Genomic DNA, 65,459 nt, shown 5'->3' on the forward strand with positions numbered 1-65,459 from the left:
AAGTTATATATATATTAAAAAAGGCACAAGTAATCTGCCCTCCCTTTCCAAATCAGCACATTTAAAAGTAATAGTTCTTTCCTGCATGTGACTTCAGCTTCTTGAGTTTATCTCCATAACTCCCAGGCAGAGCTGAGCTTCCCCTGATTTCCAGCCCTACCTGCACCCAGGCTGCCCTGTCCTAGGCAAAGCTGACTGCTCCATTTGCTAAAATCCAGCCAGGAAGGACATGCCAGTATAAAAAATGACAACACAGGGAACATTTCTGGTGTGTGTGGTCATCGGGAGAGGCAGGTTTTCAGTGTTAATGTTAGATGTATGGATGCAGGAGAACAGACAACTATTGAAATTAGTGATGCCCACACTCTTCACTTCGAGACTTTGGACTTTTATGAATCAAAGATCTGCCATTAAATATCTAAAGTCACTTGAACTTGCAGCTTTTCATTTTATATATCTTTTGTTTTACTGCTGCTATATCCTGACTTACTCTGGCTATGGACTCCTTCTATCATACCATGCTCCATGTCAAATCCTTCTATTAAAACACGAGATACCGAATTTCACAGTACCACACAGGACACCTGTCTAATAGACTCTTATCCCTTTCATCATCTTTCACATCAAGACACAGAACATTTCCAGGCACTCTGGAAAGCCAGCATGGTCTCCACAGCACCCCAAGATCAATCCACAGCTTCAATGTCAAAAAGTATTAATGCACCTAATGGCAACGTAATGAGGCAAGGCTTAACCCAGCTGCATGGCAATTAAAGCAAATTAGTATTATTTCACAGGATCTAGTCCTTTTGCAGTCACTCACCTCTTTGCACACCAGGTTTGAAGCTACAGTTTTCTCTGATGTGAAATTCTACTTTCTAATCAAAAAAAGTCTACATCTGACATGAAGAACTAGAGACAACTGGATTTGCACTGATAATCTGCAGGTTTGAGAAAGGTACCATGTGGACTGGCTACGACAAACATCAGAAAATCCTGAGATGGAGGAAAGCACATCAAAGCCTCTTTGGGCTGTGGTTTCAGGTGAACAGTGCTCTATAGAGGCAACATCCCTGCATTTCACTCTCAGCCCTTTTCAAAGCTGGGGTAAATCCTTCCCGCACTGTGCTTGTGTGGAGATACTCTACATCGCTTCAGTTCTCTAAGTTTTGTTTCTCCCTTTGCTGCTGAATGTTTTGGCTCCTTCCCAAGCTCTGACATCCATCCGTCCACCAAAGCCTTCCACATCTCCGTTATCCTACACGGGACCCCCAAAAAGAAGGCTGGGGTGCGGGTTTTGCTGTCTTTAATTCTCCACTGTGCCAGGGCTGAAGCTTGGTTGATGCAAAGGGGTTCAGGAAGTAGCCAGAAAGGTGCTGAGCTATGGAGATGGAGGAAGGCAGGGCTGAGCAGCAGCAGCTGGTGGGACAGCAGTCCTCTTTGCATGACTCCTTGCACAAGGCTCCATACAAATTGCTTTCCACGTCTGTGGATGTATCTCTGCAATGAGAGCTGCTCCTGCATGGACCTGCAATTCTGACTGCATGTAGTAGGCATGGAGGGTACAAATGTAGCCCAAAGAGAAGGGGCAGGAGCTATTTGAACTGAAGGTTGTATTTTTTCTCTTATCAAGGAAGTGTCATAAGAATATTTCATCACTTAGTTTTCATGAAAGAGACCCTGGAGAGCCTTTCCTCCTGCTGGATAGCAAAACTCCTCATAGGAGGAAGACAAACTTACCTCTCTTGTAAAATCAAGTGATTTATATAAATGAATTAGACAAACAAGTTCTAGAAATCAGAACAATGTCACTAACCCCAACACAGCACAGACATCTGTACATTTTGGATAAAAGAAGCCTTTCAGAGCTGCTGGTGAAGACAACCCTGCGTGCCCTCAGCATGACACAGCCCTGCTTGCTGGAGGCCCGGAATGGAAAATATGGGTCTGCACATGCGTTTCTGCTTCCTTTGGAAAGTCTCCTTGGCACCCATTCCCCAGCCAAACTGCTTTCCCTTTGCCATGTCCATGAGCACCTTGGTTGAGCAGAGAGGATGAAGAAAGAACCATCCGGTTCAGCAGCCGAGCAAGAAACTGAAAGGAGAGAAGGTCCAGCATGCCTGTTGGAAGATACTCAAGGAATTTCTTGCTGGGACAGCAAACCCCCAAACCCAGCACCATCTACCTTGGGAGCCTGACTCTCTTAGTGTCCAGCACATAGCAAACAGCAAAGCCCAAGCAGTGCTGTAAGCCAGGCAATTGCTCTGAGCTGCCTGGATCTGTTTGCTTTCCCATTGCCTCATTTAATCCATGAAAAGTGCAGGATTTCACAGATCCTTTCCAACACAATAATGCTGCAGGTAGAAAGACAAACACCAACAGTAAGAGGGAATTTTGTGCACCACAGAAAAGGCCTTCACGGAGCAACGCCCTGAAAAAGGACAAATGATAAGCAGCTGGAAAAACAGGAAAGGAAAAGAAATATGCTGGTGATGGAAGCGAGAGATCGCAGCAGAGCAAATGCGTGCCAGCCGGGGGATGCTGCAGGGTAAGGTCAGCACATCAGCACACAGGAGCTGGCCTCTGCTCAGCAGGCTTCTGTTCTGGCTGTGAAAAAAGCCTCTTCTTGCCAGAATCATGATACTGGCCTAAGAAGCCACCCCTGCTGATGTGTGTGCACTGGTGTCCCCAAGGAGGCCATGTGCACTCCTGCCCTACCTACTGCAGCTCCTCTGAGAACAGCCCAGAGCTCTCCAGTGCCTCCCACCACCACTTCACACAGATTTCAGTGGCTATCCAACCAACCACAGGAATGACATTTACAAACAACCCATCAGCTATCCATTTGCTAAAAAAGCAGTCAGTTACAGACCTCCTGAGCTCCCCGGGTCAGTGAGATACTCCCAGATGGATGGAAGCAGCAGTGGATGGTTCTTCACATCTCCCATCTTTGTGCCCGTGGGATCAGTAGCCTCGTACTGGAACTGTTTTTATTCTCATCTGTTTGCTTTTTGTGTTTTATTTCAGATCTGGGACCAATTTAGTTGAAGTCCTGATGCGCAGTAAATGCATACTGTGTGTTGATACATTATTAGTCGCCTTACATAGCACAGCATTTGATAAATCCAGAGAGAGCCACTTACCACTCTCCATCGCCACTCAGAGAGCATTTGCTTAATATCTCTGTACCCAGATGAGCTCAGTGAAGCACAGAGAAAGTGCCGCTGTTTACCAGACTGGGAGCACATCCTTGATCCAGGAGGACATGGAGCCTGCCCAGACCTGCTGCCAGCTCCGTGTGTGCTGCTGTTTGGGAAAATCTGGTTTAATGGATGTAGGGCAGAGTTTCCCACATGAGCCATGGCGATGTGTGCCAGACCTGCCGCCTCGCACAGAGCGTTACACAAGCAGTACCAATATGGTGGGCATCGGACTTTTCCCTCATGGAAGACTAGCAATAAATTGACGGGGACACAAACGCTCAGTTGGATTAACTCTTCATAATTTCACATTTCTAAGACCATTCCTTGCAACAGCTAGAAGCAGCTTAGAAATTCACCCCCTGCTATTCCTGCTGACTTCCTTGTTTGGGCAGCATTCTGTTTGTAGCTGGCTTGAATTTCTGTGCTGTTCATTCTTGATTCCTTTAGTTCTTTATTAGGGACTTATTTTGCACTGAAATTTCATGTTTTAAAAACAACAGCAAAAAGCAGAGAGAATTTATGTGAGACTAGAAGAAAACCTGATCAAGATGACAGCAAATGGAGGGTCAATCCAAGCAAAGAAACTTTTAGGTTTGTGTTTAGGAACTGATGAGAGACCCCTTGCTTCCTCACAGACTCAAACCAGAGATGTAAAACCTGAGAAGTGCTGCCCCTGACATGGTTGTATGAAGTGCATACGGGTAAAACCAGCATCACTCTCCTGCACTGCACAGGGCTGCAATGCTGAGCTGAACAGCACATTATGGCATGCATAAAATTAGTGACATTGTGTTTTTGTTTCCTCCTTTGATTAGGAAAGCTTGTTGCAAGTGGTGTGTTTAAACAGATATTATGCAGGATGGCGATAACCAGTTTTAAGTCATTATACAAGCAGTTTAATTTGATGTTGCTCTATAAATAATCCAAGTCTATTTGCATGCATATTTTGTTGACAGGAAGATAAAAACCGTAATTCCTACAAACAACATAATGATGTTATATCAGTGGCAAAAGAAGAGGAAAAAATCTGCCTTTCAAAATGCATGATTCAACCATTAAAAATTAGAACTTTATCACATCCAGTAATTTAAAAAGAAATAAACATATACACCTCCATCCATAACCTCCGTGGAAGTAAAGACTCAACCACGAATGTTTTAGAGAGTGTGTTTTGTTTCATAGCTGAAAATACTGGCAGATGGCTTGGAGCAACCTGCTCTAGTGGAAGGTGTCCCTGCCCGTGGCAAGGGGTTGGAACTGGATGAGCTTTAAGGTCCCTTCCAACACAAACCAGTCTGGGATTCTATGATAAAAACTGCATCCATTGTGTAAGCACGAGCTCAAAAGCCCAATAACTGTCCAAGGGGGTGAGGGCAGCAGCATGTTTGGTGAGCAGGGCTTTGGATGCAGGCGAGGAGCTCGTGGTGCAGAGCAGCTCACACAGGCAGGGCACATGTTTCTCCAGGGGTGCTGGCTCTGAGCGAGCAGAGCTGCTCAGCTCGCAGGGCTGTCCTCAGCACACTGAAGCACACGAAAGTCTGACAGGAAATAAATTGGACCTTCAGTCAACCATTTAGAAGTGTTGGAAACTCCCCAGTGCAGGTCACGGCATTTGGTAAGGAAAAAAGAGGTGGATGCTTCCTTGGCTATTTTTTCCTCTTGGCCTCACTCTGCTGGTGATAGAGAAGCTGATGCTAGAGAAAGAGTCATTTCGGTCGGTCCAGTCCATGCAGAAGCAGGAATCAACCTCTCTTTATACGAGCTCCCATTTTTCCTGGACAGTTTAATGATGCTAGGTTTGAAGCGTTGCAATTTACTCAAAAAAGAAAGTGCAAAGGGGCAAATTCTTTCCTTTCATACCTGTTGTTCATCATAACTACAGCTCTGGTTTGTGTCACTCCTGCACTCAAAACGTTGTGCTAGTCAAAGGGCAGATAGTCCCTTGCAGAGCTGATGCTGGTGGCCAGGATGAATGAGGCAGGGCAGGCAGGTGAGGAGGAGCAGAGCCCTCCTGTCCTCCTAAGATCTTCTGCCTTCACCCCATACTTGTCCCTGCTGGAAAGAGAAGGAAACCATCCCTCATTTCCAAAACTCACTGAAAGGCAAAAGCAGTGAAAAACTGAAGAAATTGCCTTCCCTCAAACGGAAAAAGGCCAAGGGAAGGAGAACTAGAGACACAGATGAACTCGGGTTTGCACCAACAAAGACCTGTTTAAAATGGGAGCAAGTCCTACCATCAGAGCCCACTCACTGCCTTTTGCTCAGAGGAGCTTTGCTTTATCAACATTGCTCAGCAAGAGCATGGATTCACTAAACTTTAAAAGTGATTAATCAGAATGGTACTGACTGGCAGTGAAGGCAGGAGCATTTCTGAGGGCATCTCCTAAGCTACCAGCCTCCCTCTGAAAGCCGCCTGGAGGCACTGCTGCTCCTCACAATCCTCATTGATGGTGATAGTATTTCTAATAATACCTGCCTGCTCCTTGGGTAACACATGAACTGCCTTTAATGGCTGAAAGATTTCACCCACTGGAGTAGAACAAACGAAGGTCAAAATCATTTATTTGAGACGAGTTTTATTGACTGACAGCCTGGATGCTAAACAGGCTGAAAGGAAAGGTTGTGACACTAAACTTACAGCAGTGGGAAAATCTTTGGGCTCTGAGGACAGATTTTACATACCCTGCTGAAACTTGCAGGCAGAGTTTTGGCACAGGAGGGCTTCCTTAAAACAAGTTGTCACGTTTCTCTGAAGGTGTGAACTACCTGATCTGTACCCAGGCATTGCAACCACATCTCTGCTGAGATGGAGCTCCTTGGTAGAGCAAAAAGGAGACCTGAATTTCTCTGGCCAGGGAGCCCTGCTCAGCGAGTCCCTTTCCACAGCCAGAAACGGGGTTCTGTGACCTGGTGGAGGAGGTTGCCAGTAAATCACAGAAGAGCCTGCAGAGATCTCCTCAGTGGTGGAGGTGATCTGAGTGAGGCACTGATATATGCTGGTGCAGAGAGGTAAATGAACAGCCCTTTGGCCCTGAGCTTTCTGCTTGGAAAGGTGAAAGAGGGGAAAACGTGGGCAAACAGGCACTGTAAAGACTGAGTGGATAGAAACTTTCTCCTCCTCACTTGACAGCTTTCAGATCCTGACTGAACCGTAACATTAATAAACCATGCATTATGTGTTCTCACTTTCACGGGCTTTTCTCTGCCATGTTGATGTGCTGTTTCTCATCCTTTTTTAATACAAATCTAGCACAAAGCACCGGGACTCTTCTCGCAGCTCGAGCTGACAGCTTGGAGCTTTCACTCATCACAGCTAAAGGCATTAATAAAAGCTATTTATTTTGCTCGTGTGCATGGAGGTGAATCTGGGCTTAATGGCTTTTTCTGAAACAAGAAATTAAACCAGCATATTCTGGAGGTATTTCAGCCTTAAACAAAAACCTGAATGAATGGCAAGGTAAAGGGAGAAAAGTTTGAACTAAAATGTGCTTAGGCCTCCAAGCAGGACTGAGGGAATGCCAGGAGGAGTTTTCTCTGCAGCAGGCTATTGTTGTAGAGCCTGCAAACTGTACTTAAACACTGAATTGCTCCATTGTTAGAAGCACTTAAAACATAAAACCGAGCAGAAACAGGTTTCCATGTTCTGGCTGTGGGAGGTAGTGGAGCTTTTAGATCAATTGTTATGCAAATCTGCCTCTAGTTTCAACCCAGGTTAAAAGCTGTTCTGCAGTCAATTAAAATCTGAAAGCTCTAAAGTGGCTCTTGCACTTTCCCATAGATGCCAGGCTGTTGTTTCTAATTTTAAAACACAGAATTCGCAGGCTGGTTTGGGTTGGAAGGGACCTTAAAGCTCATCCAGCTCCAACCCCCTGCCACGGGCAGGGACACCTTCCACTAGAGCAGGTTGCTCCAAGCCCCTGTGTCCAACCTGGCCTTGAACACTGCCAGGGATGGGGCAGCCACAGCTTCTCTGGGCACCCTGTGCCAGTGTCCCAGCACCCTCACAGGGAAGAACTTCTGCCTCAGAGCTCATCTCAATCTCCCCTCTGGCAGGTTAAAGCCATTCCCCTTGGCCTGTCCCTACAGGCCCTTGTCCAAAGCCCCTCTCCAGGTTTCCTGGAGCCCCTTTAGGCACTGGAGCTGCTCTAAGGTCTCCCCTTCAGGAGCCTTCTCTTCTCCAGGCTGCCCCAGCCCAGCTCTCTCAGCCTGGCTCCATAGTTTGCACCTCTTAGAAGGGCTCTTTACATGAACTTATTTCCAGCTCCCTCATCTCATACCACGAGCTGTTCCCTGCTCCTGCACCTCTCGAGCAAAGCCTGCATTTTTGGAAGACCAGGGCTGCAAAACTGCTCCCGGGTTTATGGAGCAGATAAACATCACAGAGTTCACCTAAAACCACCATTTTACAGCAGACAGATAGGTTTCCCCTTCAGCAACATGCTTTCTCCGGCAATACGTAAGCCAGTTGGTAAGATGTTGTTAATCCTGATGCACAGCAGCATCCTGATGAGCAGCACACAGAGTGCCAGTCCCTTCCCTGTGGGAGCTGGGTTTGCCAGGCTGCAAACAGAGCTCACCTCATGCACAGCCTGAGCGAGTAACAGCGATGCCCATCAAACACTGCGAGCTGGTGAGCAGCCACGTTGCCCCAACCACACAGCATCCAGGGGGATCAGTGCTGTGGAGATGGGGACCCTCATCAAGGGCTGAAAGACGGCGTTGACACAGCCACAGCGTGGTGAGGGCAGCGAGACAGCGGGTGGGAGAATGGAGGATAATAGCTATAGTCAGAAACCACAACTGTTCAGCCTACGCAGAGCATTAGCTTCCAAAAGAGCCTCTGTCTCAGCTCTGATCCCTGGATGTCAGAGCTCCTATGCTTGTTTTATTCGTTAAGTGTCTGGTTTTAGTGCTGTTTGTAGAAGTATGCCCACATACAGAGCAGCAAGGGAGCACATTAGCTGGGAAGTGCCGAGCTTGCACCAACTGCTGCGTGAGAGCATCCAGACCCCAGCCAAGCCCCCCACGAGAACGTTGGGAAGCGCAGATGGGAGCCTGCCTTCATTTCCAGGTCATGATTCCTGGCTGAGGGGTAAAAGCGACTCAAATCACTTTTCCTTGTTGATGAAGACATTGTTACAGGGAGGAGGGAGCCGACGAAGAGGGGGGCAAAGCCCTCCCTTCTCTCGTGTCACAATCAGGCTCTTTTCTGTATTACACATCACCACTCAATAGTGACACCCTTTCTGATACACTGCCGGGGGCCGGCCACCACAGTGGGGTCTTAGGCAGAGCTCATCCGCATCTCCAGGTCCCTGGGTGATGGGGACTCCCTCCCAGCACCCCATACCTCAGCCCTTAAACCTCCGTCATCCTAAGTGCTCAGCTCTAAAAGCAAAACAAGCCCATAAAGAGGTGATGCCTGTGGCAGCCCACACTTCCTCTTGCCCTCTCCCAGGGCAGCCCTGCTCCCAAGGGTGCAGATTTCCCCACCTCTGAAAGGGATGACATAGCACTAGCTGCTTTGTTCTGTGCTTTAGGAGCTGCTGAAGGCAGGGATAAGTCCCCCAGCAGCAGTAAAAGCAGATTCTTGGCTGCCTCTTCCCTGTGCAAAACTTTCAGCTTCTTTCCACAGGGCTGAAAGCACAATTTGCATCACTCCTCCTTCAGACGAGACAGCCAGACTCTTGCACTGTGTCTCAAGGGAAGCCTACTTTGGAGATAAAGGTAGGCTGCAGAGATTTTACTTTCTTTTATGTAAATATATGTGTAAAGAAAAAAAAACCCGCGGGATATTGCAGCTAATTTTCAAGGCTGGTGCATAGCTCAGTGCGCAGGAAGGGGATGTGGAGACCGGTGACTCGGGCTCCTGCACAGGCACACTTCTGCCAGGATTTCTTCTTTTAATCATTATTATTTCTCTCTGGCTACTTGAAGCAAATAAAATATTCAGGCTCAAGCTGCTCTGTTGAACTCTGTCGCAGTTCTTCCCCAGGACGACCACCCCTAAGGTAGTCACCCTACAGCAGTAGCTGGTTTTGCTGCTCACCCTGTGCAGTGTCCTCCGTAGCTCCCAGAGCCCATCTTGGCAGGACTCACATGTCCTCCCAGACACTCACACATCCCACTGGCACCCATGGACGTCCACAGAACCTGGACTTCATCTGAAACCAGCTCGAAATCCCTCCCCGGTGCATTCAGCGAAGGCAATGCGAGGCAAGTAGATTAAAAAGCCCTCAAACACTAAGCATGAGCAGGGAAGGGGCACTTTGGGTACCGCAGCTGCACAGGCAGCTCCTTGCTGGTCCCTTCAGTTCCACTGGGCAGCCCTTGGCAGCCCCACAGCATCCCCCTGCCCGAGCTCAGCATCCGCTGGGCTGCCTGCACAAAGGCTCCCAGGAGAAGGAAAACGAAACAAGTGGGAGACAGCAACATGCAATGGTTGTATTTTTGCTTTGCATTAAGGTTTGTTTGTCAAGTAAAATTGCCCTCTCATGGGACTTAGAGCACCGAAATGCTGTGATATTTAACTGTCTTTCAAGGTTTGCTCCAGCCCCTTAGTGCAGTCTGAAACCATTCTGGAGATTGTTCCATCCCCCCTGGAGAAGCATTGCTCTAATGACACCTTAACAGCCCTAATGGATGTCCTTGGTAAAGATTATAGCCCTGCCGCTAAAATCTGTTTCAGGACAATGCTTATGTTAAAACAGCTACAGGGGAGCCAGCAGTGTGTGGTGGCGGCACCATGCAGAGCACATCACATGAGCAGGGCTTGCATTCATGCCTTCTGCAGAAACAAACATGAACCATTGGCAGTGCCTGTGATTGGCACATGACTAATTCATTGGGCTATTTTGGTTTCCATTTCATTTAGGAAAAAGTCTCAGGACCATACATCATCTGGGAGAAATATATTACAGACCAGCATGGAAATCCCTCAATTCTCTGGTCTAATCTCACCAGGAGCTCCCAATAACTCTGCTCATGCTGCAGAGCATATGTAAGCCGTAAGTAAGCTCAACTCTTACCTATGAAATCCTGTCCCAGACTGACCACCTCCCCATAGGAGCCTTCACAGACCCAGCAAAGAGCAGCCCCTGCCCAAATAGCTCAAGGTTTGGGTCCCTTTGCTGAGAAACATAGTGAGGGAAGAGTCAGATCCCAGCTTTAGGTATCCATGTGAAAAGCTGCCTCATGCAGAGATGAGGTGTGGAGACAGCTAAACTAATTTAGTGTTGGGGTTTGTGTTGGGATCCTTCACAGTGCAAAGAAACTAAATAGTCAGGTCCCCTCAGAGCCCTTCAAGAGCTGCCTGCTCATATCACTGTCACAGAGGTTCTACAATAAATCATACAGTGTTAATGATTGTCAGACTATTTAACCATGGAAAATTGCTTTAATGCTACCTCACTGCATTAATGACAATCCATTAATTAATCCATATTACTGAACACTGGCTTTGCTTTGCTGCTAGGCTCGAATGACTTTGTCCAAACCCAAGTAGGAGAGTGGTGCTTAAGCCCCCTCTGAAATGATGATGGGCACAAGGACCCCAGGTACCTGCGGGCCAGCAGCCACTAGCGCTTATTCTCCATGATGCTCCTCAGCAAATGAGAAAGCACAAGGCTGCTCCAAGCTGGAAAGATCTTTGTGGAAAGAGGGAGCAGGTCCCTTTGGAGATCCAAACCATTACTGCACCTCACCCAGAGGAGACCTTCAACCTTGAAGTCCCATTGAACTGTCCCTTGGCAGTCCCAGGAGCAGAAGCAGATTTGTGGCTGGCTGGCCATGCTGCTCCCACAGGGTACAGGCAGAGGAAAGCGAGTTTCTCATGCTTAACCACCGTGCTGTTGAGTTTTCCAGGGTAGTCAGTGAAGTCTGGAAAGCTTTTACATCCTTTCCTTCTGCAAAGGTAGCAGGTTATTGATTCTGTGCTAAAGCAAACAAAAAAATCAATTTGGATTTCTTACAGAGAGGCTACTAATGTGGTAAATCACTTGATACAGGAATGAATTCATGATAGTGTCAATCACTTAACTGGCCAGTAAGCCAGTGATACCCACCAAGCAATGGTTAGAAACTACAAGTTTTTAAACATCGCAGGAATTCAACTGCCAGCAAGAGCTGAGGGGTGACTAGTTACACACAGGAAAGAGCTGAGATGGGATATTTTGTACCCCAGATTGAAGACAACATCCAATGCCTGGGAGCTGAAACTGGGTACTTTCAGCCTCAAAACAAGCTGCAGTTTCCCAGCTTGGAGGGAGATTAAACACTGAAAGAACAGGGCAGTCTTTAAAAAGAGATCTTTCTTTTGGCAAGATTTCACCTGCATCCAGGGGAAAAGTCCTTTGCAAGTGCAGGATCACATCAGCCTCGATGTATCTCAGAAGTGCTGCACGTAGTCAATAGATGGAAAGAAATCAATCTCGAGAAATCCCCTGAGCAGGTCACAACCAGAGGTAAAATGGGTAAGGAAGGAACTAGGATCTCCTGAGCTCAGGCTTTCCAATGTCACACATGTCCTTGGAGGCACTGGGATGCTCACAATGCAGAGCCTTCCGCAGGAGCTTGATCTTACCACATTGGCAGAAGAAAGCTCAGTACACTCAGCTCTGCCCCACAGCAGCCTGGCTCGTTGGGGCAGCCAAGTGGCTGAAAATCCCTGCAACTTCAAGAAGTAGTGGATGATAACCTTAATCCACAGCCAGGAGGAACTGCAGCACTGATTTTAATGGAAACAGAATTAGATCTACTCCAGCTACCAGGGAAAATCTTCCCCAATAACTGTTATTATAATGCAAATCTCTATGGCACCAGCCGCCAGCACATACAAGTTCATTAAAATGGCAAAAATCCTGCAGGGAAAGAAACATTCTTTCCTCCTGGTACAGAGCAGTAAATGAGGAGATGTGAGTTGAAAGGACTCACCCTTGGTTTCCCCAAGCATCACAGCAAAGCAGCACACTCTCCAGTGCCATTCCCCACCTCAGAAAGGAGCCAGCCCCTCTCATTACACTCAGGAGCAAACTGGGGAAATATAGAGCATGCTGTTAAAAAGGGAAGAATCACTCCTACCCAATAGCAACCCCCAGCCCCCTTTTTAAATGACCTGGGGGTCAGGTGTGACACTGAAGTGATATAGATGGGAGGGGAAATGAAAGCAAACAACACAACATACGGTGGTGAGGATTAGCAATTACACACTCAGGAAGCTGTGATAATTAGAAGCTTTTAAAGAGAAGGGTTAAAGGACTTTGCAAACACAGATGGAAACTGATTTTAACAAGCAGTGGTAAGTCCCAGTGCTGGAGAGGCATCAGCAGTGCATTGTCCTATGCTGGCACCTCCAGTAGGACAGGGTACAGCTCCAACCAAGGCTGTGTTATACCAGCAGCCACCTGCCACTGCCCAAGTGCAAGCCAGTGATTAGTCTGATTGATTTTCTGGGGAATATTATGACACTAAAATGAATAATGATGCAGCCAGGACTGGTAAAGGATTATTCCCTCCATAACAGTTGGAGCTTTTTGTGAGAGCTCAAAACCACTGGGTCATCTGACCACTCAGAAGTGGCCCATCACCAGTGGCTCAGGGAGGAGGAATTGACTTTTCCTTAATGACGACGTGTAATGCAGCAGCTTTTTGCTCTAGCTAACAGAGCCCCAGGCTGTTAGAGAGGGACGGATAATAGCTCACACCTGAAGCAGGCTTTTCTTCTTTTCCCAGGCAGAGGGAAGGGCACAGAAGAGAGTGGAACAAGTCACAGTTAATTTGCTTGTTCTTTATATATGGTAATGGCCATCTCCTTTCCTGCTGAAGTCAGGGAAGCTCAGAACATGGATGTGGATTTGTGAAATGGATTCCTTCAAGTGTTATATGTGCCTTCTTAAAAAGGGCACATGAAAGCCATAGAATCATAGAGTGACAGACTGGTTTGTGTTGGAAGGGAGCTTAAAGCTCATCCAGTTCCAACCTCCTGCCGCGGGCAGGGACACCTTCCACTAGAGCAGGTTGCTCAGGCCCTTTTAGAATAAAAAAACTATATATAAATCTAAGAAACTGACCAGAGCTGGTTCACTTTATCCCCAAACGAACACTAACTTTGAGGTAGTTCTTGAGGTTTATTGCACTAACCAAGAAAACCAGGTCATGTAAAATGAAAAAGCCCACATTACCTGTGCAGGCAGAAGCGCCTTCTCAGCAGAGACTTGTTCGCTCTGTACTTGTCATAGACCATTATTTTCACTTCCCTGAGTTGTGCTTCTTGAGGAATACTACAGGGAGCAGACAAGACTTTTGGTGAATTGTACAGCATGGGGCTGTGAGCTGGAAACAAGGACTGCAAACACTGAGCTGTGACAGAGGTAATGTTCCCCCTCACACAAGCTCCTCATCCTAAATGGGTATGCAACGTGGAGAAAAGTGCTCCTGAGAAGCACAGGAGGGGACAAAGCTGCCCAGCGATCACAGGAGCTGGAGACCCAGAGCCCAAGAGCTGCTGACCACCCGTTGATGCCCCATCCTGTCCTTGGCAGCAGCCTGTTCACATCGTGACACACCAGCAATAAGTGGACGTAATTTTTGACACAATAAACCTGAGACCTGAGCAGGAGCTTCCAGACTCCCCTGCTGCACAAGTGCAATTTCTCTGAGTAATAAACCTCGCAAAGGCCAAGCCCTGGTGAGATGCTCAGGATGCTGCAGACAGGCTGAGGTGGATACAGCATTGGCCATCTCCTATGGCAGCTGGGGTGAGGTGGCTGGGTTCTGTCACCCTGTGTCCCATGCAGCACCCAGCTCCACCAGCCTGTCTTACAGGTCTTGAGGGATTACAGGGAGGCTCAGACTGTCAGCACCCAGAAGCATGCACTAAAGCCTATCTTGAATTTTAGTCACTTAATGAAAATGTAACTTTCAATATTTCATTAGCATCTCCCATCTGTTAAACATCATCCCAGAGAGTTTGGTGACACTTTAAAAGAAGCTGTGAAGAGATGCCTTTGTTTCAGATGTAATTGGACAGCTGTTTTATTATGAATTAATGAACTACAAAGATTAAAAAGAACCAGTTTTAGCAAACCATGTATTAACAATTACTCCTAACTAAAATCGCAACTAAGCAAGTGCTAGACAACTTTCACGGCAACAACTGGAAGCAGAAGATGAAAAAGCAAAACCAGTGAGGTTCAAAGGACAAGAGGTGCCTCCAGGCCAGGCTCATGTACCAGGCGCGGGTTCCCTGGGCTGCCCCTCCTCAGCCATGGGATCCCACAAAGGGCTGGGGAGGGAGAGGGGATAGCAATGGCAGCAGGCTCAGAGGCAGGGATGGTGGACCTCTTGGTGGTTGCAAAACATATTCCAGACTCTTCTTCCCCATGCCCTCAGTCTCTTTTGGCCAAGGCTGTCTGCCCTAGAGGCACTCCAGGGAATGGGATGCTCTCCGATGTAGGGCTGCATCCCTCCTGGCTGTGAGGTGACAGCACCAAGGCCTTGCTGAGCATCAGTGGTACCACAGAAAGCTGACCCTGTGCTGAGGAGTCCTGCATTCGTCCTTCCCACACTTCCCACTTTAGAAGAGATGTCTGTGCTTTGGCTGAACTTGGCGCCTACGACCAGAGGCCACAGAAAGCAGCTCTTGGAGCTTCCCACTTCCTACGGAGCAGTTTTTGAGCAGTGAAGTCGTTGCCCTGAAAGAGTTTCAGTGAAAAAGCTCAAAAGGGTTAAATGAAGACAGGTACATACACCACGTGTGCAAACCACTTATCTTCTGCTGCCAAAATACATCTGTTCGTGATCATTGTGGCTTCCCAACAGCTGCCTCCTGCTCTTTCTCCGCCTCAGCCCTCCATTTGGCTTTCTTTTCTATGTTCATCCTCAGCAGCGTTTGATCCTTTTTAGCAGCCTTGAAAGGAAATGGTGAAAATCAATGCACACACACATTCCCCACCACATTTGCACCACTGTCTTTGACACCCCACTGACCCTTTTGATACGTTGCAGTGACAGAAATTAGTGTGTTTCCTTGTTTTACCAATTTTTCACCATTTGCAGCTCTGATTATCAGGAAAATCACATGGATAACTGTTTACAGGTACACTGAGGCATGCAAATCGGGCTGGAGACCCTCCTTGCCCACCAGTGGGATGGGAAGAATTGAATGCCACAGGTCTTGGTGGCTGTAGTGGCACAGGCTAGGCAGGCAGGAGCAAGAGAGCCTCATGGTCCCCAGATGCAGGGCAAGACCAGTCACCACTGACACTGTCTGAGCTACTCCACAACCTTTCTCCAGCCTCTTGCTGAGATACCATGATAGAGAGCCCTGTTCTGCACAGGTTCATGGCAAAGTGGGTCAGAAGGCACACATTAATCAGCACACTAACCAGTTGTGCTTGCCAGGTACTTATTTACAAAGCAAGCATACACAGACCATACATTAAGTGGGTTGGTTCACCAGGAAACAATACTCACTTCTTTGCCTGTGATGATCACGGCCAAACAGCCCAGCACGGACAGTGCAATCATGATGTAGCAAACCTTTATCCTGACATTGCTCCTTGCTGCCTCAAGGAGCTCAGACCTGTGGAGGACAGAGCAGAGTTTCCACCCTCAGCAGCATGTGTGAAATGAGACCATGGGGAGCTGAGTAATGAATCCTCAAGTCTTCCAGCAACTGCTTATTAATGTACAATGTGTTTCAGCCTCCTCTTTCTGCAAGTTCTTAGAGGAGGACTCAAAAAATTAGCTTCTAGGGGAAAGATTTAGTCACCCTCCCACACAGGCAGGGTATTGCTACTCCCAACGGTCATCAGGAACAACAGGAATAACAAATCCTGCTCAACAAATTGCATATAAGATACAAAGCCACTCGTCTTGCAAAAGACACTTCAGCTTAGTCTGAAATGGATGGTATCTGAAACAGTTTACTTCACAGGTCATGACAAAAAGTTCACACTCCCCAAAAATTCAGATTCACCAGCAGCAGGGCCCATCAGCACGGAGGAGCACGAAGCCCACCACATGAGCACCACTCTGGGTAATGCAGCCTGGAAGCTCAATCTGTATGTTCACATCCAAAAGCATCATTCAGGGAGGGCTACTTACGATATGTGCTTGGGGATGTCCTCCTCCCTCTTAAAGCGTCCTGCCCACACTAACACCTTTTTATCAAAGTTTGTAGGTGTTCTGTCATGTTGGAACGTCTTGTAACCTGCAGGACATTTTATAAAAGAAAACAATGAGCTGAGCTTAAAGGGAGGAGAAAAAAGCTGTCGTTCAGCAGGAAAAGGAGTGCAAGTTCAGAATGGCACTTTTCTGTGAGAGCCAAATGTGCTTTCTCATGTCAGAAGGAGCCAGCAGCTGGGGTGAGAGGCTTTGTTATATTTGCAGCTTATTTTGCCTTTTTGTTGTTGTTTCTTCCAGTTTAAGCAGGTTTTAAACTAAAAATCTCTTCTAACCTTCCTGATGAAGGGGAAAAGGATGTGGGGCTGAAGCCACCCAAGCCCACAGCATTATTCTCACCCTGCAAGCATCTTGCTTTTAAATGGCCCAACTAGTGAGTTAAGCAAACTGCCAGCAGCATTAACAACTCCTCGACAGCATCTCCTTCTGCAAGCACTGATGGAGGGATGAGGTCTGTTAAAATACAGCCTGGTGGGAGGCTGGAAGTCATTCTCATGCAAGCTGGGTACCGCATTACTGTACTCTAATGATGATACATTACACCCCACCAGACTACCACAGTGATGCCATTAGCAGGCTGTCACCCTGAGCAGAACGAGAAAGGGACTCTGGCTCCTCTTGGTGGAAATAAGTCCAATGACAGGCCACGACAAGGGCAGTGGTAGGTCGACCCTGCAAAAACAGGGTAAGCAATGGCTAGCTCAAATCCTGGCTATTGCATTGCACCCCTGTACAGTGGCTATCGCAAGGGACCTCAGACTGCTCACACACCCAGGTAGGTGCAGCCAGGATGCCTGGTTACAGAGCCCCACGCTTGCAAATGCGGGACTGGTGTTTAGAAATGCCCCACGGGCGATCAGGGCATGCAGGGAGGGATGGACATAAAGCTGGCCCCAGCCTGTGTCCTGCGCTCCCTGGCTGTTGTTGGTGCTGAGCTGAAAGGAAATCACTGCTGCTACAGTGCAGAGCAGAGGGAGCATCTCTTCCTGCCAGTGCTGAGATCATGCAACTACATTAAGGTCCTTAGCCCCAGGCCTGCTCATGCGTACCAGGACTTGTGAGGGGCTGAGAACTCCCAGGTGTAAATCCTGGTGCCCAGACCCCGGGTAAATTTAATTTCCTGCTTCTTGTGTATCTCTTACAGACAGTGCCAGCGAGACCAAGAGCGCTACGTCTGGAACATCAGCAAGTGGCTGAACTGGGCCTGCAGCCAGCAGCGGCCCTGAACACTGCCAGGGATGGGGCAGCCACAGCTTCTCTGGGAAAAGTCTGTGCCAGCGCCTCAGCACCCTCACAGGGAAGAGCTTCTGCCTCAGAGCTCATCTCAATCTCCCCTCTGGCAGGTTAAAGCCATTCCCCTTGTTCCGTCCCTGCAGGCCCTTGTCCAAAGCCCCTCTCCAGGTTTCCTGGAGCCCCTTTAGGCACTGGAGCTGCTCTAAGGTCTCCCCTTCAGGAGCCTTCTCTTCTCCAGGCTGCCCCAGCCCAGCTCTCTCAGCCTGGCTCCAGAGCAGAGCTGCTCCAGCCCTTGCAGCAGCTCCGTGTTATAGATAAGAACAATATAGTAATAAGAAAGATGTAAGTATCGTTTGTATTTGCTGCCGTAGACAGTGGGCTATTTAACACACAAACCATCCCTGTGCACTGCGCTGGTCAGAGCTACCTGTTTACTTCACGGCTCGGGAGCGTTTGTGACCGCAGCGCACACCGCACGGCAGTGCCAGCCCCAGGGGAGCACCAGGGTGATTTACTCACCCTTTCCTGGGAATACCCTTTCTCCCCCCATGCTGCAGCGTGAAACAGCGGCCGAACCCGTCCCACCCACCTGGATCAGCCGGCTGCACGGCCGCGTCCTGAGCGCCCTTGGCTCTGTCGCCGCTGGCTCTGGCGGGCTGCAGGACGGGCCGGGCGCCCCGCCACAGCTCGCGGCTGCGCCCCAGCACCCCCCCCAGCACCCCCAGCATCCCCCCTGTGTCCCAGCGCCTGCCCTCCGGCCCGGGAGCACGCAGCGGGGCCGGCCACCGCGCAGGAGGCCGCTGCCAGGAGTTATGGCTGTCCAACTTCCCCTTCCTGTCAGGAAGGAGCAGCCGGCGCTTCCAGCCCGGCTGCCAACAGCCTTCGCCTGCGTCACAGTGACGAGGCTCCTCTCTCAGCGGCGGTGACCGAGCGCTCAGCCTCGCCTCCGGAGCGAGCGGGCAGAGATGGGCTCAGCTCTGCCTCAGCCCCTCGGCACAGCCGTGGGCATCTACAGTGTTTTCTCCTGATTATCACAACCAGCTATTCTGTGAGAGTTCGTAGAATCATAGAACCCCAGCCTGGTTTGGGTTGGAGGGACCTTAAAGCTCATCCAGTTCCAACCCCTGCCACGGGCAGGGACACCTTCCACTAGAGCAGGTTGCTCCAAGCCCCTGTGTCCAACCTGGCCTTGAACACTGCCAGGGATGGGGCAGCCACAGCTTCTCTGGGAAAAGTCTGTGCCAGCGCCTCAGCACCCTCACAGGGAAGAGCTTCTGCCTCAGAGCTCATCTCAACCTCCCCTCTGGCAGGTTAAAGCCATTCCCCTTGTCCTGTCCCTACAGACCCTTGTCCAAAGCCCCTCTCCAGGTTTTCTGGAGCCCCTTTAGGCACTGGAGCTGCTCTAAGGTCTCCCCTTCAGGAGCCTTCTCTTCTCCAGGCTGAACCAGCCCAGCTCTCTCAGCAAATCAGGTGTTAAACAGGCTTTCTGGAAGAGCGGGAGCGTTTCCCCAACCTCATAATAAATGTGGTTTGGTGGAAGGAAACTAAAGGCGATGTTTGGCTTTCAATACACATGGGAAGTTCATCCTTCACCCAGACTGCAAGCTTTCCCAGCAGAGAAATATATTTCAGATATATTTCAGGTTCAAAACTAAGAAACTATATCAAAACCCTCAGGTCATGTCGCAGTAGTCAGTAAAATTGTCGCTGAAATGCAGCAGTGCCTATAAGGTATTTAACCTCTTTTTGAATTCAAGCTCCACAAAGTCTGGATAGTGCTGCGTGTTTTCCATAACATCAGCTGCTCTAACCTGAGGATGAACCAAATCCAATGCTATTTTATCCCTGTGACGATTGTCATGCATTTTGCACAAAATTGTACCCGATGGGTCAAGCAATGGAAATGCAAAATACTTGCTTCATTTGGAGCCTCTCCTTACACATACAAGGCTCTAAAGCTGATTTAAAACCTGGGAAAAAAGTTCCATTTGAAAGGGAAGAAGCAGTTGCTGAAAGGAAAATATTCAAAACTATTTAGTTATACTGCCAAATGCAATATTGCAGAGAACCAAAGTGTGTCTAAGAGCAAGAGGGAGAACTGCAAGGGAACAGGGCTCGGGATGTTGGCAAGGGTATTCTTTAAGGGCTGAGAGGATGAAGGATGTGAGACAGATGCAGCTCCAGCTACCGGGCTCCTGGCGCCAAGGAAAAACTACCATTTATAGAGATGTTTTCTATTTTCTGAGAACACAAAGTTGTTGATACTGAGGAAAGAAGAAACTCACAGCAATGACAAACACGGTTTTTCCTCTTTCAGGAAAGCTCCACGATGCATCCGGACATAACATAACGTGTTTAGCTTAATTCCCTTGCCATTTGGTAAAGCAAAGTAGATCCATTTCCAGAGTAAGAACCCATAGAGGAAATAAATAGTGGGCAGGGTGGGCAGGAGAGGCTGGGGAGCAGTGGATGGGACAAGCTGCTGCCATCTCACATTGCTCTTGAAGCCACCCAACCCCACAGGGGTCTGGCATTTGCATTCTAACAGGCACTCTCCAAAATGCTTATTGCAAAAATGACTGTCTTTATGTTGTGTCTGATTATGGATTTAAAGGGGTTTTCAGGCCTCCAGTGCTTATCCACCTAGGGGTTGCCAATTGTTTCCTATAGAAGACACACCAACTAACAGCTGTATTATTCACATCTGCCATGAAGAAAAAGGCACTTCAGGATTTATTATGCCAGCATTTAGAAGTGCAAAGACACAGAAGTCCTCCTGAAACCACAGAGGCAGTAACTTGTTCCTGAATTTTAGATGCTTCTCTGGCACCATGAATGCTTAATGCCAGGGTGAGTTTTACCGCAGCTCATGAAAGCTAATAAAAAGCTGTATACATCATTGCATTAGGAGATCAAGCCTTCCCTTGAACACCGTGGATCTCTGGCCCAGAGCATCTTGAATCCCTTCCTGAACAGCAGAGAGATGCAGAATACTCTTGCACCAAGGTAGCCTTGTGTGCAAGCTGATGGCCTTGGTCCCCCTTTAGAGGTGTTTTCTGCCTAGCCCAGTACATGCACATCCCCCCTGGCCCACATTACAAAACATGAGCTGCATCCATTCCCCCCTCCCACTGGCCATCGTTTGATACCCACCAGCAGCTCATCAGCAGAATGCATCCGTGATTTCATAACCGTTAAGCTCATAGACAGGGAGTTTACTGTAGAGCAGTAACAACTTGTTCAGAGATGCAGAAAGCAAGGCTGAAAGCACCATCTTACCCTCTTCCCACAGCCTCCTGCCAGGAGGAGAGCAGGAGCCCAGCTCCTCAGCAAGCCCTGGACAGCACAGAGAACAACTCACACACTGGCTATGGGCAGTACAGGCGTCCCCAGGCTTCCTCTGACCCTCGCTGCAAGGGGGGAGCACACATCTGAAGGTTTTGGAGTTACAAAGGAGCAGTGTAGCTCTGAGAGAGCCGAGGATGGTCCCTGCGGCTGTGGGGGTGATGGTGCAGACTCCTGACATCTCTGTTTGCTGTGTGAGAGCAGTACGTAGCTGTAACACTGCACACTGGTGCCAATGCTGAGAATGGGAAACTAAACACAAAATCTCACAGGGCCTCATCCCACCTCTGCAGCATCTTCACACCCCTTCTGCCACCTCGGACTCCACTCCTGCAGCTGACTCTGCCACCAGGACTAGCAGCCAGCCATCCCCCCTCCCTGAATGTACATAAAACCCTTTGCAGAACTGGAACCAAAAGGCCACAGTATAAAATCCATTGCTCTTTGTTTTCTGACTGGCTTTATACTGTCTTTCCCAGTACCTTAGTTCTCGTTATCATCAGCTCTTCTTTTTCTGCTCTCAGCAGCCACAGGAATGAAAGACTTTATTGCTCCAGAACCCCAGGTTCCTGCACATCGCTTTACATCTCCTGGCTGATTTTCATAAGATTGCAAAACCCACTCCTGCCTCTCCTGATGGTAATGGAAATGCCTACAAACAAGGGACGCTGCGACACTGCTGTAGCCAAGAGGACCCATAAGACACACTTGCTTCATTCCTTTGACTCCAGGTTTTTAGCTAAGATGCAATAGAATATTTGTTGGGAAGGCAGTTATGAATTGTCTTAATAGGAGCCAAATTCAGTGGAGCTTGAGCTGCACCTAGAGCTGCTAATCTCTGCAAGCAAAGACTAAAAAGGGACAGGTCTGACGTGCCCTGGGTACAAAGGACAGGGTTTAGAACAGCTGTGTCAGAAGGACAAAGCTCATGGCAGCGAAACAAAAGCTAGTCATTGCTCTGGTAAAGCCCCATAGGACCTTTCCCAGGGTTTGGGATGATCCTAGAGAGGCAATGAAATGGCATCTCCCCTCCTAACACAGGGTGACCTGTCACATGCCTACCAATGGGCTGAAGCATGGGGTTGCTGCCCAAGTCCAGCTGCACCACAGGGGAGCAGCCACATACAAGCAACAAAGCTCCCAGGACCCATGGGAACTCCTCCAAGGTGTTCAGGGTGTTGGGATGTAACACAGCTGAGGACATGAATGCATTGATAAGCTTGGCACCAGGCCACTGACTTCTGCAGTAACGCACAATTGGAGCGTAGAGCAAAAATGTGAAAAGCCCCGAAAGGCAAACAAACCCATCAGAATCCTGACAATTTACATTCTGACTCAGAGTTTGGAGGACCATTTAATTTAAACCTTTTCCACATCTGTTTCCCCAGCTGAGCCCGAGAAACACACTACCAGGGACAGACTCGTTCACTTGTCACTTAATGATTTTCTTTCCTGAGAAAAATGGCATTGTCTGCAAAAACAGGCACATTTAGGAATTTTTCAGTCCATTAGTCAATAGTTTAGGTAAAAAAAGAAACCTAATTTGAAAAGACTGAATGATTCTTTGCAGAAATGTCTTTTCCCCACACTTGTTTTCATATAAGGATGACTTACGTTTTGCTCAGCTCCTGGGGAGAAGTCATGTACCATCAATCAGGCCAATAAGCCTCCTGGGACTGTTTGCAGTCCATGCACTGTGTGGTCAGATTTCCCCCTTTAGTGAATGTCTGCATATGTATGTAGTCAATACAGGAGCATATGTACCCTGGGCAACACAGGGAGAGGCACTACTATGGGGACAGTTTGTCCCAGCAATGCACACCATGAGAGTCCGTAACAGAGCCAGGTGCCTCCTGTCTTGACGATCATAGAATCACGGACTGATTTGGGTGGCAAGGGTCCCAAAAGCTCATTTCTGGCTACATTTCCTTAACTCAGGGTGACTCCAGGCTACCAAATGCATGCTACCATGGAAAAAGCAGATGAAATTCTAAGAGATACAAGCAAAGTCATTCCAGTAGAGAGAAGTTTCAGTATTCTCATGTAAGACACCTGGAATAGCCTGCACTGCTCTGGTTACTCAGGAAAGTTACTGAAGAAGAAAAGGAATAAGGGAAGAAATGAGAGGAATAGGTCTTTTTCTTGGCCAACAAACTACAAATGAAGAGGAATCATGGTAGATATCTCTCTGAGAAACTCAATGCCAGAGGAGAAGGGCAGTTCGCTTGGCTGAATCACAGCATTAATACCTGAATGGGCTAAGCTGCTCATAATGGATGCCAAGGGCTGCACCTTTCATGGTGGTGTTCTTTGTAACTTCCAGCAAAGGGGCAGGGGCTGTCTCCATCCATACATTAGCTAATGAAGCACATGTGGTACCACAGAGAGCTCACCAGCCTCCTGCAGTGCCGCTGGGCTCGTTCAGCTTTGGGCCATAACTGCACAGTCATTACTGTTTACAAAACAAGTTTCCAGGGAAGCAAAATTACACATCAAGGAAATAATAAGCATCAATGTAATCAGATGTGAAAGGGCGATCATTTCATTACCTGAACCAGGCCTCATCATTCACTACTTCCCTGGCAAGAACTGATTAATGCAAGCTAATGAATCCTAGCGCTCCGGATGAGCGGCAGAGTGCAGCTCGGTGCTGCAGCATACTAAGCAGGACCAGCGAATACAACTTCCTGCTAGAAATCCAACAGGTACAATATGAACTCATCCATTGCACTGCAACGAGATGAGAAAAGGGGTTTACCCACTGCTGGCTTGGTCTTACAGAGTAACCCTGGCTGTGGGAATGCCGTGGCTCCCATCTGGCCAAGGGGGCTGAATAGAACACTGAGCATCCCAAGGATAACAGGGGGTCTGCATACACTGGTGATATAGAATCATAGACTCAACTAGGTTGGAGAAGACCTTTAAGATCATCAAATCCAATATGTGCAAGGGCCAGAGCTGGCTCTTTAGGGAAAGACTCCCAGGACCAACTGCACTGCACTGGAGGCTCCCAGACTGTCCTGGCAGTTTTTTAAAGAATTTTTTAAAGAATTCATCCTCAGCCTGGTCATGACACAAGGAAGGCGTCAACAGAGAAAGAGGCAACAGCATCAACACAGAAGAACACAGAAGGACCTTTGCCCATTTCTGTGGCACCTTCGTTTCATCCACGCAGTTCCCCTTTGGCAACTATGAGCCATTCCTCCCTTTAAAAACCAGGGAAACAGCAAATACACCATTCACTGTACACAATAATTAAAAAAACCCCAATAAACCAATGAAACAAAAAACCCCACAAAACCCCAAGTGATGCCAAAGAACCCATTAGAAAAGGGAAGCAAGCCTCTGTCACATAAATGAGTTCTCAGAGTTGCAAAGACTACCTCTGTTTTTCTATACTTTCCGCATACCTCACAAGCAACGTGGGCCCCAGACTTCATATGAAGACCAAGAACATTTGGCAAGGCTCCTCTGGAAGGAGTTTAGACACTAACAGCCAACATAAGATGAAAACCTATTCAGAGAGGAGGAACAATCATGTCCTGACATTGCAGGGAAATGCTGCCCTCATCTGTCTTCCAGTGACAGGTTTCATTTTCCTGCCTACCACGCCTAAACCATTCATCACATCCAGAATGAAAAGGTGACTCTATTGTTGCAACCAACTCTGAAGCCTGTGCCTGGGTCTCTGTTTGCACTGGAGCCATTAAGCAATGCTGGCGTTGGTAACTAGAGTCAGCGTGACCCTGTGGCTGCAATGGAATTTGGATGTAGAAATATCTTGTATTGAAGATAATATCTTGGCCTAAAAGAAGAAAATGGCTTATGAATTCTTTAAAAAACTAAAACTGACTAAAGGAAAACGTAATTCCCAATGCCAGGAGAGTGGGAATACTGAGAGGCAGCACTTGGGCTTAGCAAGAGCAGAGGAACCCCTGGTCCCACGGTGATGTGCACACCAGTGCACCGAGCAGTGACCTGGGGACCCGGATGCCTGCAGCCGCGCCTGCTACAGAAAGCCACAGAGAACAGGGCTGGTTTGCTCCTTCGTCCACACTGGTGAAAATCCAGCACACACACAAGGCATATTTCAAGCATCATCAGTGGCTCTCAGGGATGTGACATAAAGGAGAAGTTGAACATGCATTCATATTTCATAACAGTATAAGCTTTGAAGCTGTACTATGCACCATTAACGCAACTGCACCGACCTCCTTCCATACCTGCAGTGCCCCACTAGCCAGAGACCCTTTTAAAGTGAATTATCTTCCTTTACCTTATTCTTATTAATAGTAGTGGGGAATGACAATCCTTCCTGGGGTAGGAAGCTGGTGGCAGTGGTGCTTGTTGCTTAGTTCGCCTTGTGGAACTCAGGCTACCCATAACACAATCATAGTAAAAACTCTGCACCAGAAGAAGTTCTTTTCTGGTTGCTTGAGGGGAAATAATGAAAGTCTGGAACTCAGGACATCATGCACTAGAGGGAGATGTCCGAATGAAGCTGCGTTCAGGCTCTGTTGAACATGAAGCTGTTTGTGCCTGGCAGGGCATGAACAAGAGAGAAAATTCAATAGGTTTCTCTTGGCAACAGTCTGTATTTTCTTGTAAAGGAGTTAAAGTTTGCAAATGTGAACCAGACAGTTCAAGGTTTGCTCTCCAGTAGAGGGGTATGAGATCAAACCAAAAGTACAGGTCAGCATCTTGTCCCTGACACCAGCCTGGCGCAGACACCCAGGGAAGAGTGTAGGAGCAGTGCACACACTACAGACCCGCTCTCCTGGTGTTCTCAAAGCCTCCTGCGCCAGAAGTGGCATCTCATCCTCAGGCATGGAGAGTGAATGAGAACAGGGTGAGGCTCAGCTGAACTCTGGAGACTGAGCACTGGGGGTGCTCCAAGCGTCACAGAATTGCGATGAGGGGCTGAAAAGTTCCACTTACTGGGACAACTGGTTTGCTAAGGTAATCCATGGTCAACTCCTGCAGAAACCAGGGTGGCATTAACAGGGCAGCCCTATGGCTACTGGAATGCTCAGCTCGAAGCCATGAAGCAGTTCAGCCTGGAGAAGAGAAGACTCCAGCCTTTTATTGCAGCCTTTCACTACTTAAAAGGAGCCTTTAAGAAAGATGGGGAGAGACTTTTCAGCAGGGCCTATTGCAGCAGGACGAGGGGTGGTGGGTTTAAACTAAAAAAGGGAGATTGAGGCTGGACGTGAGGAAGAAACTTTGTACAGTGAGGGTGATAAAATCCTGGCACAGGTTGTCCAGAGAGGTGGTGGATGCCCCATCCCTGCAGACATTCAAAGCCAGGCTAGATGTGGCTCTGGGCAATCTGCTCTAGTTGAAGATGTTCCTGCTCATTGCAGGGGGTTGGAACTGGATGAGCTTTGAAGGTCCCTTCCCACCCAAACCAGTCTGTGATTCTGTGTCCTTTTCGCACATCTGGCACTGGGTAAAAAAGACCTTTCAATCCATCCAGTCTAATGCAAAGCTCAGACACTTGAAGAGCCACCAGCCACGCAGGAGCAAGTGCCAAAGGACTCAGCTTTGTAACGGCGTGTCCAGAGCCCCAGACCATCACTGCAGGACTCCGGGACGAGCCGAGGTTCATGCCCACCCCTCGCAGGCCCCCACTTCATGGGTGTGAGCAGAAGACATGGGCACAGGCTGCTCTCTGCTGGTTAGACACTGCCACGCAGCCCTGCTGGAGAACTGCCTGGGGCAAACAGGGATGGGGTGGAAATGAACTTAAATACCTTTCCCACAGTTGACTTCACGCTTATGAACATTCTCTGCAATAGAAATAACTTTGGCGGGTTACATTGCTTTCATAAGCTTGGCCCCCTGACTTTAGCTTTAGGTACGGCTTTTATGTGTGGCTTTACATACATATACAAACATCAGCTGAAATACCTCTTCTGAAACCTTTCCCTGTGATAGGTGTGGCTCTTTGGAACTGCATGTCTCTGTTCTCTTTCCGGACTGAAAACTTGCATTTTGAGCCAATTCAAAGTGAATGCACTTCTTCTGCACTTCGACTTTTCACTTTCTAAGAGTTTCCCTTTCGCTCCTGTGTAGTGGGATCTAAAGCAGAACCATTTGCTCTTTTTCCTCCAAGTGAAAACCCCAAATGCCGGGTGCTTTTCCCACCTGCGCAGCACAGATCATCCTCCCTTGCCAGGAATGCTGCACTGCTTGCCACTATCCACACTCCTTCGTGTCCAAAACAGTGGTGAAGCACTGGGAGCATGGGGCATGACACAGAAAGTGGCTCTTTGGGGACCCCAAGGGGAAAAACGAGAAATAGAAAGAAACCTGCTTCATCACTTTTCAATAATCTCAAGCTTTTTGGGTTGTTTCAACCCAGCAAACACCAGGATGTTGGGCACCAGACTGAGTGCGTGAGGAATATGCCCAGGTCTGCTGGGTCCAGGCTGCCTCCAGAGCAGTCCTGAGGGGCATCACTTCTTCAGGTAACCTTTAGGGACTACAGAGCAACCGTTGCTGCTGGGCAAGGGCTATGACAGGTGAGGAATATGAATGCCAACTCCTAAATAACTCTTTGAGGCTCCTCCGCAGATGCCAGCAGTCAGCAACATAAGAAGTAGATCAACTCACCCAAAGAGAGCAACAAGAGCGATGTACCAGGATGCCAGACATTCACATGCAGAGAGGGATCCCAGGAGAGCCTTGCCTTTGGAACTGGGGGGATTTTCTTACCTTGGAGAAATGAGAAAGCACCAAAACTGTATCCCCAGCCCTTGAAAAACTGTCTTCTGCTGCTCTTCTGAGAGGCTTTGATAGTGCAACATCCTGAAAACAGCTCCTAGAAGCCTTTAAGTCAAGTCTAGAGCAGAAGCAGCCTCAAAGGAGCCCTATGTGCAGTCGCAGTAGCTTCCCACAGGGTAGTGGATGGCTGGTATTAGCCTTCAGCATCTCTTCTTCCCAAATTTTCCCAGGTTGTTTCTGAAGCTGGTTTGGCACCACCCCTTGGAGCACTCTCCCTTGTTACTTGACTAACTTCTCTCTCCTTTCCAGAGCCTGTCCCTTCCCAGGTACGAGCTGCTGTCTGCTGCAGCAGCTCAGATGGATGGTACACAGGGTGATGAGCACCCAGCTTTGCAGCTCAGCCTCCCTCCTGCTCCCAGCCTCTCCACATCTCAGGGCCAGTGACAGCACTGTTTTCTGCTGGTTCATGGTGGACCATGGCCCTAAAGCAGCTGGAATGCAGGAAAGGGCTCCTCTTAACCCTGATTCCACACACCTTTTTATGATTTCCCACACAATTACAGAGCTATTGCACTAGGTCCTAACTTGTACAAGAAAAGGCTTCGTGGAGGTTGAATCCTTCCAGTTCAATCTCCCAAAGGCTTAGGATCATAGAAGAGTTGGTGGTACTTTGCTTCTCATCAGCTGCCCCCTAAAACTCCATACAAAATCTCACTTTCCACCTCCAAAACCATTAAAACCAGAAAATCACATTTTATTTGGCATGAAGTGTTGATTTGACACAAAAACACCAGTATAAAACATAGACCAAGATATGCAGCTTGGGCAACAAGCCACTATCCACGCTCCTTCATGTCCAGAAACAGTTGATGAAGCCCTGAGAGGAAGTGACAGCTAGAAACCCTGCTGCATTGTTCCCAAGGAACCATTGTCACAGCAAGAGAGATGATCCACAGCACATAAAATGTATTAATTCAATCCACAGGTCTTTTTTTTTTTTAATCAGGAATTCACTTGTACTACAGGTGAAGTCAGGTTCTCTTAACCTGGCCCCCTCCTGCCTACGTAGGAGCATAAGTCTGTGTTCCCAAATGCATGACAGACTTCCTAACTTTTCAGTAATCATGATTTCAGCCAATTTTGAAGAAACAGCACTTCAAGGCAGTTGTAACCTTCACCTGGGATAAATTCTGCTTCTTTCAGCTCTACCACAACACTGATAACACTGTTTGAACCACACTTTAGGTCTTCTTCGGAAAGGAAAACCCAAGTCTGGGTGAAAGACGCAGAGAACAAACCGATAGGTAACGCCTTGGTGGGTGGAGGAGAGCAGATGCACCAGAATTCAGTGGTCACTATTGCATTCTGCAGAGTAATGATGGAATACAGCAACACGGCGTCTTTGAATTACAGACAGACGAATGCTGAGCATGGGGCATGACACAGAAAGTGGCTCTTTGGGGACCCCAAGGGGAGAAAAACCAGAAAGAAACCTGCTTTTCACCAGGTTAAGGCCTTGCTTCCTTATTTTGCCAGTCAATATTTAGTCGCACAGACAAAATCCACACACACATACTCTAATCAACATCAAATCCTGAGCAGCCTCCCAGCACTGAGCAAGGCTTAAGGAGAAGAATGGTTCCTGTTCCCTGAGCTGCAGTGCCAGCAGCAGCCCAGCCATCCGCCTCCTGCTGACTGCACAGCACCAGGGATGGCAAAGCACAGCAGAAGGCAGTGACTGCCCATGGCACATCGGGGCATGCAAGCACAGCACCTCCTGGTTCAAATTCCCTGTAGCTGTGCAGCACCAGGATGTGTCTTTGTTCTCTTCCACACCTGTATCTGCAGTCCAGCTGGATACTGGTTGGATGGGGTGAAACATGCCCAGTCCCTCATCATGGGAAGACTGCAATGCATCCTCCTGCTCTCTCAGCCTGAATATCTGGGGACATCTCAGTGTCTAATTTTACCTCTTCTTCCCCAAACATACAGCACTGAAAACAAATAACATGGCTCGCTTCCATCTGGGGGCTGGGCTTTGAAGGGGAGGGGGTTGATTTGCTTCTTGTTGTTGTTGTGATTTTGCATTGTCATATTCTAATAACTAAAGAAAAAGACCCCCACACTTATGTTAAACAGTTGTCATCCAAATGGCCATCTCATTGTTGGGTGTATACGAAGCTAGACAGAGTAGGAATCTCATGTTCCTTTTCTTTTTTGGGATCTACAATATGGCTGTATCTTTCTCCTCGGTGACATTCCAGGTAGGGACCCCAGTTTGCAGCAGGCCTGCAGCAGCTTACAATGCGCTGGAAAGAAAAAACAAGAGGCATTTAATCTCTTACCAGGCTATTGTTAAAGTTCAGTAAAGCTGTAACTCTAGATACACCCTTTAGCTACCAACACATGGCAAACACATCACTAAGGCTTTTTAAAATAATTCAAATCATAGAATCCCAGACTGGTTTGCATTGGAAGGGGCCTTACAGCTCATCCAGTTCCAACCCCTGCCACGGGCAGAGACACCTTCCACTAGAGCAGGTTGCTCCAAGCCCCTGTGTCCAACCTGGCCTTGAACACTGCCAGGGATGGGGCAGCCACAGCTTCTCTGGGCACCCTGTGCCAGCGCCTCAGCACCCTCACGGGGAAGAGCTTCTGCCTCAGAGCTCATCTCAGTCTCCCCTCTGGCAGGTTAAAGCCATTCCCCTTGTCCTGTCCCTACAGGCCCTTGTCCAAAGCCCCTCTCCAGGTTTCCTGGAGCCCCTTTAGGCACTGGAGCTGCTCTAAGGTCTCCCCTTCAGGAGCCTTCTCTTTTCCAGGCTGACCCAGCCCAGCTCTCTCAGCCTGTCCCCAGGAGACAGCAGAGGTCTTTGGGTTCAGTGGATTGTGGACACTGAAGTCAAACAAGCAGGGAAACCTGTGACCAACAGGACTCTTTGGCAATGGCTGGCAAGAAGAGCATACCTCAGTTCTTGCACTTGCTTGTTTCTGAGAGGAATGGGATGCAAAATTCCAGGAAATGATATGGGGATAGAAAGTGATAGAAATTCTTCAGAGAACTTAAAGCAGCTGAATAACAACAGAAACCATGAAAATGACTCTTGAATGTTTGGGTGCATTCCCAGAGAACTAGACATTATCTTCATATAAGAACACGGGGGTAAATTTGCCTCTGATGCAACTACCAGAGGTGTGTTTTGCTATAAAAATCCAACTCATGAACACCTCAAGGTACTGGGGATGTGTTGCTGAAGAAAGCACAGGCATTCCTGGTAATGCCAAGGGAAGCAAGACACGAGGCTATGACAGCTTTTTTGTGCCCTTACCTGACAAAAGTTTCCTTTAGCTTTAACTACTTTTACAATAGCGACGATGGGAATCCAGATGACACAGAAAATGATCATGCACCAGCCAACAGCAGTTCCCCAGGCTGGATAGACCACGGAGCCGTAAGTGGGAGGTGAAAACATGACCAAAGACCAGACCAAAATTGCCTATTAAAACAAAAGGCAAAAAGACAAAGAAAGAAAAGCAGATTTACAGCAGACCTTGAACTTGCAACCTATTTCCAAGCTGTTAGAAATTAACAACTACCAATTCCCTCTTGGGAATTCTGCACAACCAGAATGGTTGTGCAGGTTTGTTGTTCAGCCATGGCCAAGTAAGACTGAAGGATGGACTGAAAGACGACAGTGACATGCACCCTAACACTTCACGCACATCTATATTTAAACAGAACTTGGTCTCTGTGTTCTGTTGAAATCTTATGTTGTAGAATATCTATATTACTGGATAAACCCAGTACCTGTCTCTGTATGCTTTCTATGTTCCCATGTTCCACTGTTTTACAGGAATATGGGATAGAATCCAAGATTAAACATTGGCAAATACTGGTGCAGGAACAAGATATTTTTAAGCAGCATTTTCTAAACTGTAATCTGGACAGATTAAAGGTTATGTGCTGGACAGACTGACTTGTCACTGCTCCTGGATTTGGGATGTTAATAAGTTCTCTCACACTAACATAATCCAACCACCTACACTCACAATTAGGAGTAATGAAAAACTAAGGTGATGGGACATAAGAAGTCTCAGTTAGACAGGGGGAGAGCTGGACATCCACAGTGCAAACCCAAGCCAGGGATCTGTCCTGAAAATGGGATTTACCTCAAAAGGGGAAAAAAAAATCCAGGTTTTCCAAGCATTCCTCAGTCTGAGATTAAGATAACCCAGCTGCTAAAATGGACAACCTGGTGCTCGCTCTGTGTTACTCCTCAGCAGTGTAGACCCAGCTCACTAGCAACTGACCTGAAGGTCCAGCCTCTCCTGGAGAGGACCCAAAGAGGAGGGGAATGTATCAGAAAGCATAAATAGCAGCCAGTTTGCTTCAGTGGCACAGCCGTGCCGCACCTTCATACACAGGGCCTGGGCATTCAGCCTTGAATCTTCATGTGGAAACCTCTCCAACACCAAATGACCAAGTTGTGTCACATTAACGCATCCAGCCATCTTCACTCACCGTTAACAGCACAGGAGTAACAAAAAACCAGCACATTCTCCACCACATCCAAAATAAACAGCTCTTCTTTCCAATCATCATTTCAATGTCTTCAATGAACCTGTTTCCTCCTGTTGGAAGACAAGGGTAGAGTGCACTGTAAAGCAGGTGTGGTGACTCCAAAGTGATAAAAGAAAGGCAATGATCAAGGACAGTTTCTCCAGCTCTGTGGTAACTGTTAAATTATAAATCCAGTTAAATTATAAATGCTTTATTGTGGTAGTTAATGTTTTATGTGCACTGTGACCCAGATTGCATAGTCAAATCATGGATTTTCAGTGCAAATAACTTACCATAAATGTAGACAATGCCTATCATCTCCAGGACAGCTGCAACAAGGATTCCCCACCCAGCACAGAAGTGATCTATTAGGTTCACCCAGTAAATCCCTGCCTGTAGAACAAACAATAAGGAAGTAAATATTTGAGTAGTAATGTCTTTATGAAGATAAAATAAGTTGCGCTGTTCAAGCCGGGTTAACTAATCACCAGTCCGAGTGTAATTCCCAGTTCTCCAGGTTAAGCACACATTTGGGAATGTTATTTTCATAGAATCACATAATAGTTTGGGGGTTTTTGATTAAATAGATCTTTGTAAAGCTGAAAAGCACATGTGGCAAAATACTGCAGATCTGTATTCTCAGAACAAGATATATGTATATGCAGCTTTACACACCAGCATGCAATAGCAGGATCACAGAGCAGGAAACAAGCCATTTCACACCCTTGTGTACCAAGTCCTTTGAAAGCTTCTCTGCCATCATGTTTCATAACTTCCATGCTTTGCTTGACCACACAACTGTCTGTTGACCACAATTACCTTCTTCACATTCTCAGCCTAATTACATACATAAATCTGCATTTCTAGGTAGAGTAATTGCAATGAACCTTTATATCCTTAAAAGTAACTGCCTCAAGAAATTTTACACAATATACTTCAAATTCCTTTTATGTACGCATGCATACACATGCGGGAGAAGTAACCATAGAACCTACAGATCCTTGCAAGCTAATAAGGGGGTTTTATTACATGAATAGGCCATTTCTCAAATCCTGTCCTGTTTGGTAGTCAGTTCTGAACAAAAAGATCCCATCAGCATCTATTGGCAGTACCCACAGTGCTGCAGACACACTGTATGCACATACTCGAGATGACATAAATAATCTGAAGTGAGGAGGAATAAATCAGGTTGATGGTTCACAGGCTCTGTACAGGCCTTCCATTTAAAAGCACATCTCAGTTCAATAACCACAGAAAACCTTAGGTTCTTCAAGCTTCCTTCTGGGAATTTCTTATTGGCATGTCCAGGCACTCTGGCAGAATTCAAGATCTCTCAGATCAATTCATGCAAACAGAAACAGTTGGAAAGGATATTTTGACTTGAGTTCGTCACTTGCAGCATAACTAAACCCACTGCCAGAAAAGAATGTAATGTCTTACCTGAGTAACACAGATCAGACCGAGGAAGAAGAGCAATATGCACACACCCACGGTTATAAGGAGTCTGAACTTTTTCATCACTTGGGGATATATATCTTGTATGGCGGTTGTAAGTGTTTCTGCAAGGGAAGAAGCATGGGTTTTGAGCAGCACAGCTAAGAAAGGTAACAGTCATTTGAAAAGCTGTGGATCACTTAAAACCCCACTCACCTACGGTGGCAAACTGAGAGTCAAGGCCCAAGAGCAGGAGCATGAAGAAAAACAAGAAGGACCACAGCGGAGAAATTGGTAGTTGGGAGAGAGCCTCTGGGTAGGCTACAAATGCCAGATCAAATCCTGGAAAGCAGTGGAAGGAAGGGGGTTATTGTCGTGCCTCGGCCAGAGCAAGTCCCCACGCCAACAGCATGATGATCAGCCTACCTGAGTCCACAACCTCCGAGACGGGTCTCTCAGACACGAACGCCATGTGTCCCAGGATGGAGAATATCGCAAACCCAGCAAATACACTGGTGGCACAGTTGGTCACACAAACTAAAATAGCATCCGAATAGCAGTTGTTGTGGAACTTATTGTATGAAGACAAAGCAACAAGCCCGCCCCATGCCACGGACAGGGAGTAGAATATCTGGGTGGCTGCGTCTTTCCAAACCTGCCAGAAATAAGAACATGGGAATTACTGTACTACTTACAGTACATATCATAAACTTTTAAGTCTGTCTCTGTTGAAGCTCCAGGGTTCTGTTCGGTTTTGGGTTGTTTTTTCTTGCATTTAGCCTGAATATCTAATTCTATTTCATATGAATTTTAGAGGAGGTGGGATATAGCATGCTGCTGACCTTGCAGTCCTGAGCACAAACAATAAATTTCTAGTATCTCTGAAGGTCACATCCTTCAGAGAAGAGATTCAATACATTCACATATGTGGGTTATCAAGATAAGAATCTTGTCACAGTGCCAACAAATAAGGAAAACCAGGAGCTGATTGCAGAAGTGGAAACTTCCATGTGTTCTCCCACTTGTGCTCCTCACACTATGACCCACACAAACCGCTTCTGCCTCTATTAGAGATGAAACTCCAGCATGACCCCTGAGAGCTGCTCAGAGGCAATACCATGGCTGTGGTCACTGTCTGGCATGGCAGGGAGAGGGCAGAAGGTGGCTAGCTTTTTAGATTGAGAGTAGCTACCGCAGAGGTTTGGACTTCCAATAAAGCTGTTCTGTGATTCTCTCCCTCTGCTGCGCTCTGGGGAGACCCCCCCCCCGCAGTCCTGATCCAGCTCTGGGGCAACAGCACAAGAGGGACGTGGAGCTGTTGGAGCGAGGCCAGAGGAGGCCCCGGAGCTGCTGCGAGGGCTGGAGCAGCTCTGCTCTGGAGCCAGGCTGAGAGAGCTGGGCTGGGGCAGCCTGGAGAAGAGAAGGCTCCTGAAGGGGAGACCTTAGAGCAGCTCCAGTGCCTAAAGGGGCTCCAGGAAACCTGGAGAGGGGCTTTGGGCAAGGGCCTGTAGGGACAGGGCAAGGGGGAATGGCTTTAACCTGCCAGAGGGGAGATTGAAATGAGCTCTGAGGCAGAAGCTCTTCCCTGTGAGGGTGCTGAGGCGCTGGCACAGGGTGCCCAGAGAAGCTGTGGCTGCCCCATCCCTGGCAGTGTTCAAGGCCAGGTTGGACACAGGGGCTTGGAGCAACCTGCTCTAGTGGAAGGTGTCCCTGCCCGTGGCAGGGGGTTGGGACTGGATGAGCTTTAAGCTCCCTTCCAACCTAAACCACTCCATGATTCTTTGATTTTATGAGTCTAAACTCCCCCAGCCCCTGATGGAGGGGTTGCTGAAACCACAGAAGCCGCTGCAGACGCAAACTGCAGAGCAGCGCATGGAGAGGAACCTGACTGGATTAAAAAAAAAAAAAAAAAAAAGAAAAGAAGTTGCTCTGGAAGTGACAAACCACAGAACCACAGAAGCGTGTCATGCTTCCAGTGCTGTCACTACCTCTCACCTCTGCCTCCATCAGCTTGGTGATGTTGGACTGCCTCCCAATGTAGTATTCGATGCCATCCAGAGCACCTTCCAGGGTGGCCCCTCGCACCAGCAAGATGAGCAGGATGACGTATGGGAAGAGTGCAGTAAAGTACACAACCTGCAGGGACACACATTAGATGTGAGGGGACACACAGACCTCTGTGCAGGAAGAATGGCCAGGTTTTAGGCTAAGGTCTGCTGGTACAACTCAAAACCAAGTGACCAGGGAAGTGAACACATGCCAGCCACTAAAGCATCTGGATTAGCTGGTTCTGGAGCTGCATTCCAGCAGGAAGCACAAGGCTCAAGCCACATACCCACTTTTCAGATAGCACTTGATCAGTTTCACAGATGTGTTTTCTGACATGATTTACTGGCCTGGACTCAACTACCCCAGAGCCCTCTTGCCAGGCTTCTAGCAAATGCTAACTGAAAGCTGGTTCAGATTGAGTGGCCAGGGTGGAGTTATCTCCTGCAAGCAATGCTTAACAGTTCTCTTATTTCTCAGTTTCAGTGTTACACAGCCAGGTAACTGACCCAGTGCTGCTGTTTACACCAAGCCGTAGCATTACACCATCATACAGTGAGTCTGCCATTTCTGAAGACCTCCTTCATATTTCCCTGGAATAGTCAATTCTCTCTGCTTCTCATCTTGCCTTGTTCCTGCCCAGCTAGATTCTTCTCAGTCTTAGCTTGCTCCTCAAAGAGGTTTACCTTCGTGCCAGAAGAGAAGTGACAACAGGAAGAGCCAATTGCCAGGAACCCAAAGAATGTGAGTTTAAAGAGGAGCCATGCAGCAGAACTGTGGATGGGAAAGCAGAGCTGCTCCACCCTGGAGGGCTGACAGCTCCAAAGAGAAAACAGAATAGGAGGAGACATCAGAGTGAGGAAAGGAAGACAGGCAGCGAGGAACCATGGAAAGGCACAATGACAGAAGGAATATAAAGGAAACCAAAACCAGCAACAACAAGAAGAACAAACAGTGCAGAGAGGGTGAAAGAACAAAGGCAACAGAATGAAGAAGTACAGAATGAAGCAGCATGGAGGTAAGAAAGCAGTGTGGGGAGGAAGAAACTGCACCAGGAAAGGGGCCTCAGGCAGGAAAGAATGAAATTCAGCCTGCCTGAAGTCTGGAGAGGAGCTGACCTAGCCCAAGGGAAACTCCAGCCAGTTGTGCTCCAGCATGTGGAAATGGAAGCTCAGCAGAGCCAGAGTCTGAACACCAGCACCTATGGACCTGGTTCCTAAAAGCAGCTCGAGTTCTCAAGTCCAAACAACATTTCCCAACCTGGCAGGAACCTGCACACATGCTCGCAGGATGTGACCTGCATCTGAACCAGTCTGGAGGTGCAATTAATTGCCGGGTGTTCCCAGGGTGTGCGCACATGTGCTGTCACGGGCACAGGTCCATCAGGGACTGCCAAAACCTAGCTGGAACCACCTGCACGACAGCAAGATCCCCACATGCATGGCAGCTCTGGTGGAGCTGGGACCCACGGATTAAGTAATTGCTGTGTAATCAGCACCTTACTTGTATTTTATGTAACAGTTATGAAGCCAAGGCACAGAAAGAAGAGTCCAGCAAAGGAGAGTGGGTTTGGACTGAGTCCTGCCTTGTGCTGACCATCCCCGAGTCCAAGTGAACATTGAAAGGCAGGATTTTGGTACCTAAAGGGTGCCTACAAGAAACCTAGAGAGGGGCTTTGGACAAAGGAATGTAGTGACTGGACAAGGGGTAATGGCTTTAAACTAAGAGGGGAGATTAGATCTTAGGCAGAAGCTCTTCCCCGTGAGGGTGCTGAGGCGCTGGCACAGGGTGCCCAGAGAAGCTGTGGCTGCCCCATCCCTGGCAGCGTTCAAGGCCAGGTTGGACACAGGGGCTTGGAGCAACCTGCTCTAGTGGAAGGTATCCCTGCCCGTGGCAGGGGTTGGAGCTGGATGAGCTTTAAGATCCCTTCCAACCCAAACCAGTCTGTGAGAATATGATCAGCCCAAAAACCTGCTACTTGTTCTTCCTAACTTACCTTTCCAGAAGATTTTATTCCCTTAAACAACGCAGCTCCAACAATTATCCAAGCCAGGAGGAGGCAGAGAGCCAGGTACCACACGATGTTACCGGTCTCGTCCAACCCACTTGAGCGCCGAAGAGCCACTTTACTGAAAGCACAAAACGTTGCCATGAGGAGAGGGTGACAGCAGCACTTGCTCCTCTTCAGCTACTGCCTGAAGGAAAGTGAGCTGGTTTCTATAGGTATTACAAGACCCTGCAGCTGCATGCAGTTAGAACTGCACGGTTGGCATTGAAACATAAGTGAAATCCAAATTAGATGATACTTGGAAGGAAGATGGGGGCTGCTGGTTAGCATTAAGATCACTTCTTCTCAGCTGTTCAACAATATATTTCCTCTTCAGAGAATTTATTCTGAAGGATAACAAGAGTAATATCTAGTATAGGTGTATATATAATCCCCACATATTTCTACCAGCCCTCAGCTCTCCATACATCTCCCATTAGGCCTGCCTCAGCTCTCTAATGTTAACCAGGAAATTCTGATGGCAAGAGAAGAGCCTATAAGAAGAATCAGTTTGCAGTAACCCAGGGAATATGAGGCAAATTGAAACCATGTGGCTAAAGAGATGGCAATTTCACAGCAGGCCCAGATTCAGAATAAAGTGAATACATTTTGCAGAGTAACTCCTAAATAAAGAAGTATATGCCATCCATAAGATGCTATGCAGTCTCTCCCAGGACTCTAGAGAGGAGCACTTCTTTAAGCTGGAGTATTTTTCAGTTTGCTACAGGTTCATTTGCTGCTAATTATTTCCTTTTAAGGGCCCAGACTCATCAATGAAGTTTTCAGTTTAAGTTGTATTTTTAGCGCTTCTTTAAAATATTTACTTACTTCCAATATTGCTCACTGGGAAATTGCACTTGTTTGTAGTTCATGGTGCCATTTATACAGGTGAGATTGTTGCTTGTGATGAATGAGTAGTTTGCATGAATGATTTCTCCATTAAAGGTTGCGTTGCAGTCACTTACTGAAAGGAAGCAAGCACAAGGGATCACTGACACAGTGACAACTATTATAAATCCACAGGTACAGCACTCACAAATTTTTAGCTAGCGTCGACTTTTCGTTAAATCAAGCATCTCAAGTTCATTTTATGAAGCCTATGAATCTTAGAAGAGATGTTCAGATATATGGCTAAAGAGAGTTACAATTACATAAACATTTGGCAACACATTTGCAGCTACTAATTATCTCACCTGCTTCACCTTTGCCTTAAACTGGTTCTAATATGGAAAATGGTGAGATAACTAGTGTTTGTCCATAGATCTGCGGCCAAACATCAAGAACAATAGCAAGGAGATATGCTCTTAAGAGTTAATAAAGTGTGAAACCAGTGCCTCACTGGCGCTTAGGATTACCATAGCCATAGGGGAGGTGAGGGGCAATGAAACAATGCTGGTACTCTAGTTTCATGTAAGTAAGGTATGTGCTTTGCCATGAAGCCTAATGAAATGGGAATGCAGTATTTCCAGGCGCTGTATGTACTAGAAGAAACCTCAGATTTACAATGAGAGAAAAAGATCTAACAAAGTGTTTTTTCAGCCCAGCTCCCTGTAGATTCCTGAAGAACCCAGAACTAGTGGCAGGGAAGCAGATGAGCATCACTCCCATGTGTTCAGAGACAAAACTCCAGAAGGACTTTTCAAGCCATGGGGAGCTGTCTTGCTCCTGTAATTTCTCCAAGAAAACAGTACAGAGTACAAGTATCCAAGACAGTAATATTAAGCTCTATCAGTAATATTAATAGATGATAATAAGTAATATTAAGTACGGTACCTGATCGTGTTTTGCTGCAGAACTCATCTGACCAGGAGAAGCAGTCTGACCATGGCAGCACTTTTTGAAGTGAGGCAAATAAATAGTAGAGTGCATAAGCAATGATAACGTTGTAGTAGATTGCCACAAAGGTGGAGATGATGACCATCGTGATGCCCACTCCTAGGAAAGAGAAGCACACAATGTCTTCACCACCCCAGACCTGGGTTGGAAATATCAGGAAAAGAGAAGAGCGGCCTTCACTTGACTTCTAAAAGACTGTTTGGGAAGAAGTTGAGCTCAGTTTTGTTTGGGTTTTTAACTAATTTTTAAACAGCAACCAAACAGGAAAGGGTTTTGATGCAGAGTTTGAATCAGGACCACAATAAAACTGGACTAGTTGCCAAGTCCAAGTCTAAAGGAGGAATTCAGTATTTTGTTCCCTCCCAGTTCAGTCAGAAGCTTGGATTGCTTAGTAAAATAAAATGAACTACACTAGGGCTGGCCAAGCCATTTTAAAGATCTCACTGTAATGAATGGTTTTGCCAGTAAATGAGAAGCAATACAGAAGAGTAAATCTTTGCTGATAATGCTGTTTCCTTCCTTTGTTAAAGTGAACTGTGCTCTGTGAGTTTGGGAAAGTCTGCCAAGCTGTCTCAGCCATCTTACAGACTGTATTTAAAGTTTATATCTTCACAGACACATAAAAGATTTCCAGTGTCTATAGACTTTGTCTTAAAGTTAAATACACTGCTCTCATGAAAGGTTGCTTGTGCTTCAGAACTGAGACTGGCAAAAAGGATAAGCGTTCAGGCCACCCCACAGGCTGTAATCCCTTTGGTTTCTCTGGAAGGTGAAAAGTAAAAATTCTTATTGCATCAGAAAAACTCCCTTGTTCCTACACTAATTCCTCTTATAGATAAAGAGGTCAAACAAGACCAATTGCACAGACCTTTACACCCAGTTCAGAGCCTGGATGGATAAGAGTGAGTACAGCACATGGTGAGTTGTCTCCAAACACATACATCTCCCTGTGAAATTCCAACCCTCAGAGACAGGCAAACTACCACTACAGACTGCAACTTTCTCTTATCACAAGAGGCACCTCAGCTTATGAACCAGAGCATAGCCTATTCTGACACACCAGCAAGTGCCTCCCAGGCAGTGAGTTGGGTGAATATGTGCTCAGCATTGCATAAAGCAATCAGACCCAAGTGCCTGTGCCAGCGCTGGCAGCCAGATACAGAATTAGTCCACCCAACATGGTACTGCCTTGCAAGCTGCACAGGACATGATATATAAAGAAACAGCAATAAAGAGAACCTCTAAAAATGATTTTCAATCTGTTGCATGTGGTGCTGGGTGTTTAACTGAGGTTTTCCCTCACAAACAAACAGGGTGCTTTCCTCCTGCCTGGGCACATGCAGTTTGGATGGTATGCTGCATAACACCAGGAGAATCATTGATAAAACCTCCTGTAATTGACATCCTTTGGGGGAAAATCTTTAATCCCCATCCCTTTATTAACTGAATAAGTAAGATGACAGAATGGTGAGGGTTGGAAGATCTACCTGGGAACATAGACGCATGCAATAGTTCGGGTTGGAAGGGACCTTCAAAGCTCACCTAGTCCAACCCCCAGCATAATACTGACTTCATGGCACTGGGAATATCCTCTACAAGGAAACTGGCTTCTCATAATTAGTCACTTTGTAAAGAAGTCGTTAATTCCTGTCTGTTTATTACTAGAATAAAAACTTCTAAAGGGAACATAACGATACCAACCTTGAAACAACGGTAATATTCTCCAGACGGTAACTGGCCCCAGGCTGGCAAACTGCCCAAGGGAACATTCCATGAAAAATAAGGGCAAACCAGCTAAGGCCAACATCAGGGTGTATGGGATGAGAAAAGCACCTGACGGGAGAGAGGGGGGAAAAAAACCAAACACACACAGAGGAAACAATGAATTTTTCAGTATTTACCTCAGTTCCACCACATTTTATATCCCCCTTCTCCCTTGCTTCAAATACCCCACTGTGAGTGTTTTCTGTTTGCAGAATGGACAGATTTGTTTCTAACTCGTGTTTTCTGCCAGATTAAACAGTACCTGTGATGAAGAGACAAAGATTACCAGGAGAACCGGTGATTTCCATGGGATGGCTTCTCTGACAGAATCAAAAGGATTTCACACCAACCATCAAAGCCAGACTGTTGTCATACAAGGTTGGAACACTGCTCAGCTGCAGATCCCACTGGCTTCCCAGTTCATTTTCCAGCTTTTCGTTTAAATATGAACAGAACCATCCCTTCCTGCACTTCACTGTTATTTGCAACTGCCTTGTTTGAGGAGGTACTGGACATCAAAGCATGAAGATTATTTTCTATGGTTGGCTGACTCCTGTCAAACAGGATCCCAGCGTGGCTTTTGTTCACGTCCAATTTAAAGTGTACATTAACCTGATATCAATGAGAGCCCTGTTCTGCAAGAGGGACTGGCACGTCTTTGTGTGCGAGCAGAAGACAGGGCAAGTGAGAGCACAGGTTCCCTAAACACAACCTGATATCCCCGCAGAAACCTGTCCTCTTCACTGAACTTAAAGCAATCGAGGATGCAGTTCTGGGGGGAACTGCAAGTACCTGCTGGAATGTAAGGCAGCAAATAGTCCCAAAGGATTAACTGGGTTGCTCCTCATGTTTCAAAGTGAGGATGTAACAGTCGCCTTTATCAACTGTGGGGCACAGAGCAGGATACGAGCAGCAGCACAAATATGCTTTAAATGCAAATCTTTCTGCTCCAGCAGATAAGTACAAGGGCCAATGTCACAACTTATTTTGTTTTCATGGTTTTCTTTAGCAAAAGTGTAAGTAATGCAACTTCTGCACCAAGAATGCCTCTGGGTGTTACACATGCTGTGCTGCACTTATAGTCCAGGATTTGACTTCCAACGTCTGTTAGGCAGAGAAAATAAGTACATATGAGTAAGTCCTCTGCAGTTACTTGGTGTTTACACTCTCTTTAATTACCAGTGGTTGCTTGGCAAGTAGACAAAGCTCTGGAAGAGCAGCCAGGGAAGCCAGTGCCTCCATTTGGCTTTGCCACTAGTTCATTGTGTAAGCAGGTAGAGGCTCTCTGTGCCTCACACTTCCCGAGTATCTGATGAGGTAATTATTGAGCTTGGATAATTACTCCAGCTCAGCTTGTTTGCCTGGCAAAACAAAGGTGCAGAGGGGATTCAGTTGCTCTCTATAAACATATCAGGGAGGTAAGCACGGGGGAGAGGCAACAGCTAGTTAGGTAAGTAGAGGATATTGGCACATTGACAAAAAGATGCATTTGGTCATGAGTAAATCAGAAGCATTCTGGAATTTGCAGGTGGAAGTTTGCAATTAAAATAATTAAAACTAAATCATAGAATAGTTGGAAGGGACCTTTAAAGCTCATCTAGTCCAGCCCCCCTGCAATGAGCAGGGACATCTTCAACTAAATCAGGTTGTTCAGAACCACCGTTTCCCTCCTCAGCTGGTACCCCAAAAGCAGAGATGTCTCTTAGTCCTCTTCCCATCCCCACCAGCAGGTACTATGCCAGTTCTGAGGGTGATGCTTACATCCAGCTTTGACAGGACATGCCCAGCCCCAGGGCCCTGCTCTCTCTTGGGGACAGCAAGGTGTGCCCACCCAACACAGTCATTCCACAGAGGTACCTCCGCCGTTCTGGTAGGTGAGATAGGGAAACCTCCAGACGTTGCCCAGGCCCACAGCGTAGCCCACCATGGAGAGCAGGTAGTCGGCTTTCTTTGACCAGTTGCCACGCTCCAGGTTCTCATCACTGTCACCAATGTGGGCTTCGTCTTCATTGGATGAACTGAAGGTCTTGGAAGAGAAGGAGAGGGAAGGCTCAGGATCACGCCATAGGCGAGCGGGATAGTCATATCCTCATTCCTCTGTCCACAGCAGCACCTTGGCATCGCTGGGCAGAGCTGGGTGGGCTGCCTGTTCACCTCATCCCTAAGCAGGACAGCATGGACCTGGGTGAAAGGGTCCCACCAGAGAGCCCAAACAACCTTTATGGCAGTTTTGCCCTGCTCCTACTGTAGTCCCCTTTACTCTCAGCTCCTGGGGACAGTACATCCAAGAAATACCCTGTTCCTACAGTCACACCAGCACATACTTGTGTGCCCACTCTAAAAACCCGTCTTGGTGCTCATGCCCCTCAGTGCTCCCATATCCACATACCTGCTTGAATCTCCCTTTGCCCACACAACTCCATATCACCATACCTCTCTTCCCCAGTGTTCCGTGGTACCTGCACCCTGTTGACTGAGTGGTGCTTGCACCATACAGGTGCATCTGGGCAGGTTGGGTATGGAGATGCCCAAATAGATGCACCCTTACGTGCACCCTACCCCATCCCCATCCTCCTCACCTTCTTCTTCCCGCAGGAGAGGAACCCCAGCAGGCTGAGCATCCCCATGGCCGTGCCTCCGGAGCCGCGCTGCTCCGCTCTGCCCGCACCGCCCGCAGCTCTGCCCTATTTAAGAGCCGGTTCCTTTCCTCCCGCCCGCCCTCATCGGGAAACCGCAGGTCTGGGCTGCCCCGCAGCCGCGTCCCGCCCTCGGGGCTCCCCGTTGCCGCTTCCCCGCCCCGCTGACCCCGCTCCACTTCCTCGGGAACACCCCTGACCACTTCCCATCCTCACCGCCCCCTTGCCCTGCACAGCCCTGCTCTGCTCGCCTCAACTCGGGACCACTTCCCCTGCGAGCACTGGGCTCCTCAGCCCCAACATAGGGCAAGGGAGGGGATTCTCCCCTTCTGCTGCGTGAAGGGGAGACCCCCCCTCCCGCAGTCCTGATCCAGCTCTGGGACAACAGCACAAGAGGGACGTGGAGCTGCTGGAGCGAGGCCAGAGGAGAGCACAGAGTTGCTGCGAGGGCTGGAGCAGCTCTGCTCTGGAGCCAGGCTGGGTCAGCCTGGAGAAGAGAAGGCTCCTGAAGGGGAGACCTTAAAGCAGCTCCAGTGCCTAAAGGGGCTCCAGGAAACCTGGAGAGGGGCTTTGGACAAGGGCCTGTAGGGACAGGACAAGGGGAATGGCTTTAACCTGCCAGAGGGGAGACTGAGATGAGCTCTTAGGCAGAAGCTCTTCCCTGCAAGGGTGCTGAGGCGCTGGCACAGGGTGCCCAGAGAAGCTGTGGCTGCCCCATCCCTGGCAGTGTTCAAGGCCAGGTTGGACACAGGGGCTTGGAGCAACCTGCTCTAGTGGAAGGTGTCCCTGCCCGTGGCAGGGGTTGGAGCTGGGTGAGCTTTAAGGTCCCTTCAACCCAAACCAGCCTGGGATTCTGTGGTTCTTGCCCCCCTGCCAGCACCTATCCACACCCTTGTCTTCTACCTACAGAGCTGCCAACTCCCCATCACACACAGACCCTCTCCTGAGCACCACGCACCTGAAGAGCCGACCCACTGCAGCCCTGCTCCTCCCCACAAAGCCACGTCCACCTGCCTCACCCACCCTCAGTCCCCCAGACCCTGCTCACGGCTCCTTCTCCACCCTTGCATACCTTCTTCTCATTCCTTCTTAACCTGCTCCATGCTGGAGCCCAGGCTCAGGAGATGCCCGGAAGGAAAGGGCACCAAGGGGTTAAACAGTATGGGAATTTCAGCTTCTCAACACACCTTTCACAGAGAGCCAGGCACAGAAGGGGCAGGTCATAAAAGCAAAGCCATTGCCAGAAGGGCAATTTAACAAGCAATGACTTAAGGACCTTTTCTGAAGCATACCTCTGCTTCACCCACCAAAATTACCTTCCCCAGGCATCCCCTCAGGACACACAGGAGGACACAAAGCATGCTCCACGTACAGGCACAAGGGAACACTGCTTGACTGGCTCCTTAATTGCTCTCCTCCATTTCTAACTGCTATTTCTATGGCTCTTTCAGATCCACACTGCGGCAAACACTTTCTGTCCTCAGTTAGTGGGACTTTTGTGCTGAGTAAAGCCCAGCGTGGCTCGATCCAGCCAGGACTAAGAGGTATCCCAGGAGTGAGAAGCGTGTGGGACAGCACCTGAGAGATAGGAAGGCAAAATGAGATTGTGTTTTATCGCTCTGTGCAGCAGGTTCTTTAGGTGAGTTCCATTTTAGAAGCTGGAAGGATGCCAGAACTCTCTATCTTTGGAAAAAAATGCAAGTGCAAGTGCAGTGTTCTGGCAGGACACAGGCGTTGCGGAGAATAAACAAACAAAATCTCAAGAGAAGATTCCACAGGCTGCCTGTGAACCTGGATCCAAGCAGCCAAACCACAGTGCCAAACACAGCCCTTCAGGCTGGTTCTGCCCCGACACTCACCAAGGGCACACAGAGAAACCAGTCAATATTCCTCCAAAACCCACCTGAACTGTACATAAAGTAAATGAACCTTTTTGACAACCCTGATCTGAGTTACACATCTGAGGTTAAATGAGGGAGAATAGTTTTGGGTTAGATTCTGGGTGACTTCAGTACCTGTGGGTCTCTGTGTCCCCAGGGGGAAACAGTGCTGTTCTGTAAACAGTGCTGGGCCTAGCAAAAGCACCGAGTTCTCTTCCAAACTCGTGATTCAGAACTAGTTATCAGCTTGTTTAGACATGAGATGAGATGAAAAACAACCTGTTAGCCACAGCCTCTCCCTTCTTATTAGGATTAAGTGCATGTTGTAATGTTGTGGAGTCACCGGCTGTGGCATTCTCTCTCTGTAACTGAAGATGACTAAAAGTAAAACTATACTGGAGGCAGCACTCCTGGGATGTGTTGTTCTGTTTCTGACCATGTGAAAGTTGCAGTTCTAATGCATTTTCCTGTGTTTAAAGAGGAAGAATGAAAAATCACAGCACAGTCAAAATTCTCGGGGTGATCAGTGAAGAGATGGGCATCGTTAAGGGGATAATCGCCTGAAGCAGGGCTTGGTTTTGCCTCTGGGTTACCGATGCAGCTGAATAATAGCACAACAGCTCGATTTGCATTGCCCATCAGGTTCATCCCTGAAGGCTGGCTCCTCACAGCCCACATGGCCACCCATCACCACGCACCCTGTGAGCCTGTTACTGCTGGAATGCCTCTGCCAGAAACACAGAGATAACGACCAGCAAACAAAGCCAGCTTGGCTCTCCCATAGATGAGATATCCCATCTCCTGACCAGCAGCATAACTGAGGTATCCAAGTAACCTTTTTTCTTTGGAAAGCACCCCTGGATTACTATGAATTCCACTTACTGAACACTCTTAATCCAAGGGGCAGGGGGGAAGAACCCACAACCATTAATGATAAATAACCTTAACATGCTGACAACACAGCAAAGACTTTTACCATTTCCTAGGAGCAGCGACATACCCATGTTTCCCTTTTGGTTGCACCAGTGCCATTATCAGATGTTGGGTATTGTCCTTAGCTAACACAAACACAGCTATGTCGATGAAGTAGATGGGTTTGGTTGTGCTTGTTTAAACGTACGATGAGCAAATTCTGTTTCTTCACCTGTATCTTCTGCCATAGCAGTGCTTACTAATAGCAGCACCTGGCACACACATCCAAAACTGATTCAGCAGCACAGCCAGGGCTCATTTACCTCTCCCATTCCCAACCAGCAGGAGCTAAAGACCTGCCAGAGGGGAGATCAAGATGAGCTCTGAGGCAGAAGCTCTTCTCTGTGAGGGTGCTGAGGCACTGGCACAGGGTGCCCAGAGAAGCTGTGGCTGCCCCATCCCTGGCAGTGTTCAAGGCCAGGTTGGACACAGGGGCTTGGATCAACCTGCTCTAGTGGAAGGTGTCCCTGCCCGTGGCAGGGGGTTGGAGCTGGATGAGCATTAAGGTCCCTTCAACACAAACCAGTGATTCTATGGTTGTATGAACACGTGCAAATCCTGGAAAAAACAGTCATGAATGTAAAAACAAATCAAGTTTTCTCCCATCCAGGGAAGATGTGTCTATGGTACGTTGGTCTCTACACTAGCTGATGTCATTACTTTTGAGCTTTAATTGGAGACAACCTGAGAAGAGGCTCCAAACACAGTCAACTTTGCTTTGAGTGACTGAAACACTGTGTAAATGCAAAACCCCAGGTGTTGTATCATGAAAGTATCACAACAACAGGTACAACTACTAAAAGAGATAAAGTACAGGAGAGCCAAAACTTGGAAGCGTGCGATTATCACAACTTAATGATTGAGGAGCACAGAGGTGTCAGGATGTAATGATTTGCCTATTGGGAAACCTCTCAGAGGTGTGGCCAGTAGAAACTAAGGACTCATTTTTAATTGAGTAAAATCAAGCCTAGGAATGAGTACAATCCTCATTTTCGAATGTGCCAAACTGAGCTCATCAATCCCATCAATCCCAGTATCAAGTGCCGATATCTGTGGAGTTCAGCAAAGCCAGGAGGTGCCAGAAGGTGTTGCTCTGTTCCATTGGGTTTGGTTTGTAGGGGTTTTTTTCTTCCAGTTACACACAAAGAGCTTTTCACAGAAGATAAAAGAAATGCATATTCTTGAGAAGCTTTTGCCTAACAGTAAGGCTTTGAAATACAGGCAATGACTACCCACAGCAGAAAGGAGACCTTTCAGCTCGGTCTGCTTTTCCTTTACGTAATTTTGCATTCTAACAGGCAGTCCTGCTATGTGATCTCTAAGACAGAATTATCCCTGTGATTGAGCTCCTTCACAACAGGATAAAAGCCAGGCTGTTAGCTGTTCCTGATATTTAGGAAGGGAAATACCTCCATAAACCCTTTTCTTTGTGTAATACCTGTTCCTGCAGGTTAGCAATTACTCTCAGAAATAGCCCATCCAAGTCAGTGGGATTTCTCATGTAAGCAAAAGCAACCCCATATGCAGTAATAATGCCATAAAAGCACCTGCTGCAATAACACAATTCTAAGTCTAAAAGGAAAAAGCAGGATTCGTACATTGATATCCACTGCAATATAGTGCTTCTCCATGCCCCCAAGCAAACAATGTTACAGGGACACTAGAGCAACAATTAGCTAGCTGAACATGTTCAGAATTAAAAGATCCCCTACCAACATCAAAAAATATGAATTATAGAGGTATTATTGTTATTCCTACTACTGGAATAGTATAATAAATACTATTTGAACAACCTGCTTTAGTGGAAGGTGTCTCTGCCCATGGAAGGGGGTTGGAACTGGATGAGCTTTAAGGTCTGTTCCAAGTCAAATAGTTCTATGATGATTCTATGATTCTACTATCTAGTTCTTCCACAGCTCTTTCCATTGCTAGGCTTAAAAGGCTTTGTAACAGAAACTGGTCTTTTCACAAAGAGGAGAGCAGATGTAGGGTTGCTCAACTATTCTATGCAGCATCTCTTTAGCATAAAACACATGACCTGCAGTGAACATAAGCACTGGACCCTGTGAATCCCAGAGCCCATAATTTCCCTTATCCTCACGACAAGACCACCTCTCCTCTAAGGCCAGAGAGTGTATTTCTATTCCCCTTAAGCAAAGAGAGCTGACCACCCCCCAGTCAATCCCTAACTGATAAGAAAAACCTTCAACTAGAAACACCATACATTAACAGCCACAATGCATACCCTGGTTGCCACAAACCCGACCACTTCCAGGCCCTGAGGCTTTCTCCCTCTGGTTCAGGTTCTTGTGAACAGCCCATCATCCTCTTCCAGCACCTCCTCTTCTCCAGCAGCATCAGAAACAGTCATACCCAGCCCCAGAAACCCAGACAAAGGGCCAGAGCCTTGCCTAGGTGGAAGGAGTATGAAGGCAGCTCCCCCTTCACACGGCCGTGCCTTTAACGAGGTGGCATTAGCAACACATGCTTGGAGGTTCATCCTCTTCACATGCCCCAAGAGCACCTGCCCAAACAGCCAAATGGGTGCCATTCTCTGATGAAACACTGGTTTTAATCAAGCCACTCACAGCGGACATCACTGAGGAACCTCAGGGTCTTCCAGGCTGCTTGACTTCCCAGGGCTCCAGTGTTTAAACATGTTAGGGCTAGGCAGCATCCAAGCATGAGCCTTCTAAGACTATTACAGTTTTGGATTACAGTTCCACCTAATTGCCACTCTGGGCTGGTAATTCAGCTTGGGGAATGGCCAAAGTCTCTATCAGACTTCAAGGAGTCTCAGTGCAGAAAGGTAAGGGACTGAGTGTGGTCCTGATGTGAGGTCTCAGTGCAGATGTCCATCTGAAAGGAATTTCTCAGAAGACACTTTGCTGTTAGTTATACAGAGTAAAAATTCATCTTTCCCAGCAGCTCAACTCATTTATGTCTCATTTAATCATTTTCATGTCCATGATTTATGTGGGATCAGGGCTCCAGAGGGAACAGAGTTTTTCTCCTTCCATGTCCAGCGCCACTGCACAATGAACAGAGAAAGCTGCTTTGTCTTTTTTTACTTCAGCTTTAAGAAGAGATTGAAAGATAAGTTCTGCTACAAAACAAATGTACATCTCCCATTCCTAAATTTGGGGAGAAGCTTACAAGGATGCTGTCGCCTTCCGCTCTGCTGAACTGCTAAAAGTATTATATACCCATTGTGAACAACCTGCTTCCACTGCTGCTCTGCTGTGTAAAGGATGCCTACTCTGACAAATGTTTTATTGTAGAGGATAAAAAAATACACTCTGCTTTCCTCAGAGCTGAAGGGATTTAATTTTCTTTATAACATGATGAGTTTGACACTGTTATTCCCTTTGATTCTCAAAGAACCTGCATTTTCCGTTGCTGGTTTTAGTGATCAACTGAAAAAAGTATTATGAAGGCACATCTTCTTCCTTCAAGATGGGGCAGTTACTGCCATCGGGTGGCACACAGCCAGATGCTTACGGATTGTGAAGCTTTGCAAATTTTGCACAGTCTTGGTATGGCAATCCTGTAATTTCCCATACTCCTCACGACAAACCTCTCCTTGACTGGCAAGTAAGGGACTAAAGTTTGCACAGGAGTGCAAGAATGCAAAGGAAGAAACTGCACTGACGTCCTTCCCATGCGATGGAGCAAGAGACAAGAACCTGCACTTATACACCTGGCAGAGAACACCAGGACACGTCACAGCAGCAGCGACTGCTGAGAAAAGGGGATTGTCAAGTTATCATCTAATCTGTGATGGATGGCAAATACTGATCCATAGTAGACTAGCTGTGAGAAATGCTCTGATTTATAGTGAGAATCTGGCTGTGATGTCTGTACAGTCAATCACAGAATCCCAGACTGGTTTGTCTTGGAAGAGACCTTAAAGCTCATCCAGCCCCAACCCCTGCCACGGGCAGGGACACCTTCCACTAGAGCAGGTTGCTCCAAGCCCCTGTGTCCAACCTGGCCTTGAACACTGCCAGGGATGGGGCAGCCACAGCTTCTCCGGGCACCCTGTGCCAGCGCCTCAGCACCCTCACAGGGAAGAGCTTCTGCCTCAGAGCTCATCTCAGTTTCCCCTCTGGCAGGTTAAAGCCATTCCCCTTGTCCTGTCCCTACAGGCCCTTGTAAAATGTCCCTCTTGAGATGTTTCAGTGCTTCCCATTTCTTGGCTTTTGCCAATATATAGTGTTGCTTTACAGGCTAAATTAGAGTTTTGTGTCTAAACTTCTTTAAGTAGTATCCTTCCTCGCTAAGTGAAGGGGAATTGAAGCAGGGAGGAAGCATCATGGTAGAAAATAAAGCTGAACAAAGAGGAATGCATTTCCCCACTTGCTTAACTGATGAGAGGACAATCATGTTTTCCCATTTGCGTTTAGGTGACATGCACCTGAGGCTTATTCTGGGTGTGTGTGAGGTAACTGCCTGAGCCACTAGACAAATAGACATTTGTAAACCTGAACAAGATTACAAGGAGGTTGATGGTGTTGTGAAAGAAATGTTTTCCCATCAAAGACTCAAAGACTCATACCAATTCAATCAAAAATTCCAGTACATTTATCTCCACTGTTTCCTAAGGCTCACTGGACAATGAATATACTTTCTCCATGGGCATGCATTGGCTGATCAAGTGGGTGTGGATGGTAGAGAGGAAACTGAACCCTAGAGAGGAGTTGGATCCGCCGTGTTGGCATTCAGATTTACTGCTATGCTGCTGGCTGTTTATATAAAGATGGAGGTCAGGTCCTTGCTTGTTTGCCTAAATCAAGGCCAGATCCCATCTCCACTAGTTTGAATGTTTCAAGCACAATACTCAATGACATAGACACCTGTTTTAGGCCTTTCCCTTAGAAAGATAAAGATTGCAAACATAAGAATACAATCACCACGTGGCACTCTGAAAATGGTCAGAGCCTTTACAGGCACGCTAAGATCACCAATGATAAACCAGACTGCAAATGGCTAACTTGCTATCTTTGCCTCAAAATAGCATGGATATTTACCAACTTGGCACTTGGATCTTATTCTTTATCAAAAGAAGGCATCAAGCATTCTTATTACAAGGTCAGGGAAAAAAGAAAGGCAAATATTTCTGTAAGGATTTGTTAGAATGGATGGTGTGGAAGGGTTTATCCTAGTCAGCTTCTTTAGTAGGAAGGGTCATTGTGGTGTCAGAAGACACAAAACGGGAGTTTTGGGAAGGGCAGATTTAGGTTCTGCAATCCAATATGCTATGGACAGTAGAGTCATTCCATTCCCCTCTCAAAATGATCAAACCTCAATTTAACCAGTTAAGGTTTTCCCCCTGCTACTCCAGATAGAGCATTGTTCCATGTCTGACACCTCTGAAGATCAAATGTACTAAACAATTGTACTTGTGCTTAATTAGCTTTCTCTTCCTCCTTTGCAGCTATCCCCCTCTTCCCCTTCTTTCATCCTATCTATCTTTCTTTTTGCCCTTATCTATTGAGACCTATCATATCTTTGGTATTTCTCAGGTAAATAAACCAAATTCCTCTAGCCACATCTCAGGTCCCCTGGTCATTCTGACATCCCTTGTCTGCACCTCTTCCAGTCTGGATTAAGCTTCTTTGAACATGGGTAACCCACAGGCAGGGACAAAGAGCAGGGAGGACAAGGATGCAACCTTAGAGGACAATCTAAGCATCGTGTTTACATGACAGCCCAAACAGAAGAGGCACATTCTCCAGCCATTTGAAAAGCTGTTGATCTGAGCAGGGTGATAAAGCAGGATGAGTAAGTCTGAAGTTTTTATCACTTTAATACATTTATTTATTGACGTGTTTCTTTGGTTAATGTTTGAAGGTAGTTTCCCACTGGAAAAAAAACAAGCTAAACTGTATTTGCAAAAGATTAGCTGGAATTAGTCTGTTTTATGAGAAAAGTTGTTGGGAGGAAGTCAGTGGAGGTGGGACACGTCTTTGCTAACAGCCAATTCATTGGGACTGATTTTCCAAAGACTAAAGAGTCAAATTCAGCAAAAAGCTCCAGAATTAAGAAAATAAGAAATAAAAAAAATAATTTTCTTTCCAAAACTTTTTAAGATTTTGTTGTAAATGCTTTTTTTTTTTTTCCTTTCAACTTAACTGGAGCATTTGTATTAGTTCTGCCCCAGAACTGAGCAATACGCTATTTAGAGCCACAGAACAACTCAGGCTGGAAGGCACCTCCAGCCCAGCCTCCTGCTTATGGGGTGAACAGGCCTTTTGGTTCTTACAGGAAATGAAGTAAAACTCCTCAGCTGGAATATGGTTGTGCCACTGAAGAGGATGGAGCTCTAGGCTGAAGCAAGGGCTCAGGTCTTGCTTTATCTGACCCTTCTACTGAAACTGGTTTTTCCTTTAAAAGCTAGGCAAAAGAAATCGCTTATTGTGGCGTCAGGCTGAACAGAGGCAGTCAGAGGTGGCCTGTTCCAATACTTTTACAGCAAACATTTCTGCTGGAGATCTGCTTTAGCATACAGCAGTGGTAACACACGTGAGATTCCTGAAAAAGAGAAATCCAGAAAGAATTCCAGTGCTTCAAAAATCAACCCGAATCAAAAGCCTTTGGAGATGAGAGAAAGAAATGACAGCGACATAGAAAAACTATAAGCAAAACCCAACAAACCAAGGCTTGGACAACTATAGAGAAGCAGTTAAGCAGGAAAAGGTAACTGCTAATGGTTCTGGAGTCTGGATATGCAGTTTGGATATACAATGGCACTTCACAGGCTCAGCAGGTAGAAAGGGTACATAGGTCATTTCCTCGTGCCTGTGAAACACAAATTCTTGCTAAACTAATGCCAGGAAAATAGATGATATTTTTCTTCTGAGTAAACCCAATAAAGAACCCAAGCATTTCCACCCTCAACTCTTCTGCTGAGATGGCATTTGAGAAGACATGGGAAACTGAAGAAGTGACATAAGCCTTTAAAACAAGAAATCACAGCAACTATTAGCTCCCATGCTTCAAGAATATGATGGTTCCACCACATACACAAATGTCGTGATGACGCTCTGAAACCTATGGAATAATAAAGCTCAGTGATGTCTTCCAAACTCTGCAGTTGTCCCTCTGCAATGATCTCTCAGAGTCAATGTGCTGTATCTGTCCTCATTGGATTTAAATATATTTCAGAAGCTCTTTTGGGAGATTCACAATATCTAATTTCTCACCTTTATTGACATCTGCCAACTTTATTTTGTGTCATGAATGAAGAAGAGTTTGCAGATGCAGTAGATAAGGTGTGTTTATGTGTGTGTTGGCTATTTTCTTTTCTCTCTTCCACCAAGTCCTTGTGCATCTGCTCCTGTTTCTTCCAGTTTGGGCTGACTGGGATATAACCTAGCCACCATTTAACCAACATAAACGAAACCTAAGCCATATGCAAGCACAACAGAAATTCCAATTTCACAGCAGGATGGTGAGAAAGAGACAAAGTTCAAGGTTAATTGTGGAAGAAGGATGACAAGCATAACTTGTTTGTTTGACTACCTCCATTCCCCACACCCCAGTGAGATGCCAAAATTAGCAGAGCTGAGATGAGCATGAGCCTCAACATTGATCAAAGATACTCAGATGACCTCCAAGCCATCACTTTCATACCTACTTCTTCCTCTTCCAGAAGTATCTTCTATAGGGAAGCGTTACTCCTGTTTACGGCTGCTGAAGAAACCAAGCTGTGCTAACAGCACTGAAACCCATCAGGCTGGTTTTCCTGATGACAGGATGAGTCCTCCTCCTCCTTGGCCAAATTTTCAAACCTCAGCAATGATTTGGGACCTTCTTTCTTGGGCATCCCACTTGAAACACCTTGTGAGAAAGCTTGCTGAGCATGTCATCTGCCAAAGAGGCACCTGCACATGGGTAACTCTTCAGCGTTAGGAGCAATGGCTCTTTGCTCTAGCGAGGAGCATTTTCAGAGGTGGTTGAGAATAAGGATGTTTGTTCAATAGCAACATTCTGATATTGAAACAAAGTCCCACGTACACGATTTTGATGTGACTGAACAAAAGTCAGCATCTGGATAAAATTCCAGTACAGCCTAAAAGCCATGGTTGGCCTCTTTGGCTGCCAGGGTGCACTGTTGACTCATATTCGACTTGCCATCAACCTGAACCCCCAGATCTTTTTCGATGGGGCTGCCCTCCAGCCTCTCATCCCCCAGTTTGTGTGTGTAACCAGGATTGCCTTGTCCCAGGTGAATCCAGCTCTTGCTCTTCTTAAACTCCATACAGTTGGTGACTGCCCAGCTCTCTGGTCTATCCAGATCTCTCTGTAAGGCTTCTGTACCCTCAAGGAGTGCACAGCTCCTCCTAGTTTACATTACATTATGAAAACTTACATTTGATCCTGGCACCCAGAGAATTTATAAAGACATTGAAGACATCTGAGCCTAAAGTTGAGCCCTTGGGAACCCCACTGGTGACTGGCACCAGCCTGATGTAACCCTATTTACTACAACCCTTTTAGAACAACCCCTCAGTCAATTGCTCATCTGATGTATTATGGACTTGCCTAGTGGTGTCCTGGACAGTGTATCCAGAAGGATACTGTGAGAGAGAGTTGCAATGGCTGTGATCCTCCAAAGCTGTGCTTTTATTTGGGCACTTAACACTGCTCCCAGCTTCATGCTGTCAGGCAGGAGGAGATGGCAGGACAATGATGGCATCCAGCAACCCAAATGCACTCCCTGCCTTCCTTGGCCATGCCTCTCCTCTGAAACTCCTGTCCGCATTCCAGCTATGGCTGTCACCTCCTCACACACAGCAGTTCTCACAAGTTAAAGTGCTCAGGAAATGCAGGGATAAGGAGCTCAGGTGCCTAGATAGAGCTGCGAGTTTCACTGTGCCACAAGCTCTGTTTGTTCATACCCACCAACCCACATAACAAGGGAGAACCCTCTTGGGAAGGTGTTAAATGCATGCAGCACACCTCCTGCAGTGTCCTCACTTGGCTTTTCCCTCCTGGATTCCCAGAACCACGTCTCATGCTGTGAAGCTGTGGCAGGTGGAAATGTAAGAGGCTTTAATACCTGTCATGGAGCTGTGTAAAGAGGCAACTCCCAGATACCATCAATTGTTTGGCTCTGGTTTTGTTTTCTGCCTGCTTTGTTTCAAAGGGGTGAGGATTATTTTTTAAACTTTCCTTAAAGTTACTTGGCCTGCCATTGAGGAAAGTCATTTATTTACATAGAGTTGGCTGGAGTTTAGACACAAAGATAACCCAAGATAACCTTCCCTTCTCTGTGTTATCAAAAGGAGTTTACTCCAATCCTTTATCGAACCCTCTCCTCCCAGAGTCTTGTGTGCAGGAGGGTGGCATAAATGGATTAGCACATAGTTCCACCTGCAGCAGGCCCGGAGTAAAGGCCAACCAGTGAAAAGTTCAAGAAAGCAAGTGTCCCGGGTTCTTTCGAGCCTAAAGGAGCTACAAGAAACCTCGAGAGGGGCTTTGGACAAGGGCCTGTAGGGACAGGGCAAGGGGAATGGCTTTACCCTGCCAGAGGGGAGATTGAGATGAGCTCTGAGGCAGAAGTTCTTCCCTGTGAGGGTTACCACAATTAAAATGTGTTTCATTTTGTAACTGGCTTACAATGAGCTTAACTGCTGCTGCTAGAGAAGGGCTGTGTATTGAAAAATAACATTCCCAAAGTCACACGCTTTGGAATACAGACACAGCTCAAGCTGCTGTTTCTCATTTGCAGTCTGCCTGGACTTGGACACCTTGGATCTGAGTGCACAGGAGCTCGACGGGACAGCAGCTGCTGGCTGAGAGTGCTGAGAAGTTGGCTTCTGGCAGAAGAAATGTAATAGCTGGCACAAACCACTCTGTTATCTTAGCCTCCCTTTCCCTGCAGATCCCTTTATTTGCACAGATAAAACCTTTCCATTCATGTTGTTTCTGCAGCACCTATAACACTGACCTAAAAACCACAACAATATCATGGTAACAATCAGAGCGTGTGAGCACGTAACAAAATGCTGCTCACACCAGGCAGAGCACACAGCCACAATTATGGTCCCTGGAAGGGAACACAGGGTCATGAGTAATGACGGAGCAAGAACCTTTGAAGCATAAATCACCATTTCCAAAGTATGCAAATCAGAACAAGGTTAGGTATCAGATATACACACTTTGATGAGAGATCCAAGCCACACTTCCCTTGCTGGAGAAATACAAGGCTCATGTATTACACTTTCATATGCAGAAAAGATGTAATACTTGGGGAAAAGTATACACAGGACCCTTCTCCTGTAGTAGCTCCTTCCTTGTGACACTCCTCCCTCAGAAATCCTCCCCATACTGTTCTTCACATGTATTATTCCCTGCCCATATGTTTGCCACTAGCTCACGTAGGTTATTAGAAGACTTCCAGAGAAGGGGGATGCCCTGGATGGGCCATTTGAGCAACCTCCTCTAGTGGAAGGTGTTCCTGCCCGTGGCAGGGGGTTGGAACTCGATGAGCTTTAAGGTCCCTTCAACCCAAACCACTCTGTGATTTTATAATGACGATATTTAGGTAACTGCAGCTGTACAGGAGTATGGGTAGGATTTCACCATTTGTTTTTAATTGCTATGTGATTTGTATGCTAACGGTGGTCAAAGATGTCCTGAGGGACAGTCCTGGTCCCCAGGAGCTTGCTCGGCATGCTGCTTAAAGGCAGACAGCTGCTGAGGAGCAGACCCACAAAGGAAAACTGATCTGAGGTAGAGCAAACATCCAGTCACTGGGGAGGCTCAGCTGGGAGAGGGGAATAAAATCCAGGGGAAGGAGATGCTTAGTGTTGTAAATCACTTTATAAAAGGCAGGTAACGTACAAGTGCCAAATTGCCTTACTCCCAGATTCTGCTGGGTTCTTAAACTAGCCAATAAGAAACACTTTCCAGTCAAAAAGAAATAGATACCCTGAACTTCTCAGCAGACAGCTTTTGCTCTCACAGGAACCAAATGATCAGCTGATGCTATAACTACTTTGAAAGGACATAAACGTTTTGAGGTGCTTATTGCCTAATTTTTAGAAAATGCTGATGCATATATATATATATAATGCACATCAATCCCTGCACTCTGACACCTCTGTGGTGACACTCAGTTGATGAAACAAAAGGCATTCTTGTAATGAAGAAAAATATCTTTATGTTTGTGCTGCTGAAGAAATACAGACAGCAGGAGCAGAGTCACCACAGAAACACAGGGGCTGTAGGAACAGCTGGCAGTGTTCAGAGTCAGCTCTTGTGGAAGCAGCACCCATGCTCATTCTGTCTTTAGTTACCATCACTATGGCATTCAGGTCAAGGTCGGTATGCATCTTTATCTTACCTTACTAAATGCAGCAGCGTCATTACCGGAGTTTGATTGTTTGCTCTTTTAGTTGTAATTCTGCTTCTGATGCCGGATTTTGTTCGCAGTGTATGTAATACAGAAAGGAAAGCCTTACTTGAACTTAAATGTGATGACAATGCAATACAAAGATAGTTTGTCTGAAGTACCATAAAAATCATATTAGAAGACAGACACATGCACACTGTTGAGAGTAGAATGTGCAAACAAAACACGTCTTGTATAAGCTGCTATGGCGTTCTTAATCAGGAAGTTTTCATTGCCATCAAGCTTGCTTAGTCATTAAGTTCATTGTTAATTATAACCCTCCCAGATGTTATTCCATAGGATTCTCAAGATACAGGCTTTGTGACTGGGACAGTCTCTGGCAGCAACACCATCAGAAATAAACCTCTGAGGTCCGAGACCCTGACCATACCGTGAGGTACACAGAGGTCAGGCCCATTAGCCAGGTACAACTCGCTATGGACTGGGAATCTATTGTCACATCAACTTAATGGGTAAAGGCTCCAACTGCTCCTAGTAATTTCAATTTTAATATCTTGTTCTAATGCAAAGGTACTGCTTCATATTATTTATAAGTCTTACTATGTGTAAGGCAAATGAAAACTCTTGAGATTTAGTAAAACTTTAAAACAATATTTCACTTTTACTGAAGATGCAGGGAGCTAAACTGGGAAATGGGACTGGGCATCACATTATGTAATGAACAGTGTTCAAGCAGTGATTTACAACCTGTGAAAACTCTTATATTGTGCAAAATACTAATGAAATCCTCTTATTTCCTGTGAGGCAATGCCCATGCTTCTGCCTAGGTCTTATGAGCACCTCTTGCCTGCTGATTGCCCATATTTCAGCTCTCAGTCCAAAGTGTACTTTGCCTCTAGGTACTTGCTCTTTGTGTAAAGCGGTGTGATGATTTGTATTTTGTAAAGACATTTTGTACTCATTGTTACCCCAGCAGTATTTCCATGCTTTGAGCATCTTCTAAAGGCTATCTGTATAGCTTTTGAGGTTAAATAATATATAAAAGAAGATAAATCCATCAGTGTTCCAAAGTTAACTGAGCACAGAATTTATGATTGCTTTAGTACAGTGCTCCTTTTTCATCTTGAAAACACTCCAATAAATGTCCAGATTCATTAGGATGGCTGTCAGGACTATAAAGAAATTAAGCTTTGGATTCAAAAGCACATAAGGACTGCACATACAGGAAAGACTATTCTCCCTTATTTTCTGAAGGGCTGAAATGTTATAAGGCAGCCAGTTCATCTGAACAACAACTAGGAAACTGGGTCAAGTTGAGCAGTGGAGTCACTGGACAAATTCAGAACCAGAGCTTCCAACTGTAACCCACAGTCTGGGGCTGATTTCAATCTGTCTTTCCTTCACCGTGCATTCCCATGGATAGAATTTGTTGATTTATTGGAAATCTGGTAAAGAATCATATTTGATCAAGGATATTGTCTGAAGCCATGTTCAGAGTAGTGGGCAGAAAGCAGCTTAAAACTGATAATCACTGCTGACTCTTTGAGTTGCTGCATTGACTGAAGAACTTGTTACTAAACTAGGAAGGAGAATTTGCTTTGGCTTTTGGCCAGGAAATATTTCTAGAGGTCAGAGACCATCACAGCCTGAATGGCAAAGCCAGGGAGAGAGCAAGGCGAGGTGTTCCAGGAAAGAAATGGGGAAAAAAACTAGAAATAACTGTCAAGTCAGAAGCATTCATTCTCTTGAGAACGGGAATTTCCCAGCATAGTCATAACCCAGCCTGGGTCACTGGAAATGGCTTAAGGCCAAGGGACTGGCAAACAAAAGCACACACCAGAAAGCTGCAAACAGAACTGGCACTGCAGGATCGGGATTTCATCACCTCCAGGAAAAGACAGTCTGAGCGTTCCCACCGGGAATACCAAAACAGTCGCTCTTGCCCTGCAGGTACGTGGCAGGATCCAAGGCAATTGCAGGAGAGAAACCACTCCTCTGCCCTTCCCATAAGGGCACTGTCAGCTCAATTAGTGCCATGCCCATGGTAGTTTCAAGGGTGAATTCTGGAATTACTCTAAAAATAGATGTCAGTTGCCAAACTAAATCCTCTGAACTCAATGTTCTACTCGCTCCACAATTTGATGTTTCTATTCACCACGTTGCTATGAGAAGCTGTGGCACTTCTCATTAAAAGACGCCCCTAATTCCATGTTCCTATAAAAATTATTTGCCTTAGAGACTTCAGAAGGATGGAAAAAGCCCACCGGCCTCATTCTTGCAGTTTTATTCCATTGTAAAGGCAGGGGAGATGAATGGAATTACTGGCATTGTTTCACTTTCTCATGGCTTATAGTGTATTATTCTTACAGATTTTAAAGCATACAGCTTGCCAGACAGGACAGGGAACTCCAAGCTACAAATACTCATCTGGAGAGTGACAGATACTCACTGCTGACCAGATTTCATATTCTTTCTCACCCACAGCTGTCAGGGAGCTAGTGGGAGGCTGAGATATGCCTGGAACGCGGACACATGGGAGGGTGATTTACACTCTCTGTTTCTTCCTGTATAGAACTGGGAGAACTACTAAGTGACGACTCTAACCTGAGATTATCCTTGTGTAGTGTTTTGCAATGTAGAGCAACCCAAGCCCTTGCTCCTGTTGGATTTATCAACAGGACTAGTGCAGTATTGAAGATTACATGGGGTGATTCCAAAAAGCTGTTTGTACAGATGTGTATGTTCCTCAGCCCTGAGAGCTGGTGTGCCTCAACACAAGCCCAGAGCTCTTGCTACATCCCTTCCTCTGAGAGCAGCGAGGAAAGAGGTAGATGTTCTCCATCATACGACCAAAACCTACATCTCCTTAACCCCCTTCCCTCCCCTCACCAATCTGCCCTGGAATCTGTCATTTCAGGCCCAGGCTGGGAGCAGATCCTGGTCAGCCCTGGGATGCTGGCACACACTGAAAGCAAATCTTGCCCAGGTGCCAGCTTCTCACTGGTGCCTGCTCAAGGATCACACACAAGGGGAACGCCTATAGACTCTGCAACCCTTCAAGACAACAGAGCTGAACTTGTGGCAGTCTCTCAAAGTTGGCATCAGGCCCACACTAGACAGGGGAGGAGCACAGCATCCTGTACATACAGCGTTTAATCTTGCATTAAATTATCATGATACCAGCAAGTGACATGCTATTAAGTCTTAGGACAGTGTAGGCTCCAAGAGCTATTTTAGGGTGTGGGAGAGGGGTGTTTTTCTCTCTTCAAAAACTCATGTACACATTCCTCAGCGACAGTGACCTCACTGATGGGGTGGAGGAAGGGGAGGAGGACTTCACTGCAAGATAAAGATGTTTCTGCTGAAGCAGAAAGTAAAGGTGAGACTGAGACTTCCTCCTTCTTCCCAGGCCCCTGTCCCACCACATTTACCCCCTCTCAGGACTCCCCTCTGGCTCTGCACTTCAGGTAGGTTAAAACCCCTCAGCCTGCCTCCACGAGACTGAGCTCACCTGGTGGTGTGTCTTAAACCATGGTAGGGTTTGGTACAGTGTGCACCGAGAGTGCCAGGGCATAGTAACCTCCCTGCTGTAATGCAACAGTGAGAAGAACATGGACAACTTCCCTCCTATGCAGGAAAGTCCTTCCCTGAAAGGCGTCTCCTCTCAGACTGCTCAACCAGTGAGCACCCATGGGTCCTCCTTTGGCTCACTCATAGCTGTAGCTGGAAAGAAGCATTCCCACTCATGGAATCATAGAATGGTTTGGGTTGAAGGGACCTCAAGACCATCCAGTTCCAACCCTCAGATACTCCGTAGAAATGAGTTTTAGCCTCCACACCATTTTGTTCAATTCTCTCCATTGCTCAGGGCACCTGCAGCCACTTCCCATTTTCCCCCTCTCTTCCCTTTCCACATTTCATTGTGTTACACAATCCTTACCAGCGTGGGGCAGGCAGCTTGGTCTGCTGAAACGAGTCAGAATGAAGAGTGTAAATCCAGCTCACACGTGTTGCTGGGGGAGTGCGTGTGCAGAGACAGCTTGTGCTTAGAGACTGGCTCTCCTTTTGCAGCGGCACCTGAGATCCCATGGGAAGTCCTGCTCCCAGGCAGCAGTGCCCCCACACTGGCCTGCCTGGAGCAGGGAACAGAGGCAGCCTGATCTGGAGTCACACCCAGCCTGATCAGAGCAGGCTCTACTCTCCTTCACTGGTGCGGAGACGAGCACAGCCAGGCATGGACCAGAGCATCCCTCCCTCCACGCTGCTCCCAGCACATCCCACCACTGAATAGCCAGAGGTGGATGCTGGGTTTGCAGTCCCTTGCCCTGTGGTCCTCTCTGCCCCAGCCAGGCTTTTCCAAGGTAGTTCTGCTCCAGAGGAGGAACAAACATTACTCAACAGGGAGAGTTTTGTGATTGTATGAGACAAAGCTTCCGAGCAATTGGAACAAAACCAGGAACACATTGGCTGCCCAGTTAAAAACAAACATTGGCCAGTCCCTCTCCCTCCCTCCCTCCAAAGGCAAATAGATCAGCAGCGTTTTTTTTCCCCTTTGGGTGCTCCCAGAAACAGTTTCCCTCCCATTGAACAAAACAAGTGACAGTAAAACCTCCGACCTGCCAGTGGGAGAAAGAAAAGGAAGCGCTGTCGCTGTGTTGATAGCATCCCAAACGACGTAGCTGAGAATCAGAGAAATAACTGTTTAGAAGACCAAGGCCTGCAGCAGTACTTGGCCACTTTTTAAGGCTATACCTCACAGGTTTCTCATGGCAGAGTTTTGGGGCAGTGTTTCTGTGCAGCCTGTGCATGGACCCAGAGCAACATTCAGAGTTAGAGTTACACCTACACAAATAATTGCTTTCTATGACTCACACAGGAGTGTTTAGAAGGTCATAAATAAAAAAGTTGACCCTTAGAAAGCTATTGGATCCAAAGTCTTGGACAAACATGACCAGGTTTCCTACCTCAGGCAGCGGTCAAATAAATGACACAAATACAATTAGGAGGAAGTAAAGAAATATCCTCAGGGGAGGTGTCGTCTTCTCCTGTACAAAGCCCGGGGCAAATTAGGATGCAGGCATAATTACTGGGTGGTTGATCTGGGTTTTCTATGGCTTTATCTCAGTGCGGTAGTTTAGAGAAATGGATTTGTTAAAAACTGAGAAAATTCCCATTGCAATTCTTTTGGAGTGGATACTTGTCCCTGAGGAAGCTCTGTTACCATCCCTTTTTGCAAGGCAGAGAAAGAGGGTTTGAAGCTGGAGGTAGAGGGTGCCTTGACAGGCCACCCATACTTCTTCTTCTATAAGAAAACTTACTGGCTTTACTGGTACTACCAAGCACTCCCAATAGCAAGAAACTTCAGCTTCTGAAGCTGAAATGACAGGAGGAGCTGAAGGAAAGAAAGAAGCCATAGCTACAAATCAAATCAAGCCGCATACTCTAACAGCTGAAAGAGGTGATGTGCTTGTCTACCTAACGGAGTACAAGGCAGGATACCTATATGAAGTTCTGTAGTAGTTACATACACCAGGAGCATCCCAGCACTACTCTGGTCACTTGTGAAATGGGGTTTGAGGGAACGAAGAGGTCAAGGTTACCAGCTGTGGGAGACACTCAATGTAAACCAGCACCCCTTGGGTCTGACCATATATATGCAACCTGCTGCATTCAGAAATACAATCACTCAGCAAAACATGTTTTCTGTCAGAAATAAAACAAAAACAAAGCTTCACCAGTTCTACTGAAACCAAGGTCAGGAGGAAGAGAGCAACTGTAGCACAGGAGGCAAAACACAAGGAAAATCAAGCACAAAATCTAACTCCAGCTCTGAGGAATGCAGCGCTCAAGCTCTGGAAGAGCTGTGAGCCAGATAGGAAGAGGTAGGTGCTTCTCTGGGTGCTCCTCTTTTTCACCAGGTGTTATTGCAGTGAATGAGCTGAATCCATAGCATCAGATTTCTCAATATTAGCTTTAGTTTTGCTTGGAAATGGCAAAAAATCTGGTATCTTCTTAGAAAGAGCCTTACAGAAGAACGTTCCCTCTTGGCTGAAATAAGACATTTTTGTCTGTGTGTGTTCATTCTGTGTGCAGTTTGTTATCTGCATTATTTCTGCAGGTTTGGAAAGTTAAGACATGAATACTACCAGAGAATGTTGAAGCTTATCGGAAAAGCTGTGGAGCATTCCTTCAGACCTTTTATCTGAAGGGTTTAGGAACATTTCCTCAATTGCACAAGACAGAAAACACTGGAGGACTCTGCAGGCAGAAGTCAGTGCTCAGAAAAGAAACAGCTGCTGATAAACCTACCAGGTGGTATTTATTTACTCGAGCAATCATTTTGCTTCAGATAGCAGAGGGAACAGCTCTTTGTAAAGGTGCAGACAGACAGACAGAGCACGTTTGCTGCTTGTGTCTGTAGGCATTGAAAACAGGACTCCACCACTGAGTTGCAGCTCAGAAGTTCCCCAGAGGAGGGACTGCTATTGCAGTGAACACACTGGCAAACACACTGCTTTGTAGGCCCTAAGCATAGTGCACTGTTTATTCCTAGGCTGTGTTTTGGAAGGGGTCATAAAGATACAGTCTGCTTCTGCCTTCAAAGTTATGAACCACAAACCAAATTCCCTATCATATAGGTCATTGCCAGCAAAGAATGTCATATTTCCCTAAATACCTTCTGAGAGCTTTTGATGAGCTTCATGCAGCGAGTGTTTTCCTTCTCCATGATTAACCTATCTGGTTTGTAAATAATACTGGCATGGCTCATGGGTGGCAGCACAACTCTATAGACGTAAGAGGATCAGTGCTAGTGCCTGTGATACCTCTTGACTTGAGAGCATGTGGGTTTGTGTGGGTATACCCTGGCACATGCACATTTGTTTTCAGCATGTTAAAATCATATTCGATCACAGAGTTTTCCAGTCTGTTGGAAAAACACAGCTCAGAGGTTTGCAGTCTCTTGTCCATGATCCCTGCAAGCCAGGGGGCTCCTTCTAAGGGTCTACAAAGAACAACTATAAACTGACACCCTGCTAGTACTCTCTTGGGCTTGCACTTTCATAGGACTCTTTTCCAGGATTCATCTATCCAAAGAGGTAGAAAACCACTAAATACATTCAACCACAAGCCCTGGCTGAAGCAAGATTGAATTCACCAGGCTCCGTGAAGGAGATAAGAGTAGTCAATTATAAACATCCCTCCTGTATTGAAATTTTGGAATTTCAGATATTAGA

The 65,459-nt window shown here is 46.8% G+C and overlaps 2 protein-coding genes across 2 annotated transcripts; both read right to left on the minus strand.

Annotated features, from left to right (window-relative positions):
* Positions 1 to 14,114: 14,114 nt before the first annotated feature.
* On the minus strand, positions 14,115 to 18,510 carry LOC115612877 (protein FAM162B-like). Its single transcript, XM_030497731.1, has 4 exons — positions 18,208 to 18,510; positions 16,308 to 16,413; positions 15,675 to 15,783; positions 14,115 to 15,108 (listed from the first exon to the last, which is right to left on the minus strand). Exons 1-4 carry the CDS (start codon positions 18,344 to 18,346, stop codon positions 15,001 to 15,003), a joined length of 462 nt encoding a protein of 153 aa, XP_030353591.1. The 5' UTR covers positions 18,347 to 18,510; the 3' UTR covers positions 14,115 to 15,000.
* A 9,908-nt stretch (positions 18,511 to 28,418) lies between these two features.
* SLC6A14 (solute carrier family 6 member 14) lies at positions 28,419 to 44,001 on the minus strand. The gene is made up of 14 exons (XM_030496622.1): positions 43,954 to 44,001; positions 43,232 to 43,400; positions 41,312 to 41,443; positions 39,548 to 39,709; positions 38,603 to 38,738; positions 37,724 to 37,856; positions 35,677 to 35,817; positions 34,108 to 34,336; positions 33,898 to 34,023; positions 33,688 to 33,806; positions 32,541 to 32,640; positions 32,209 to 32,318; positions 31,016 to 31,183; positions 28,419 to 29,998 (listed from the first exon to the last, which is right to left on the minus strand). The coding sequence occupies exons 1-14, from the start codon at positions 43,999 to 44,001 to the stop codon at positions 29,849 to 29,851; spliced, it is 1,923 nt and encodes a 640-aa protein (XP_030352482.1). The 3' UTR covers positions 28,419 to 29,848.
* Between the last annotated feature and the right edge of the window lie 21,458 nt (positions 44,002 to 65,459).

This window comes from Strigops habroptila, chromosome 9 (genome assembly GCF_004027225.2).
Source record: "Strigops habroptila isolate Jane chromosome 9, bStrHab1.2.pri, whole genome shotgun sequence".
NCBI classification, from domain to species: Eukaryota; Metazoa; Chordata; class Aves; order Psittaciformes; family Psittacidae; genus Strigops; species Strigops habroptila.

Coding starts and splice junctions, on each gene's coding strand:
- SLC6A14 (XM_030496622.1), bottom strand. CDS start 44,001: ATGGGGATGCTCAGCCTGCTGGGGTTCCTCTCCTGCGGGAAGAAGAAG. Junction 38,739..39,547: donor CTGCAGCAAAACACGATCAG/GTACCGTACTTA, acceptor GCTTCCTTTCAG/TAAGTGACTGCAACGCAACC. Junction 35,818..37,723: donor GAATAAAATCTTCTGGAAAG/GTAAGTTAGGAA, acceptor GTGTCCCTGCAG/GTTGTGTACTTTACTGCACT.
- LOC115612877 (XM_030497731.1), bottom strand. CDS start 18,346: ATGCTGGGGGTGCTGGGGGGGGTGCTGGGGCGCAGCCGCGAGCTGTGG. Junction 16,414..18,207: donor CGTGCAGCCGGCTGATCCAG/GTGGGTGGGACG, acceptor AATGTCCTGCAG/GTTACAAGACGTTCCAACAT. Junction 15,784..16,307: donor GACATCCCCAAGCACATATC/GTAAGTAGCCCT, acceptor TGTCCTCCACAG/GTCTGAGCTCCTTGAGGCAG.